We start from the raw sequence: 72,089 nt of genomic DNA, 5'->3' as shown, positions 1-72,089 counted from the left end.
TGCATTCCCACCGTTAGTGTACTAGGGTTCCTTTTTCTCTTTTTTGTTAACTCTCATTTTCCTAATTTACCTTTCTCTAATATTTAAAATGCTTGCTATTTTATTCCATCTGTTAGATTTACCTGGCCCCCAAACCTCCTAAGATATTAGGAGGAAGCCTCTACATGCTTTGAGTATTCCCTGAAAAATTATCTAATGGCTAATATTTTCTGGATCCCCAGATAAATCCCCCAAATATCAAAAAATAAAGGGACAAGATCTAATTATAAAAATCAGAGCTCAACTATTTTCTCAGGAAACCATACAAACCATTACATGATTTTTTTCCTATATGTTGGACCAATTGAATATAGATAATGGATTCTTACTGTAACCATTAGCAAAGATTTGTATCTCCTTATGTAAACCTTTCACAATACGCTTCTCAACTAATCAAATAGACTTCCTGTTTTTATCATATGAAAATGTGTTTTGAATACAGATAGGTGGTTTTTTAAGTACTTAAGTAACCCCTTTAGTTGCTCACATTTTATTCATAGCTAAATGTAGTTATTTATCAGCAAGAATCTAAGACACCAGATTTTATCTCTGTGTATCCAGGTTTACTCTGGCCTAAACTTAATAAACTAAAATATGTGACACACAATTTATGTGATTGTCCTAAATAAATGAAACAACAAACTTTAGAAACTCAATAAATCAATGACTAACATAGTCTGAAATAAATAAATAGTGTTCAAGTACTTATTGGTCAACAAGACAAAATCCATACAGTAACTAGTACATCTTTTATGCCTGGGTAAATATTTGTAAGCAAGATGAAATGAACAATCAATTATGAAAAGAAAACCATGTAGCAAAATAAAATCACTCAAGCAGCTGTTTCTGACAGGGCTATAAGTAGGGAGGGTGATGTATCATTTTCTGGGACTGAAAGGCCTGTCTTCAACCCAGTCCCTGAGGGCTCTTTGGGGATAGTCACCGTTTTTTGTGACCTTTGTACAGCTCAGGGTGTAGTCTGGGTGTGGCTATATTAGTTTCCCTGAGGCTGCTGGGAAGTGCTGCCTCTTCAGGAGAAAAATGGCTACTTAGGTTTGGAGGGTCTGGAATGTCTCTGTGGTGGATTCCTGATCACCTCTCCACAAGCCACTCTCTTCCACAGGCTCTCCCCAGACTCCACAAGTCCACTCTTCCACTTGCACCACAGCCAAAGGTGAGTGTTTTTGAAAGGTCCAATGAACTGGGGTTAGCATATAAAAACATAGTCAAGCTGAAACCGGTTTGGCTCAGTCGATAGAGCGTCGGCCTGTGGACTCAAGGGTCCCAGGTTCGATTCCGGTGAAGGGCATGTACCTTGGTTGCGGGCACATCCCCAGTAGGGGTTGTGCAAGAGGCAGCTGATCGATGTTTCTAACTCTCTATCCCTCTCTCTTCCTCTCTGTAAAAAATCAATAAAATACATTTAAAAACATAGTCAAAACAGAGGAAAAACAACCTCGTGGCTGCTAGCTAACCCCAGCACCATACAGCTGGGGCAGTTCTTCAGGCGGAACTTCTGGGGCTGAGCCTCTTGCAGTTGTGGACTTAGATATAGAATCACCTACCGCCAGCAGCCCTTTGGACTTCCTTTCCACACTAGGATGTCACTGCCTGTCTCCTAGGGAGGAGGACTTGTTGCCCTGCAGCTTGTGATGCTCTCAGCTCATTAGTCCAGCGACTCTGCCCAGATGCCCTATCCTACCATTCTCCAGGCATCAACTGCCCTTTCCAGCTGTGAGTTGTCTCACCAGCTTTGTCTACTTTGCCAATTCCGGGTGGATGTTATTCAATATAGATGCTCCTTCTATCTGCTCTGGAATAAGGCTCCAGATACAGCTGCTTATTTGGCTGGGATTTTTTTTCCTTTTTCCAGGTTAATTTTTTATTATTTATTAATTACTGCATCATTTTCCATACAAATGACTATAAACCTACTTTTGCCCAAGTCTGATAAGAACTTGCAACTTTCTCTGAGTGGCTTATTTCACTTACATAACACTATCCAGGCCCTTCCACACTGTCTCAAGGGTAAAAGATCTTTCTCTCTTAAACTGCATAGTATTCCATTGTGGAAATGTACCACAGCTTTTTTTATCTACTCATCTACTGATGGGCACTTGGGCTGATTCCAGATCTTAGCTCTTGTAAATAGTTTTGCTATGAATATAATGGTACATATTGTTTTTCTGATAGAATTTTCAGGATTCTTAGGATATATTCCTAGAATTTGGATCTGTTGATCAAACCGTAGCTCTATTTTTAAAATTTTTTAAGTGAATCACATACTTGTTTTCCGTATGGGTGGCACCAGTCTGAATTCCCAGCAGCAGTATACTAGGGTTCCCTTTTCTTTTTTGTTAAGTCTTTCAATTTTGTAATTTGCCTTTCTCTAATAATTGCAATGCTTGCCATTTTATTCCATCTGTTATATTTATCTGGCCCCCATATCTTCTAAAATATTATGAATCTGGAAGCCTCTACATGCTTTGAGTACAGCCTGAAAAATTATCTAATGGTTAATATTTTCTGGATCTCCAGATAAACCCCCCAAAATATCAAAAAATAACGGAACAAGAAACTAATTATATAAATCAGAGCTCAACTATTTACTCAGGAAACCATATAAAACATTGCATAATTTTTTAATTTCTCCCAGATTACTATTTCCTACATATTGGACTAATTGAATGTAGATTATTATTTATTACTGAAACCATTAGCAAACATCTTTATCTCCTTAATGCAAACCTCTCAATATTCTCCTTCACTAATCAAATAGACTTCCTGTGTTTATCATATGAAAATGTGTTTTAAATACAGAAAGGTGGAATCTTTTAGTACTTATGTAACCGCCCTCAAACCCCCACCCCAACACCGCCGGCACCTGTGGCTGACATTTTATACATGGCATGTGTAGTTATTTATCTGAAACAATCTAAGACATAGGATTTTACTTATTTGTGTATTAGGGTTTTACTCTGGCCCAAAGTTAATAAACTAAAATATGTGATTCACAATTTCTGTGATTGTCCCAAATAAATGAAACAACAAACGTTAGAAACTCAACAAATCAATGACTAACTTAGTCTTAAATAAATAAATAACTTTCAAGTATTTATTGGTCACCAAGACAAAATCCATACAATAACTAGTACATCTTTTATACCTGGGTGAAGACTTGTCAGCAATATAAAATGAACAGTCAATTGTGAAAAGAAAACCACAGGGCACAATAAAGTTACCTAAATTAATCCTTAATATATTCTTCTAATTAAGAATAGTGCATATAGAAAATTGGATAGGGCCCAATTTTTCTCAAAATGCATATATTTATCCTTCCTAATCACCTGTTTATCCCTTCTACTCATCTAATGAATATTACTACAGAATCATTAAATTAAGCCAAAGAAATTAAAAACCTCACAATCAAATGTAGTTCTTTAGGACCTATTTTTAACCAAAGCTGTGGAAAAATGAGAAAATCCAATGAGGGAAAAGTACAAGTCTGTATTTACTAAAATGACCTGTATTTAGGGTCATAGAAAGACACTGGCAGACAATGCCAGAGAAAATCTCCTCTCTGTCACACAGCTAAACTCTCAGAGGTACTAAATAACTACTAGTAATCTTTTTTCTATCATTTATCCCAGACAACCTGCTAAATGTAGACTGCCCAAGGAGCATGTTCATCTGCTAATTTACTAATTAAATTTATTCCTACATTCTTTGTTTTTTTAACCTCTCTCTTCCTCTAAATTTTACATTTGTCTTTTCTTGCTGACAATTTAATACTATTCTCCCTTTGATATGACGTAGCTTTGTATGCAGATTTTTAATATCTATGATATTATTTTATATTCAAAAGCGATTGCTAGGTGATTAGTGATGTGTGGTTTCTTTTGAGAAGGTTTTATAGTGGAGGCAATTTTCCCCCTGGATCTTCAAGTGTTCAACAATATGATTCAGTGTTAAGGAAATAATCTGAAAACAGGAGGGTGATATGAGTGAAAGTCTTGGAAGTGTTTCAACTGTGAGTAGAGAGCACATATGATGCAGGTGAGAACGGTTGCTGGATTTATTCACATTGTAAAGATAAGTTAGAAATAAAGTCAGATGGAGGTGGTGAAGCCCCAAAGTTAAGGAACTTTAGACAGTTGAATGGTGGGTAACTGAGAAAGTCTTTTTTCTAACTTGCTAAATCTGAAACTTCATTAAATGTGACAAAGAGGGAAATGGATTTATATTTCCCTTTACCATATGAAATCACAAAAATCTTTGTTCATAATGATGGGTGGTACAAACTATAGGTAGGTTGGTCCATAGTTAGAGAGGATCCTGACAACCACTAATTTTCTCCTAAGTCATTCAAGAAGGTGAGCTACAAAGCTGAGAAGCACCCTGTATTTGTGCATTCATAAACACACACACACACACACACACACACACACACACACACACACACACACAAGGATCTTTTCCTGTTAACTGTTCACATCTTGATGAGGATCCCATTCTTTTCTATTTTATTTCATTGAGATCCACTGAAATATGTTCTTAATAGGTTGTTACAGTTGAGGATACACTGATTAGGCCATGAATGAAAGTGAAGGAGATGTGGTAACTAGATACACATATGCATGAATTTGAAAACACTTAGGGAAGAAGAAGAAAGTATTTATAAGGGATGTATAGCAAGTCTGACAGTGTGCCTGAGGCTAAAGCCAGCTGCAGTTAGCATATTAACTCAAAAAGAATCATTGGAAGGCCAATGGACTTTCATATTCAGGAGGGCTTAAAAATCAGCATAACATTGACCTGCTGTGGGCTCAAAGGCTCAAGGCAATTCCCTAACCTGGTAATCCTTTCCCTGTTTACCAAACTTTACCTTTGATATGCCTGTATGCATTGCTAAAGTGCAAATGTGTATTCAAGTAAATAAATAGCGGACCAGGCAAGAAGTTGGTGTGCCTCTTCAAGAAAGAGGTCTCCAATGGGCCCCTCATGCCTTCTAAATTCATATTTCTTGTATAGCATTTTCTTTTTTTTTGCCAGCCCCTCCTTTAGATACTGAACCCTGCTGTGAAGGTTGTGGCAAAAGTAATTTGTAGCTATACCACTTTGCAGGCATTACTACACTGAGAATGTTGTTGTATTCTTTCAGAGGATTCATCTTTAGAGTCATTAAATCAATAATGTACTGAGGACAAATATATTCTAGCTCAAAAAGTTTTGGCATCTAGTTTTCTTATTGCCTGATCCCAAATTGATGTCTAAGGAATAAATTATGTCACAGATTTATATAGGCTAAGATAATTCTCAACAATGCAATAGTACTCATTAATAATCCCTTTCCATCACAACATTACTCAACACTCTATAGTAAGAATACAGCCAATGTGTATCAATAGAGACATAGAAAACAAATTAGGGTATTGGGATTTTATTCACAATTTACAGATGTTTATGCTCAAAAGGTTTCATCTATTCATCATCAGATATTTTTGTGTTCTTGGCAATGAGTAATTCTTGGTTTAACGATTTAATCTATCATGATTGAAAGTCAGCAATAACAACCTGTGAAAACAAAAGCAACATAGAATTTCAGCCCCGTGCTCTGTGCAGTAATAAAGACATTAGAAATTCAGAAAGTTATGAAACTTGTGGCCAAAAAAAAAGACAAAGGCCCTAGCTTGCATGGTTTATTGGATAGGGCATCAGCCTGGGGATTAAAGGAACCCTCCTGGTTTTGATTCAGGCGGAGTGTACATGCCCAGGTTGCCAGCTCGATCCCCAGTCCGGGACATGCAGGAGGCAGCCGACCCATGATTCTCTCTCATCATGAATGTTTCTATGTCTCTCTTCCTCTCCTTTTCTCTCTGAAATCAATAAAAATATATATTTTTAAAGAGGACAAAGTATTGAAGTATAACTGTGTTTGAAATAAATATCCGTTCATAACTTATCCTTCAGGCTTCAGTGTCAGGGTATCTCATTTTAATCCTGATTATTTCTTCTTTTTAAGCATCCTCCTAAATATAGTCTGATATTTTTCTGGGTAGTGTAAGCAGTTTGTTGTAGCAGTGAATGGATCAATTCAGTTTGGATTAAGGAGTTGGACAAATTTGAATTAACTGACTGTAGAGGAATGGTACATAAGAATGGAGGGGAAAATTATGTGTTACTGAAAGAAATGTGGAATAAATGACAAGAATAGTTATTTGAGTCCTCTGTGAATTTGATGGATAAGTTTAGATTAAGAACAAAAGCCATGCTAAACGATCTATACATATAAAGAGGTAACATGCTAATTGTCCATTATGGTATCCCAGTAATGACCAATTTGCATATTGACAGACCAGCAGGAGGCTGCTCATGCAGCAGGGGGCAGGCAGCCTGAGCCACGTTTCCTAGGGTCTGAGGATAGTGCCTGACAGGAGCCTGGACTGCAAAGAAAGAATAGGAGGCAGCCAAGGGGAGCTCTTCCAATCCCTCTGCACAGACACCCTACCACAGCCCCCACATCCCAGGGGAATGGGGAGGCTGACCAAACAGGGAGAAGACCCAGCCTCAGGGTAGCTGCGCCCCACACCTCCCAATCTCTTCCCCTGCCACCCCTGCCAGGGGCACCCACAACAATGGCACCCCAATGACCACACATCATCACCCCAGCGTCATCCAGGTCCCACAGCCCACCGCTGCTGGGCCCCCTCTGCTGGGCTGGGCACGCCTCTCCTCTCTACAACTCCAGACCCTGGTGGAGGCAGGTCTGAGTGGCCCCCCAGGGTCAGACCCCTCCCCCCAACAGCAGCAGTGCTGTCTCTGCAGCGGAAGCATGCTGAACCTCGCTGGGGGTGCAGCTAAAGCCGCCCTACTCGCCTGCCTGGCTCTGCCCTGGCCTGGCCCCCACCCCACTTCAGGTAGAGCTGTAAACAGCCACATACAATTTAAAAAATGGCGCCAAGCAGGAAGGTTTGACAGTTACTCCCCCTTCAGCCTCACTGCCCACCCTAGCACCCCACTAATGCCCTGTCCCCTGCCAGTGCCTCCAGGGACAGCCACTACTACAGGGCTGCTGGCCAGAGCCCACCCCTCCAAGGCATGCAGAACCCTCTGCAAAGTTTCCATAGCTACAGTCCCAGGACACAATCATGCCCTCCTCCCCCAATCAGCACCTGCTTCCTGTGAGGGTACCCGTGAGATTAAAAATAACAATCCTTTTCCATTTAGACATCACTTACGTGATGAAACATTTCTAGGTTTATTAGCTCAGAACCTCCTCATGACAACCCAGTGAGGTAGGCGGAGAAGATATTACAATTCCCATGGTATATGCGTATGTATGCAGAAATGAAGCTCAGTGAGGAGAAGTGTCAAGCCCAGTGGTTCCCAAGGTACAGCACATGCCCCACAGGGGGGAAATTTGAATTTAAGTGGGGGCAATTCGAGAATGAATTAACTGATTTTTTTGCATTTCTTATGGTTCTAGGGTCCTCATCTACAGCGTAGTATCCTATATAATAAAAGAGTAATATGCAAACTGACCGTCACTCCAAGACACAAGATGGCCGCCCCCATGTGGTCAAAGATGGCTGCCCCCATGTGGACACAAGATGGCCACCACAAGATGGCCTGCAGGGGAGAGCAGTTGTGGGCACTTAGGGGTGACTAGGCCAGCAGAGGAGGGCAGTTGGGGGTGACCAGGTTGGTAGAGGAGGGCAGTTGGGGGGGGACCCAGGCTTGCAGGGGAGGCCAGTTGGGGGGGACCAGGTCAGCAGGGTAGGGCAGTTGGGGGGAACCAGGACTGCAGGGGAGGGTAGTTGTGGGCAATCAGGCCAACAGGGAGGGCAGTAGGGGGTGACCAGGCCAGCAGGGGAGGGCTGTTGGGGAAGACTGGGCCAACAAGGAAGGGCAGTAGGGGGGACCAGGACTGCAGGGGATGACAGTTGGGGGGGACCAGGCCTGCAGGAGAGGGCAGTTGGGCGACCAGGACTGCAGGGGATGACAGTTGGGGGGGGGACCAGGCCTGCAGGAGAGGGCAATTGGGCGACCAGGACTGCAGGGGATGACAGTTGGGGGGGGGGGGGGACCAGGCCTGCAGGAAAGGGCAGTTTGGCGACCAGGCCTGCAGGGGAGGGCAGTTAGGGGTGGCAGGCCTTCAGGGTAGGGAAGTTAGGGGTGACCAGGCCAGCAGGGGAGGGCAGTTGGGGGTGACCAGACCTGCAGGGGAGAGCAGTTGTGGGCACTTAGGGGTGACTAGGCCAGCAGAGGAGGGCAGTTGGGGGTGACCAGGTTGGCAGTTGGGGGGGGGGACCCAGGCTTGCAGGGGAGGCCAGTTGGGGGGGACCAGGTCAGCAGGGTAGGGCAGTTGGGGGGAACCAGGACTGCAGGGGAGGGTAGTTGTGGGCAATCAGGCCAACAGGGAGGGCAGTAGGGGGTGACCAGGCCAGCAGGGGAGGGCTGTTGGGGAAGACTGGGCCAACAAGGAAGGGCAGTAGGGGGGACCAGGACTGCAGGGGATGACAGTTGGGGGGGAACCAGGCCTGCAGGAGAGGGCAGTTGGGCGACCAGGACTGCAGGGGATGACAGTTGGGGGGGGACCAGGCCTGCAGGAGAGGGCAGTTGGGCGACCAGGACTGCAGGGGATGACAGTTGGGGGGGCGGGGGGGACCAGGCCTGCAGGAAAGGGCAGTTTGGCGACCAGGCCTGCAGGGGAGGGCAGTTAGGGGTGGCAGGCCTTCAGGGTAGGGAAGTTAGGGGTGACCAGGCCAGCAGGGGAGGGCAGTTGGGGGTGACCAGACCTGCAGGGGAGAGCAGTTGTGGGCACTTAGGGGTGACTAGGCCAGCAGAGGAGGGCAGTTGGGGGTGACCAGGTTGGCAGTTGGGGGGGGACCCAGGCTTGCAGGGGAGGCCAGTTGGGGGGGACCAGGTCAGCAGGGTAGGGCAGTTGGGGGGAACCAGGACTGCAGGGGAGGGTAGTTGTGGGCAATCAGGCCAACAGGGAGGGCAGTAGGGGGTGACCAGGCCAGCAGGGGAGGGCTGTTGGGGAAGACTGGGCCAACAGGGGAGGGCAGTAGGGGGGACCAGGACTGCAGGGGATGACAGTTGGGGGGGGGGGGGACCAGGCCTGCAGGAGAGGGCAGTTGGGCGACCAGGACTGCAGGGGATGACAGTTGGGGGGGGGGGGAACCAGGCCTGCAGGAGAGGGCAGTTGGGCGACCAGGCCTGCAGGGGAGGGCAGTTAGGGGTGGCAAGCCTTCAGGGTAGGGAAGTTAGGGGTGACCAGGCCAGCAGGGGAGGGCAGTTGGGGGTGACCAGACCTGTAGGGAGAACAGTTAGGGTTGACCAGGCCAGCAGGGGAGGGCAGTTTGGGAGGCAGGTCTATAGGGTAGGGCAGTTAAGGGTTACCGGGCCAGCAGGGGAGGGCAGTTAGAGGTGACCTGGCCAGCAGGGGAGGGCAGTTGGGTGACCAGGCCTGCAGGGGAGGGCAATTGGGGGTGACCAGGCCTGCAAGGAGAACAGTGAGGGGTGACCAGACTAGCAGGGGAGGGGAGTTAAGGGCAATCGGGCTAGCCGGGGAGCAGTTAGGCGTTGATCAGGCTGGCAGGGGAGTGGGTAGGGGGTGATCAGGCTGGCAGGCAGAAGCGGTAAGGAGCAATCAGGCAGAGGCTGGCGAGCGGTTGGGAGCCAGCAGTCCGGGATTATGAGAGGGATGGCCAACTGATCCTGGTGGGATCAGGCCTAAACAGGCGGTCAGACATTGCTCAAGGGGTCCCAGATTGGAGAGGGTGCAGGCTGGGCTGAGGGACACCCGCTCCCATGCACAAATTTCATGCACCACACCTCTAGTCCTACATAATAAAAGGCTAATATCCACTGACCAAATGGTGGAATGACTGGTCACTATGATGCTCGCTGACCACCAGGGGGCAGACACTCAATGCAGAAGCTGTCCCTGGTGGTCAGTGTGCTCCTATAGGAGGAGCACCACTCAGGCAGAAGCCTGGCTCACGGCTGGCAAGTACAGCGGCAGTGGTGGGAGCCTCTCCCATCTCTGTGGCAATGCTAAAGATGTTCGACTCTCGGCTTAGGCCCAATAAGCTGTCAGTCAGACATCCCACCAGGGCTGCCAGCCTGTGAGAGGGCGCAAGCCAGGCTGAGGGAACCCCCACACAAGTGCACAATTTCATACACCAGGCCTCTAGTTTAAGCTATAAGAGCTGTGATAGTTGAGAATGTTAATACAATGCAGGCCATAGCCACAGTTTGATGGCTATCATTAAAGATGAGTTGTAAAAATAAAATAAACTGAATGTTGTATAGGTTGTCCACATACTTGGTAAGTATAGTCAGAATGTAAATAAGATGGTAGAGAAGAAATTTATAAATCAAACTTCAAATTATTTGAGGTTTGTGCAGGATTGATTTGGGAGTTGGTGTAACAGTTAAAAAGACAAGTATGTGGTGGTTTGATGAGATGGCTACCAGGTTAGTGGTTCAAAAGTGTCCTTGGTAATCAAAGGAAATTGAGATCAAACATCCGTTCAGCAGGTCACAGGGGAATTTAAGACTGGAAATCTTCTTCTGCTGGGTTCCACATTATTGACATACTAGAAGCCCGGTGCACAAAATTCGTGCACGGCGGGGGTTGTCCCTCAGCCCAGCCTGTACCCTCTCCAATCTGGGACCCCTCGAGGAATGTCCGACTGCCTGTTTAGGCCCGATCCCACTGGGATCGGGACATCCCTCTCACAATCCAGGACTGCTGGCTCCCAACTGCTTGCCTGCCTGCCTTCCTGATTGCCCCTAACCGCTTCTGCCTGCCAGCCTGATCACCCCCTAACCACTCTGCTGCCAGCCTGTTTGCCCCCAACTTTCCTCCTCTGCCGGCCTGGTCACTCCTAACTGCCCTCTCCTGAAGGGTTGATCACCTCCAACTGCCCTCCCTTGCAGGCCTGGTCCCTCTCAACTGCCCTCCCTTGCAGGCCAGGTGCCTCCCAACTGCCCTCATCTGCTGGCCATCTTGTGGTGGCCATCTTGTGTCCACATGGGGGCAGGATCTTTGACCACATGGGAGCAGCTATATTGTGTGTTGCAGTGATGATCAATCTGTATATTACTCTTTTATTAGATAGGATAGAGGCCTGGTGCACGGGTGGGGGCCAGCTGGTTTGCCCTGAAGGGTGTCATAGATAAGGGTGGGGGTTCCCTTGGGGTGTGGGGCGGCCTGAGTGAGGGGCCTGTGGTGGTTTGCAGGCCGGCCACACCCCCTGGCAACCCAAGGGGAGGCCCTGGTATCTGGAATTTATTTTCCTTCTACAATTGAAACTTTGTAGCCTGGAGCGGAGCCAAGCCTGGGGCTCTGGCAGCCATTTCTGTGGCAGTTAATTCACCTTCTACAATTGAAACTTTGTAGCCTTAAGCGGGTGAGCCGGGCCAGGGTGTGCGGAAAGCTTTGCTTCCCCTGTTGCCGCCGGCAACTCTGGCCTGCTCTCTCAAGCTCGATTCTGCCGCCATTTGTTTGAATTTGTTTACCTTCTATAATTGAAACTTTGTAGCTTGAGTGGAGGCTTAGGCCTGCAACGGCTATGGAAAGCTTGGCTTGCTCTGTTACCTGGGAAACCTTGCTGTCTGTGGCTGTAGCCATCTTGGATTGGGGTTAATTTGCATACTCGCCCTGATTGGCTGGTGGGCATGGCTTGGCTGGTGGGCATGGCTTATGTAGCAGAGTGATGGTTAATTTGCATATTACCATTTTATTAGAGAGGATAGGTTTTAGGAGAAATAAGTAGGAATAAGGAGGTCTCCATGAAAAAGTGTAAGTAGAGAGGCAGTTGTTGCTTTTCATGAAATGAAGTGAGAATAAAATGATTCCAGAGAGAGAATAAGTCCAGGGACACTGAATGAAAGTAGAAGCAGAAGTAAGCAGACACAGATAAAGCATCCAAGACATGATAGCTCTACTTTTTACTTTTTGAGCAGCCTCCATACCATTTTCCACAGAGACTGCAACAATTTACATTCTCACCAACAGTCATGAGGGTCCCCGCTTAATCTCAATATTGCTTAACTAGGCATATTCTGCCCTGAAAATACTGTGATCTATAAACCTCTGTGATGTGTTCATTTTTAGTACATATTACACTTTAATGAAAAAATTTAAAAATAGCTCAATGTACCTAAAGTCTTGGACATGGTGAAAAAAGAGTTTTAAGACAGAATCTCCTGAAACATCTTCCCCAAGTTTGACTTTTCCAATCTTTTGCCTTAGTTGAGGTAAGTTACAAATAAAACACAAACTTAATTTGTGGTTTTAATACAAAACATGTTTCATTCGGGTACCAGGGAGTTTTGTTTGTTTTATTCTATTGTATATACATTATTTTCAATATTAAAATGAAAGGTATTAAACAAATGAAGAACTAAGAAAAAATGGTAAAACAATAAGAAAAGTCCATTTAGAGAGTAGAAGTGAATCTAAATTTAGACATATAATTACAACTGTGGTAGAGAGTGCAGAGGGGAGAACTTGTTGATAGTAAAAGCAAATGCCTCTTTCAGTTATCAGGATTTTAAGCTAATTAATAGTACTGATATTTTGAAGTAAAATAATGATTAACTTGGGAAAGTAGTTCTTTATAAAATGTAACATTTTCATGATTTTAAGATCATCTTTGTTTTATTTAAATAGAGAAAAGTAACCATTATATAGTACTCCAGCAATTAATAAATCCTATTTCCTGTAAATTCAATATTTTTACTGTTACTATTTTATTTTTTATATATTATTTATTGTTGATAGTATTATAGATATCACCCATCCTTCCTCCCCCTCTCCAGACACCCATTTCCTCCCTTTAAGCTCACCTACCCCTTTACATCGTCACTACCCTATTGCCCATGTCCATGGGTAATGCATATCCTATCTAATAAAAGAGTAATATACAAATTGACCATCACTCCAACACATAAGATGGCTTCCCCCATGTGGTCAAAGATGGCTGCCCCCATGTGGACACAAGATGGCCACCACAAGATGGTCAGCAGGGGAGGGCAGTTGGGAGGGTCCAGACCTTCAAGGGAGGGCTGTTGGGGGCGATTATGCTTGTAGGGGAGGGCAGTTATGGGTGACCAGGCCAGCAGAGGAGTGAAGTTGGGGGCGACTGGGCCTGCAGGGGAGAGCAGTTGGGAGGGACCCAGGCCTGCAGGGGAGAGGAGTTGGCATGGGGGACCAGGCCTGCAGGGGAGGGCAGTTAGGAATGACCAGGCCTAAAGGGGAGGGCAATCCCAGATTGGAGAGGGTGCAGGCTGGGCTGAAGGGCACACCCCCTCGTGCACGAATTTCATGCACCAGGCCTCTAGTAAATATATAATTTCTTTGGTTTATCTCTTCTTGTCCCTCCAACCCCACATCAAGTTATGTCAGTCTGTTTCATGCCTTCCTGCTTTGGATCTTATTTTGTTGGTCAATTCATTCTGTTCATTAGAATCCACCAATGTCCACTTTGGAGAAATATCTTTTCAGGTCTTCTTTTTTAATTGGATGTTGTCTTCCTTTTGTTGAGATGTATGAATGCTTTATATATTTTGGATAATTAACCCCTTATCAGTTGTATTATTGACAAATATGTTCTCCCATTGATTGGATTCTCTTTTTAATTTGATGGTTGTTTCTTTTGCTGTGCAGAAGCTTTTATTTTGATGGATTCTCCTTAGTTTCCTTTGCCACATGCGGCTCTTTGGCCCTTGGGATTTTAGCAAAGGCCAGCTTAGGAGTACCCTAATTAAGTTAATAACAATGTACCTACCTATATAGTTTAAGTTTTAAAAATTTGGCACTCAGAAGAAATTTCAATCATTGTACTGTTGATATTTGGCTCTGTTGACTAATGAGCTTGCCAACCACTGCCCTAGGAGATGTCTCAGTAAACATATTGTTACATGAGATGTCTGAGATTTTACTGCCATGTTGTCCTCTAAGATTTTTATGGTTTCATGCCTAACATTCAAGTTTATTATCCACCTTGAGTTTATTCTTATGTATGGTGAAAGTTGGTGGTCAGGTTTCATCTTTTTGCATGTGTCTTTCCAGTTTTCCCAGCACCATTTGTTGAAGAGATTGTCTTTACTCCATTATATGTTCTTGCCTCCTGTGTCAAATATTAATTGACTGTAGTGATATGGGTCAATTTATGGGGTCTCTTTTCTGAGCCATTGGTCAGTCTATATGCCTGTTCTTGTGCCAGTACCAGGCTGTTTGGTTTATAATGGCTTTGTTGTATAGTTTTTTATCCGGTATTGTGATCCTCCTATTTTGTTCTTCTTTCTCAAGATTGCTGCAGCTATTCAGGTTCTTTTATGGTTCCATATAAATTTTTGGAGTAGTTTTTCTAGCTCTATGGAATATGCCATTGGTATTTTAATAGGAATTGCATTGGATTTGTAGATTCTTTTGTGTAGTACAGACATTTTAATGATGTTAATTCTTCCAATCCATGAACATGGAATATACTTGCATTTGTTTATGCCTTTCTCTATCTTTTTTCAATGTCCTATGGTTTCCCAAGTACAGGTCTTTAAACTCCTTGTTTAAGTTTACTCTTAGGTATCTTTTTGTTGTTGTTGTTGCAACGGTAAATGTGATTGTTTTTTTAGTTTATTTTTCTGAGATTTCATTATTGGTATATAAAAATGCCACCAATTTGTGGATGTTAATTTTGTATTTGCTACCTTATGAATTCATTTATTAAGTCTAGTCATTTCCTGGTGGAGTCTTGAGGTTTCTATGTACAATATCATGTCATCTGTGAATAATGACCGTTTTACTGCCCCCTTTCCTATTTGAATGCCTTTTATTCTTTTTGTCTGATTGCTATGACTAGGACTTCCAGTACTATCCTATATAATAAAGAGGTACTATGCAAATTGACCATCACACCCTCACAAGGTGGCTGCCTATGACCAGGCTGGCAGGGGGTTAGTGAGGGACAAATGACTAAACAGCAGGCTGAGTGGGTCAACCAAGTTGGCGGGGGGGGGGGGGCATGAGGGATGACCAGGCTGGCAGGGGGTGGCAGTTGGGGGCAACCAAGCCAGCAGGAAAGGAAGTTGGGGGCAACCAGGCTGGTGGGGGGAGGGGAGTTAATGGTGACCAGGCAGGCAGACAGACAGGTGAGCAATTAAGAGCCAGTGGTCCAGGTTGTGACAGGGATGTCCCACGAGGGGTCCCAGTTTGGAGAGGGTGCAGGCTAGGGTAAGGGGACTCCAACACCCCCGTGCATGAATTTCATGCACCGGGCCTCTAGTGATGAATAAGAGTGGTGAAAGCGGATATCCTTGTGTTGTTCCTGTTCTTAAGATAAATGCTTTTAGATTTTGTCCACTGAGTATTATGCTGGCTGTAGGTTTGTCATGTATGGCCTTTATTATGTTAACCTTTTGCACTCGGATGTTGAGTGTGACTCGACACGGTTAGCATCGGTAGCAGGAATCGAGAAAAAAGCAAGCGAGTGCAAAGGGTTAAGGTATGATCCCTTTATTCCCAATTTACTAGAGATTTTTGACAAAAATGGGTGCTTGATTTTGTCAAATGCTTTTTCTGTTCTATTGCTATAAACATGTGGTTTTTATCTTTCAATTGGTTTATGTGATGTATCACATTTATTGATTTGCGAATATTGTACCTATCTTGCATCCCTGGAATAAATACCACCTGGTCATGTTGTATAATCTTTTTAATATATTGCTGGATGTGATTGGCTAATATTTTGTTAAGGATTTTTTTTCTTTAATTTTTTAATTAATTTCAGAGAGGATGGGAGAGAGACAGATAAAAACATCAATGATGAGAGAGAATCATTAATCAGCTGCCTCCTGCACACCCATACTGGGGTTCAAGCTGGCAACACAGGCGTTTGTCCTGACTAGGAATTGAACAATGACCTCCTAGTTCATAGATTGATGCTCAACCACTGAGACACACCAGCTGGGCTTATTGACGATTTTACCATCTGTGTTCATCAGGGATATTGACCTTTAACTTTCTTTCTCTCTCTTTTTTTAAAAAATATATTTTATTGATTTTATACAGAAAGGAAGAGAGAGGGATAGAGAGTTAGAAACATCGATGAGAGAGAAACATTGATCAGCTGCCTCCTGCACACCCCCCACTGGGGATGTGCCCGCAACCAAGGTACATGCCCTTGACCGGAATCGAACCTGGGACCCTTGAGTCCGCAGGCCAACGCTCTATCCACTGAGCCAAACCAGTTTCGGCTAACTTTCTTTCTCTATAGTGTCTTTAACTGGTTTTGGAATTAGGATAATGCTGGCTTCACAAAAAGAGCTTGTAAGTGTTCCTTCTTGACTTTTTTGGAAAAGTTCGTGCATGGGGGTTGGGGGGAGACCCTCAGCCCAGCCTGCACCCTCTCCAATTTGGAACCCCTCAAGGAATATCCAACTGCCCATTTAGGCATGATCCTGGTGGGATCAGGTCTAAATGGGCAGTTGGATGTTGGACATAGAAATCGGAACTCAAAAGAACTGTTGGCCCAGAAAAAAACTCACTATAGACTGATTTATTTGCCTCTCAAAATAAATAAATAAATGGGCAGTTGGACATCCCTCTCACAATTCTAGACTGCTGGCTCCCTACTGCTCACCTGCCTGCCTTCCTGATTGCCACTAACCGCTTCTGCCTGCCAGCCTGATCACCCCCTAACCACTCCCCTGCCAGCCTGATTGATGCCTAACTGCTCCCCTGCCAGCGTGTTTCCCCCCCAACTTCCCTTCTCTGCTGGCCTGGTCACCCCTAAATGCCCTGCCCTGCAGGCTTGATTGCCCTCAACTGCTCTCCCTTGCAGGCCTGGTCCCTCCCAACTGCCCTCCCCTGCAGGTCAGGTCCCTCCCAAGTGCCCTCCCCTGCTGGCCATCTTGTGGTGGCCATATTGTGTCCACATGGGGGCAGGATCTTTGACCACATTGGGGCAGCCATCTTGAGTGTTAGAGTGATGGTCAATTTGCATATTACTCTTTTATTGGATAGGATAGAGGCTTGGTGCATGGGTGGGGGCCAGCTGGTTTGCCCTGAAGGGTGTCCCTGAAGGGGTTCCCTTGGGGCATGAGGCGGCCTGGGCAAGGGGCCTGTGGTGGTTTGCAGGCCAGCCATGCCCCGCGGTGACCCAAGCAGAGGCCCTTGTATCTGGGATTTATTTATCTTCTACAATTGAAACTTTGTAGCCTTGAGCGGAGACCAAGGCAGGCCAGGGTACAGAAGCTTTGCTTCCTCCATTGCTGGGGGCAACCCTAGCCTCCTGCTCTCTCCAGCTCCGTGGCTGTCGCCATTTTTGTTGGGTTTTGTTTATCTTCTATAATTGAAACTTTGTAGTCTTGAGTGGAGGCCTAAGCCCATCAGGGTGTGTGGAAAGCTTGGCTTCCTCCATCGCTAGGGAAACCCAAGCCTCCCTCCTGCTCGCTCTGTGGCCACAGCCATCTTGTTTGGGGTTAATTTGTATACTCACTCCTGATTGGCTGGTGGGCATGGCTTCTGGACTTGGCTTGTGGGTATAGTGGGGTGATGGTTAATTTACATATTACTCTTTTATTAGATAGGATATATATATATATATATATATATATATGTATATATATATATATGTGTATATGTATATGTATGTATATGTATATATACTAGAGGCCTGGTGCACAAAATTCGTGCACTCAGGGAGGAGGGTCCTTCAGACCAGCCTGTGCCCGCTAGCAGTCTGACAATGCTTGGGGGAAATCCTTAGTGGTGTCGTTGAGTTGAGAGAGGCTCCTGCCACAGCCACTGTGCTGGCCAGCAATGAGCACAGCTCGGCTTCTTGATGAGAGGATCTCCCCCTGTGGGAGTGCACTGACCACCAGGGAGCAGCTCCTACATTGTGTGTGGGCCCCCTGATGGTCAGTGCGCATCAGAGGAACTGGACGTTCCACTGTTCATTCAATTTGCCTGTTAACCATTTATTATATAGAATATAAATAATGTCACTTTTTTTATTCATTCAATCACCTTTTGTATTTTGAGTAGAGCATTTAATCCATTTACATTTAAAGTTATTATGGATAGGCATTTATTTATTGCCATTTTTATTTTCTTAATGCCTAGGGTCCTCTCTTTCTCTTTTTCTTCTTCTTAAAGCTGTCCGTTTAACATTTCTTGCATTGCTGGTTTGGTGGCAATGTACTCCTTTAACGTGTTTTTTTTGTTTTGTTTTGTTTTGTTTTGTTTTGTTTTGTTTTGTTTTTTGTTTTTGTCTGGAAACCTTTTTATTTACCTTCAATTTTAAATGATAGCCTCACTGGATACAGTAGTCTTGGATTTAGACTTGCTTTTCATTATTTGAATATTTCATGCCACTCCCTTCTGGCCTGAGGTGTTTCTCTTGAGAAATCAGTTTCTCTGTCTATCTTGCTGCATTTCAGATCCTTTCTTTGTCCTATTAATTTTCATTTTAATTACGATGTGTCTAGATGTGGGTCTCTGTATGCTCAATTTTATTGGGACTCTTTGCCTCCTACACTTATGTGATATTTTCCTTTACCCAGTTGAGGAAGTTTTCTTTCATTATTTCTTTCTCTAACCTTGCTCATCCTCTGCTGCTTCTGATATTCCTGTAATGTAGATGTTGTTACATTTCATGTTGTCCCTAACTCCCTTAAACTATCTATCTGCTTTTTAATTCTTTTTTCTATTTGCTGCTCTAATTGTGTATTTATTTCTACCTTGTCATCCCAATCATGGATTCAGTCCTCTGCTTCATCCAGTTTGCTTTTAATCTCATCCAGTGTGTTCTTCATATCTTCCAGATATATCATTCTTCATTTCTGTCTGGTTCTTATTAATGGCCTTGATTTCTCTTTTCATGTTCTTGTAATTTGCATTAAGTTCATTAATCATCTTTATAAAGTTTGTTTTGAACTCCATGTCTGATATGTTGCTTACCTCCATTTCATGTAGTTCTTTTTCTGGAGATTCTTTTTTCATGTTTGGGGGTTATTTCTTTTTCTGCCCATTTAAGCTCTTTTTATATTTGCTTCTGTGTATTATAGATCTGCTATGCCTCCCAGTCTTTGTGGATGGCATTATGTAGAAAGTCTCTTGAGGATTCCAGTGGTGTAGTCTCTTAGTTCATCTGAGCTAAATGTTCTAGGATTGACCCTTGTGTGTGTTGTTTGGGCTCTCCCTGTTGTAATAGGTACTTGGTTGTTGATGTCCCATGTGTGGGAGGGATCTCCCCTTCGACTTGCTGCCAGGGAGATTTGACCCCAATGTTACTGTGCCAGCTGTTCTATGGCCAGGGTCTTTTTAGTTCAGAAGCTGGATCTGCCTTCAGTGTCACAATTTGATGGACCCTGTTCTAAGCTGTACATATTTCACTCATGGAGTTGGTCCTCCAGGGGTCAGCTGCAAGGCACTTGGGGTTCCCATTGGCTTTTACTCACTGACAGTCTGGGATGGAGTCTGTGGTGGGGAACCAAAATGTTGTTTCTTATTAACTAGATAAGGCAAAGATGCAAAGCCTCTAGTGAACCACCTCTGCCTGAAGACTCATTGGATTCCTTCACAATGTGGGGTGATAACTTTTCCAACAGGGTGGGATAATTGCTTCTGCCAAGAGGATAATTGTTATTCTCAGTCTCTTAATGGGCCTCAGAAACTCCACAGGGTGGGTCAGGTAATTTTACCATAGAGTTGGTCATCTGTCTATCTCCCAGGCAAAATATCAAGATAATATAGGTTTAACTGAGAAAGATGGCCTCCACTGCATGAGGGCATGACTTAGCAAACCAAGGTGTCTGCTTTCTGAGCTCTAACCCAATAGCCCCTGATCCTAACTTCTGTTCAGACAGCTCTACTCTTCTCTGCCCTCCCTCTGTGAGAGGACAAGGTGAGGGGCTGCACGGAGAATTTTGTGCTTGACCCATATAAGAGGGTGCCTGCATGTCCATTCTTCTCCCCCTGTCAGATTGCAACCATGCTGTTTTACACAGCCAGATGTTATGTGGGCTACTTTATCAGTTCTGGTGCTCTCTTCTGGAGGGGTGACAGCTTGGGGATTAGACCCCAGGATTCTCATTGGGAAACTCCACAGCTGAGATATCTCTCCGTTATTTCAGCTGTTATCTCTGGGATCCTGGCCAGCCTTATAGCGACTTCGCCCCTCCTACCAGACTCTATGTGGTCTCCACTTTCCATCCTTGGTTATCAGCATACTCTACAGCAAGTTTGACAAACTCACAGCCAGCAGAATAAATGAGGAATGGGGCCTGCCCACTGCGAGTTTGACATGCTTGTTCTACAGCTAGTTCTCAGTTCATTTTTCAGAGTGCTTTTTCTGTATTTTAGTTGTAATTCCTGTTTGGTCCTGGGAGCATGTCTGTGAGATGCCATTTCCTCTCCCACCATTTTTAATCTCAGAAAATGTTCCTATTTGGGAAAAGCTCATTGCAGACATACTCATTAGCATTAGGTAACACTGAAGTTGGGGGCACGGGGTGGCCTTATTCAATGTTACTGGTGTCCTATTTAAAATGGCAAATTTGAGCAAGGGCAAATAATCCTGTCATAGCCGAATCATGTTTCACAGGGTAAGGAACTATGTGAAGACAATAAATTCTTCTCTACTATCTTCAGAGAGAGTAAGGCATTGTAGATGCTGATTTTGATATTCTATCCTGTAATTGTTAAGCAATACGTCTCTATGAAAATACTCATTTATGTGGTGTTTATTATAACAGTCAGTGGTGTATTCTATTTGTTCACCTGAGCCAGAAGCTCTAGGAAAGCATGTGTGTGCGTTTTTTGGGCTCTCCTGTTTTAATTGGGAGAGTCCAAATAAAAATCAAAACACAAATATACTGATTAACACAGCTCTAAGTAGATTCTTTAGAAACTAAATGTCATGAAAGCCAGAGAGAAAGTGAAAAATTCCATGAGGGAAAAAGTGCAGATTTGGAATGAACTTACCAAACTGGAGGACACTGGCAGGTATCCAGCTGGAAGACATTACCAATCTCCCTGTCTGTTCCACAGGTAAACACTCAAAGATAATGAATAACTAAACGTGCTTCCTTGGCTTACCTCAGACAACTTGCTGAACATGGGACTGCCCATATTGGAGATTTCCAAAGTTTGATGGAGATGGTGGAGTCACAATGAGGAGGAACTCTAAGCAGTTGCCATGATCTGTAGAACTGGGAGAGGATTGCTGCTAGGTAACTACATCTAGAATGTAATCAATCCAGAGACAAAAGGGGTTGTCTCAAATAAAAAGACAATGTATCAATTAACACAGCTGTAGCTAACAAGGACCATGGATCCATTAATTTTTCTGCTGGTAAGTCACTCAAGAACTTGTGTAAAGAAAGAAATAGTAGGATTTGTGTATGAATGAATATATATATAGACAAAAGTATTCACATCTTGAGAGGTATCTATGACATTTATTATTTCCTAGTCTAGAATTTTTTACTTGGTTGAAAGGTAGAAAATTGTGCTTTTTGCATTGTTACTCACATTTTGGAAAACATGGCTTAGGCCACATAAAAGAAGGTCATGATTAAGGTACAGACATTGATCAATATGACAAAACTGTAGGGACATAAATAATTTAACAATTATCTTATGCATATATTAGTATGTACAATAATGTTCAATCACAATAGACAATGGTGGTACCAGAACAGAGAAGAACCATAGGTTAGATGGATGTTACTTAAATGTGTTTATATTTTATTATATTCTTAAGAAGTAGAACATTTTAAGCACCATGTAAAATAGAATAAAATCAAACTAGAAGGGTAGCAATTGGAAATGGGAGTGTACTGAAGATAAAACAAAGTACCTACAGAAATGCAAAGAAAATCATAATTCCAGAAGGATGGAGAAAAGCTTAGTGGGTGGGGTAAAATTTAATCATGGGGCACAAATATCTGCATCCCCATAGTCTTTGAATTGCAAGATAATTCTCAATTTCAATCTTCATATATATTTATGTGATAAGCAATATATATATGTGTGTATATATATATATATATATATATATATATATATATATCTTATTTGAAAAATAAATATGTAAAAATATTTGCCTCAATAATATAAACACATGAGCACATATTTGTGAAAATGAGAAATTGTGTACAAGCATGATGCCTTTTGACAATACTGATTTGTTAATTGCTTCTCCAAACAAAATATTAATAAAACCACATAATGTGCAGGCACTGGGCTACACAGCTGGGAAACATAAATGAATAATGCAGGCCCAAATAAATTAATGGTCTTGAACACAAATTTGGACAGAGTGGTTGGGGCCAATTACACATTAGAAATTTGTCAAATTGCATTCAGTCATTTACATATCCATGCTGGCTTTTATTTATAGCATGACTATTGATAGTCATCATCAGATTATTAAGTACTGAGAGTGCTTAGAGTAAGAACATGAAAAGCCTCTGAAGAAGTTGAAAAAAAAAACAAACACAGGAAAGTGAATTCTCCTCTGACTTCACTTAAAAATCCACTTCCCCTCCTAGATAATATAAAAAGGAAAAATGCCCAATTGAGGTCCCTTCATCTTATGGATGACATACTGTTTTCTGCTTGATTTTTGTTTTATTTTCATTTAACATAGCTTGACACCTTTTCTCTAGAATCATTTTTTCTGTATTTTATAATGTCTTCCTTACTATGTTCTTACTTTTTCATGAAAATCTCTTTTTTCCTTCTTCATTCCAATAAACCTACATGACAACAATGTGAAGCCAAAATGATAATTTAACTCTTGCTGTTAGGCAGAATTTGATGTAAAAAGGAACACAGAATGGAATAATGACAAGTAATAATTTGTTTTTCCCCAACATATGGCCTATTTGATAAAAATAAAAATGATTTACAAAGCCTTAACATATTAATTAAATTATAAGCAAATCTTGGTTTAAAGCATTTCAAAATTAACAGGGTATTCATTTTCACATATGATAAATGGACCAGAAATTCTGTCTGTTTAATTCAAAGTCCCTTAAATTAAGGACTACAAAATCGAGGGTTTACTGTATTGCATTCACCTATGCTGCCATCTTGATGGGAATCCATGGCTTCAATTTCTTGTTTGTAGAATTGGACTGCCTTTCAATCTTAAATAATAAATTATTTGGTCACATTCCTCAAGAAAATTATTTTTAAATACTTCCATATATGATTTTTCTTATTGCCTTTAATATACTGGGATGGGGAAAAGTAGGTTTACAGATGTGAGTACAAAACACAGTTTATTCATATACAGTTATATCAAGATTTTACTGTACTCTCATTCTCCACAACCACAACACACATACAACTAAACAAAGGAACAACAATCATTCTGAACCACATGAAATATAGCCTAAAAAAAGTCTTACACTAAAGATATAAAGAAGCCACTGACACTGGTAGGAGGGGCAGAGACACTGCTCCGGCTGGCCACACATGCATGTATTGCAGATAAAACTTTAATGAGTGAAGGGAATAATATACAAATCCAGGTAGCCTAGAGAGCTCCAAACAAGATGAACCCAAAGAAGCCCACACTAAGACACATCATAATTAAAATTCAAATGTTTAAAGACATAACAATTTTAAAAGCAGCAAGAGAAAAGCAGTTACTTACCTACAAGGAAGCTCCCATAGGACCCTCAGAAGATTTCTGAATAGAAACTTTGCCTGACAAAAGAATTAGCAGCAAATATTTAGAGTGTTGAAAAGCAAGAACCTGAAACCAAGATTACTCTGCCCAGCAAAGCTATTATTTAGAGTTGAAAGACAGGTAAACAGCTTCCAGGGAAGAAACAGATAAGGGTCACCAACACCAAACTAGTATTACATGAAGAATTAAAAGGAGAAGAAGAAAAAGAAGAAGAATGGATTTAAAATATAAACAATAAAATGTCAATAAATACATACCTATCAACATTTGAATTAAAAAAAAAGCAAACACACTAAATAAAGAAAAAGCAGAACTAAAACAAACTCATAGAGAACATTTTGATGGTTGCCAGATGGGAGGTGGGTAGGATGTTTTGATAAAAAAGTGAAGGAATACAGAAGTACAAATTGGTAATAACAGAATAGTCATGGAGATGTAGATTATAGCACGGGGAATATAGTCAATAATCCTATATAATAAAAGCCTAATATGCAAATTGTCCCTTGGGTGGTCGTTTGAGAGTTCGACTGGGAATTTGGGAGTTCCATCTCTTGCTATGACATGGGCTGACTACCAGGGGGCGCCATGGACATGGCAGGTGTCAGCAATGGGTCACTGGCAGCGGGCAATAGTGGAGACGTTTCCAGCCCCGATGGGCCCCTACAAGAGCAGGACCATGGCAGGATGGTGAAGCAGGTCAGCAAATAACACCAGGTCAAGATGGATGCCAGCAGGGACCCAATTGCACCACAGAAAATGACCATTGGCAGTGGTGGGGGCAGGGATGCTGTCCAGCTGCCAGGCACTGAGGGAGCCAGGTGGAGCACCCAGCACTGATTGATCACCCCGCAGGTGGGATGTTGGAGCAGGTGAGAGGGGCATCTCCAGGCCATGTTTGGGTGCCAGATGAGGTTATGGGGCTGTAAAAACGGGTTCATAACCTGTGTCTGTGAAGCTGGAGGTGTGAACTGGGGCCACCCCAAGGGACCCCACCCATGCACAAATTTGTCCACTGGGCCTCTAGTATTCTAATACCAATGAATGCATTTTAACAGATGGTGGTTAGATTTATCAGTATAATCAGTAAGTTTTATAAGGTCTAATTAATTGGGTGTACTCCTAAACCTAATATATAATACTAGGGGGCCCAGTGCACAAAATTCGTGCACTGGGTAGGGGTCCCTCAGTCCAGCCTGCCACCTCTCACATACTGGGAGCCCTCAGGGGATGTCCTACAGATGGCTTAAGCCCGCACCCCATTGGGAGCGGACCTAAGCTGAGGTCTGGTCTCCCTTTGCTTGAGGCAGCTGGGCTGATCAGAGGAAGGCACCAGCCCCATCACCCTGCTGCTGCCAAGGTATTTTCATCAACACAAACTCCAGTCCCTTCACCATGAAAAAATGACAAATTTCTTTAAGCATTTTCAAGATGTGTCTTTCATAGGATATGACATTTCTTTATTTTTCTTTTTAACCTCACCTGAGGATATCTTTCCATTGATATTTTCCCCTTCACTCCAATCCCAAGCTCAGCCCCTTCCCAAGCCAAAAGCCTCCTCCCCAGGTTTAGGCTTGGGAAGGGGTCCCCCCCCACCACACCTCCAATTGTAGGCTTGGCCCCTTCCTAAACCTAAAGCCTCCTCCTGATGGCTGGCTGGGAGTGACCTGGTTGCCGAGGAGGTTCCCCGGACCCAGGTATGTATGCAAATTAACTGCCATCTTGGTTGGGTTAATTTGCATACTCACTCTGATTGGCTGTGGACATAGCGAAGGTACGGTCAATTTACATCTTTCTCTATTATTAGGTAAGACTAGAGGCCCGGTGCACACTAGTGCACAGGTAGGGTCCATCTGACCTGGCCTGATCAGGGCCAATCAGGCAGGGCCAGCCAAGGGAGGGGCCGTTGGTGGTTGGCCTGCCTACCCAGTCCCCTTTTCAAACTCTTAGTCAAACTCATAGTCAAACTCCCAGTCCAGGTGAAAATTTGCATATTATTCTTTTACTACATAGAATTATATAGGACTAGAGGCCCAGTGCATGAAATTCATGAACAGGAGTGATCCCCTCATCACAGCCTGCACCCTCTCCAATCCGTGACCCCTTGGGATATGTCCGACTGCTGGTTTAGGCCCGATCGGTTTACGCCTAATCCCCAGGATCAGGCCAAAACCGGCAGTTGAACATCCCTCTCACAATCCTGGCTCCTAATTGCTCACCTGTCTTCCTTCCAGGTCACCTTTGCCAGCCTGGTTGCCCCATACTGCCTCCTGTTCAGTCATTTGGTCATCCCTCACTCACCACCCTGCCCACCTGGTCGCTCACACAGCTGGCTTATTCAGTCGTTTCATCATTCCTCACTCACCCCCCTGCCAACCTGCATGTAAGCAGCCAATTTGTGAGGGCATGAGGGTTAATTAGCATGTTGCCTCTTCATTAAATATCATTGTATGACAACTATAATGAAAAATAAAAAAGATTTTAAAAAATAATAAAACTAAAAAGAAATTGAAAATAAAAACTACATATTAATATTTACATCAAATCAAAAGATATAAATAGAGACTCCATCTCAAACATGATATATGTTCACCTTTCCATTAAGACCCTTTGTTCACTATATTTATTGTGAAAATGTTGACATACGTTCATGTAATTAAAAAACAGTATCATTAAAACATATGTATCATTCATCTATGTTCAAAAGGTGTTAGTTTATGCCCAATCATTATTTTTTTGTACACCCAAAATCTCACACTACCTTACTATTTCTTTCTATTTAATATGCTTATATAGAGTTTTAGAGATAGAAGAAGAAAGAGGGAGAGTGATATAGATACCTCTATGACGGAGAAACATGGATAGGTTATCTACTGCAGGCCCGGTACTGAGGATAGACCCCAAATCCCAGGCATGTTGCCTGACCAGAAATTGAACCAGTGACCACAGTCAACCACTCAGCAACATGGGCTGGGCTCCCTTAAAATTTATTAAGGGAAAATGCATGCAGTATTCTGAGTCATGTCTTAAGACAAACACTAATCCAATTTAATACTTGTCTTATTATTCCCGCTCTACCTTGGCCTGCTCATAACCTCCAACATTGTCTCTACTCTTCTTTTTATTTTCTCTTTCAGTGTGTTCCTCTAATATGAGGCTGCCAGAGAACAGATTCAAAGTCTATGATGAACACCGATCTCGGAGGGAACAGTGATGCTTCCTGACCATCCTATTTTGCTCTCACCAGTGTCTGTGTAGGTGGCTCCATAATGGCTGTGAGTGAGGCCCTGGTGTGTGTGAGGAATGCTCTCCTGCCACTCTGGCTGTGGGTGATTCTGTTCTCATATGGATGGTGCCCAGTTGTGCACTCCCAACGACTTGATCACCCAGAAGTTGTGATTCCAATGAAGTTAATAGGCACTGGATTTGGCATGAAGAATAAAGATTGGCTCTCTTACAGAATGCATTTTGGAGGTCAGAAACAGGTCATACACATAAAGGTCAACAGACTTTTTTTATCCAGACATTTCCGAGTGTTTACCTACTCAGACCAGGGCACTCTCCTTGAGGACCAGCCTTTTATCCAGAATGACTGCTACTATCAGGGTTATGTGGAGGGAGACCCACAGTCCCTGGTTGCCCTCAGTACCTGTTTGGGCGGTTTTCAAGGAATATTACAGACAAATGACATTGTTTATGAAATAGAGCCAAAGATACTTTCTACCACATTTGAACATCTCTTATATCAGATAAAGACTGAAGAGACACAATTGCCAGCCATGAAATGTGGATTAACAGATGAAGAAATAGCAAGACAATTGAAATTTCAGGAGAGTGCTAACTTCACTTTGATGCAGAGTGGGTATGAAGGCTGGTGGACCCACAGGCGGCTTCTTGAACTGGCAGTGGTGGTGGACCACAATCGCTATCTTCATCACCAAAGTAACACCACAGCTGTGCAGTATGAAGTATTACATGTGGTCAATGCAGTACATAAGTTTTTGAGTTCACTAGATGTTGATGTGGTTTTAATGGGAATTGAGGTCTGGACTGAAAAAAACCCCATTTCAATAGATACCATAGAAGATCTCCTGGATGCATTTTGCATATGGAAGAAAGCTAGCTTTAATGAGCGCTTTCCCCATGATGTTGCCCATGTTTTTGTAAAGCATACGTATGGTGTTACTGTTGGCTTAGCCTTTGTTGGAGGAGTATGTAACTATGATTTTAACTGTGGAGTTAATAGTTTCATGAATGATAATGTGTATACTTTTGCATATACTGTATCACATGAGATTGGTCATAATTTGGGTATGGAACATGATGATGAAAAAACTTGTACATGTGGACATAATCAATGCATAATGTTTCCAGCAAGATCAAATGCAACTACATTCAGCAACTGCAGTTATGCTAGCTTCATGAACACCATTGCAAGTCAAAATTGTTTGTACCTTTCATCAGATACAGAGAACATCTTCACACTTGCACAGTGTGGGAACGGTGTGGTTGAAGAAGGAGAAGAGTGTGACTGTGGCGCTTTACATTTGTGTATGAAAGATCCGTGCTGTGAGTCCAACTGCACTCTCAGCGCTGGGGCTGCTTGTGCTCTGGGGGGTTGTTGCAAAGACTGCCAGATCCTGCCAACAGGCGAAGTTTGTAGACCAGAGGAAAATGACTGTGATCTCCCAGAGTGGTGCAATGGGACATCCTACCATTGTCCAGAGGATGTGTATGTGCAGAATGGGATGTCATGCAAGGGCGGAGGCTACTGCTATGAAAAGAGATGTAATAACCGTGAAGAGCAGTGTAGGAACATTTTTGGCAAAGAGGCCAAGAGTGCAAATCAGAGTTGCTACACAGAAATGAACACCCGAGGTGACCGTTTTGGGAACTGTGGTTTAATGAACGCTACATACGTGCAATGTGACATCTTAGATACCTTGTGCGGAAGGATTCAGTGTGATAACGTGACACAAATTCCTCTTCTAAGTCATCATTCTACAGTGCATTGGACTCACTTCAATGGCATCACCTGCTGGGGTACCGACTACCACTTTGGGATGACCATACCTGACATTGGTGATGTGAAAGATGGGACAGAGTGCGGGGGAGAACATGTCTGCATCCAAAGGAAGTGTGTCCAAAAGTCACATCTCATAAGTGGTTGTGCACCTAATACCTGCAACCAGAAAGGAGTCTGCAACAACAGACAGCACTGCCATTGCAACCCAGAGTGGGACCCTCCCTTCTGCCTGAAAGAAGGCAGTGGAGGTAGTATTGATAGTGGGCCACCCCCTCGGGAAAGAAGGAAGAAAATGGGGCAAAGAACCAATTACCTGCTTCTACTTTGGTTGATTCCTTTTATTATGTTGTTATGCTTCTTAATTTTTTGTTTTCTGACTCGCAAAAAGAACAGATGAGAGAGAAGAGCCGAATGTGTCACCTACAGATGAGTAAGAAGAACAAAATGTCAAGACTTTACTAAAGAAAAAGAGCAAGATATTCCAATTTCATCTAAGGAAGAACAGCGAAATGTTCTATTGCAGTTTAGAAAGAAAAGCGACAATTTATAATTTGAAAAATGAAGTCCGGTCTTTTCCAATTTCCATGTACAGAATTTTAGTCTCCTGGGTTCAGAAATGGTACAGAATGTGTCACAGAATATTGGCATAATGCCTGAAAAAATTTTATTATTTGGGATCATAAAACATTGTCCTTTAAACAATTAGCAAAATATCCTAAGTCCCACTACCTATTTTCATCCTTTTAAATAGGTAGTGTTTAATTGTTTATGAAATTATTCTCTATGTGTTTCCTGAGAAAAGGTACAGCTATGGATAATGTCTGTCTGTTTCAATTATAATCATCCTTCCCATTTGTACTCTGCTTTGAAAAGAACTTGCAACTTTTTCTGACCGGCTTATTTCACTTACATTATACTATCCAGGCCCTTCCATGCTGTCTCAAAGGGTAAAAGATCCTTCTACATTAAACTGCATAGTATTCCATTGTGTAAATGTACCTCAGTTTTTTATCCACTCATCTACTGATGGGCACTTGTGCTGATTCCAGACGTTAGCTCTTGTAAGTTGTTTTGCTATGAATATGAGGGTACATATATTTCTTCTGATAGACGTTCCAGAATTCTTAGGATATATTCCTACAATTTGGATCCTTTGGTCAAATGGTAGCTCTATTTTAAAAAAATTTTAAGGGAATCCCATGTTTGTTTTCCATAGGGATGGAACCTGTCTGCATTCACATCGGCAGTGTACTAGGGTTCCCTTTTCGCTTTTGTTAGGTCATTCAATTTTGTAATTTGCCTTTCCCTAATAATTGCAATGCTTGCCATTTTATTCCATCTGTTATATTTATCTGGCCCTCATACCTTTTAAAATATTATGAATCTGGAAGCCTCTACATGCTTTGAGTACAGCCTGAACAATTTGAATATTTTCTGGATCTCCAGATAAACCTCCAAAAATAACAGAAAATAACAAAACAAGAAACTAATCTTATAAATCCGAGCTCAAATATTTACTCAGGAAACCATATAAAACATTGCATAATTTTTAAATTTCTCCCAGATTACTATTTCCTATATATTGGACTAATTGAATATAGATTATTATTTATTACTGAAACCATTAGCAAACATCTTTATCTCCTTAATGTAAACTTCTCAATATGCTCCTTCACTAATCAAATAGACTTCCCGTGTTTATCATATGAAAATGTGTTTTGAATACAGACAGGTGGAATCTTTTAGTACTTATGTAACCGCCCTCCCCCCACCTCAATACCGCCCACACCTGTGGCTTACATTTTATACACGGGCAGGTGTATTTATTTATCTGGAACAATTTATGACACAGGATTTTACGTATTTGTGTATTAGGGTTTTACTCTGGCCCAAAGTTAATAAACTAAAATATGTGATTCACAATGCCTGTCCCAAATAAATGAAACAATAAACATTAGAAACTCAACAAATCAATGACTAACTTAGTCTTAAATAAATAAATAACTTTCAAGTATTTATTGGTCACCAAGAAAAAATCCATACAATAACTAGTACATCATTTATACCTGGGTAAAGACTTATCAGCAATATAAAATGAACAGTCAATTATGAAAAGTAAACTACATGGCACAATAAAGTTATCTAAGTCCTTAATATACTCTTCTAATTAATAGTAATGCATTTAGGAAATTGGATAGGGCCCAATTTTTCTCAAAATGCATATATTTATCCTTCTTACTCACTTATTTACCACTTGTACTCATGTAATGAATGTTACTACAGAACCATTAAATTAAGCCAAAGAAATTAAAAACCTCATGGTCAAATGTAGTTCTTTAGGACCTGTTTGTAACCAAAGCTGTGGAAAAATGAGAAAAATCCAATGAGGGAAAAGTACAAGTCCGTATTTACTAAAATGGCCTGTATTTGGGATCATAGAAAGACACTGGCAGACAATGCCAGAGAAAATCTCCTCTCTGTCACACAGCTAAACTCTCAAAGGTACTAAATAACTACTAGTAAACTTGTTTCTATCATTTATCCCAGCCAACCTGCTAAATGTAGACTGTGCAAGTGATCATTTTCATCTGCCTGTTAGGTAATTTACTAATTAAATTTATTACCACATCCTTTGTTTTATTAACCTCTCTCTTCCTCTAAATTTTACATTTGTCTTTTCTTGCTGACAATTTAATGCTATTCTCGCTTTGCTATGAAGTAGCTTTGTATGCAGATTTTTAATGTCTGTGATAATATTTTACATTCAAAAGAGATTGCTAGGTGATTAGTGATGTGTGGTTTCTTTTGAGAAGGTTTTATAGTGGAGGCAATTTTCCCCCTGGGTCTTCAAGTGTTCAATAATATGATTTAGTGTTAAGGAAATAATCTGGAAACAGGAGGGTGATATGAGTGAAAGTCTTGGAAGTATTTCAACTGCATGTCGAGAGCACATAGGATGAGGGTAAGAAAGGTTTTTGGACTTTTTCAAATTTCTTTTTTTGCAACAACAATTTATTTTTTTATTGTTTAAAGTATTACATATAGTAGTACATATATCTCCTTTTTTTCCCTATTGACCTTCCCCCAGCCTCCCCTACCGCTGTCACTAGCCCTCATTCCACCCCAGCCCAGTGTCTTGTGTTCATCGGTTGTGCTTTTATGCATGCATACAAGTCCTTTGGTGGATCTCTTTCCCCTTCTCCCCAACACTCCCCAGTGTTTCCACTGTAATTTGCCATTCTGTTCGATGCTTTGCTGCCTCTCTATCTTTCTTTTTTACATCAAGTTATAATGTTCTTTATTTTCCTTAAATGAGTGAGTTCATGTGGTATTTTTCTTTCGTTGCCTGGTTTATTTTACTTAACATAATGCTCTCGAGATCCATCCATGCTGCTGAAAATGGTAGGAATTCCTTCTTTTTTATAGCAATGTAGTACTCCATTGTGTAGATGTACCATAGTTTTCTAATCCACTCATCTGCTGATGGGCACTTAGGCTGTTTCCAAATCTTACCTATGGTAAATTGTGCCACTATGAACATAGGGGTGCATATATCCTTTCTGATTGGTGTTTCTAGTTTCTTGGGATATATATACCTCGAAGTGGTATTACTGGGTCAAATGGCAGTTCCATTTTTAGTTTTTTGAGGAAACTCCATACTGTTTTCCACAGTGGCTGCACCAGTCTGCATTTCCACCAGCAGTGCACCAGGGTTCCTTTTTCTCCGCATCCTCCCAGCTCTTGTCATTTGTTTATTTGTTGATGATAGCCATTCTGATGATAACCATCCTTCCCATTTGTACTCTGCTTTGTCACACAGGGAATGCAAACATAGAAATGAATTTTTTAATAAACCTTTATTGTTTAGATTATTACAGGTGTTTCTCTTTCCCCCCCCCCCCAAAGCACCCCTCCATCTGATTCCCCACCCCACCCCATGCCCTTACCCCCGGCCACTGTCTTCATCCATAGGTGTAAGATTTTTGTCCAATCTCTTCCCGAACCCCTCACATACCCTTCTCCTTGAGAATTGTCAGTCCACTCCCTTTCTGTGTCCCTGATTCTATTATATTCATCAGTCCATTCTGTTCATCAGATTTTTTATTCACTTGATTTTTAGATTCACTTTTCGGTAGGTATGTATTTGATGTCATTTTGTTGTTCATAATTTTTATCTTTACCTTTTTCTTCTTCTTCCTCTTCTTAAAGAATACCCTTCAGCATTTCATGTAATCCTGGTTTGGTGGAGATGAACTCCTTTAGCTTTTTCTTGTCTGTGAAGCTCTTTATCTGACCTTCAATTCTGAATGATAGCTTTGCTGGGTAGAGTAATCTTGGTTGTAGGTTCTTGTTGTTCATCACTTTGAATATTTCTTGCCACTCCCTTCTGCCTGCATAGTTTCTGCTGAGAAATCAGCTGACAGTCGTATGGGTACTCCCTTGTAGGTAACTAACTGATTTTCTCTTGCTGCTTTCAAGATTCTCTCTGTCTTTTGCCTTTGGCATTTTAATTATGATGTGTCTTGGTGTGGTCCTCTTTGGATTCCTCTTGTTTGGGGTTCTGTGCACTTCCTGAACTTGTAAGTCTATTTCTTTCATCAGGTATAGAAAGTTTTCTGTCATTATTTCTTCTAATAGGTTTTCAATATTTTGTTCTCTCTCTTCTTCTGGCACCCCAAAAATTCAGAGGTTGGTACGCTTAAAGTTGTCCCAGAGGCTCCTTACACTATCTTCATATTTTTGGATTCTTTTTTCTTTTTGTTTTTCTGGTTGGGTGTTTTTTGTTTCATCATATTTGAGATCTTAGCTTTGATTCTTGGGGTATGTTGATCTACAGTTGAGTTTCTGTATATTCTTTATTTCAGAGAGTGTATGATTAATTTCTGACTGGTCCTTTTCCATTTTTAATGGCATTCTCATTAAGGTCCTTGAGGGTCGCATTAAGCTCCTCAGAGGTCTCATCAAGTTACTCAGCGGTATTTACAAGATTCTTAAGTAACCTTATAAATGTGCTTTTGAACTCTATGTCGTCCTGTAGTTTGCTTTTCTCCATTTCTTTCATTCATGACATGTTTCTTTGTCTCCACATTTTGGCTGCTTCCCTGTGTTTTTGGAGTGGCTTTTTGTCGTAGGTGACCTATGGGGGCCAGTAGCTCAGCCTCCCCTATCATCTGAGGTGGACACTCTTGGTATACCCCTTTGTGGGCTGAGTGCAAAGTCTTGGTGTAGTTAAGCCTTGATTGCTGTTGGTACACTGGGAGGAATTGACCTCCAGGCCAATTGTCTGTGAGGACCCGCTGTGTCTATAATGGAAGAACTGCTGTACTGGAAACACGCTTATGGTACAGGACTTGTTTCAGTGGGGCTTTGGTGCTCACTGAGTCTGCCTCTTGAACATGTCACTTACGGATGTGAGGAGTTGAAATCTGCTGTCTCACACGGACCACTAGGTACACTGGCTCCTGGATCTCCAATGGGGTGCAGGGCACCTACTTCCTGAGGCCCCCCAGCAGGAGCTACAGCGAGAACTACAGTTTTCTCTTCTTTGCTTGAGTTTGGAGGTTTTGGAGCTATCTCCCAAGAGCTGCAGATAATTTGGTTACGCTGCGATAGGGCAGGTCATTCATATGCAAAAGCTGCTGGGTGGAGCTTGGGTGGGTTTATAGATTGTGCAGAGCAGAGTCTCAGGGCATCACTAGGCTAGGGCGTGGCAAACTGCGATGGCTGCCATCTCTGCCTCTCCGACCATGTCCCCGCATACCACACCTCAGCGCAGTAAACAATTATTCCTGCGCACTTCTCTGCAAGCAAGCCACCCTCACTTTCCGACCCGATGGCAGACAGTCCAGCTTCTTCCCATAGGAGTTTGGGTCCCCCGCATCTCCCCAGAAACTGGATTTCATAGGAATCAGGAGCTTGTCTCCCTTCTGGTTGAACAAAGCAACACCCGCTGCCAGCCCGGATTATGCACCTCTGTACCTCACTAAATTCAATAATATTAACAGAAGACATTATTTTATCATAAATCAGTATGATTACCAGAAAGGTGACTTAGTAATGTACTCATATAATGGAAATTTCATCAGCAAAATTAGAAGGAAACAGAAGGTTTAGTACATAACTATCATCAAGCATGTGACCACTAAGCAAAATGTAAAATGAAAATTCAATAATTTTCTCACTATTTGACTTATGAATATGCTTACCTCAAATCACAGCTGCCTAACCAATATATTAATCTAAATTTTTTCATTGGTTCATTATAGTAATAATATTATTTAAAAACTTGTAAATTCTAATTTCCCCTTTTTTTATTGTCTAAAGTTTTACATATGTCTCCTTTTTCCCCAATTGACTCTCCCCCTCCACCCCCAGAGCCATTCCCACCCTGGGCAAGCCCCTACCACCCCAATGTCTGTGTCCATTGGTTATGCTAATATGCCTGCATAAAAGTCCTTTGGTTGTTCTCTAACCTCCCACCCTACCATTTGTTTCTGGATCTATTCTTGTTCAGTCATGCCTTATTAACAGCTCTAGTCTTTACAAAGATAGTAGCTTTCAGTCTGCACATTATTACTGTATATACTACAGGGGTGGGCAAAAGTAGGTTTACAGTTGTTAGTAATGGAATTTATTTTTATTATTAATTATTGTATTATTTGCCCTTCCAATGACTATAAACCTACTTTTGCCCCATCTCTATATATAATGTTATAATTATAATTTCATATATGTACATATATGAAAAAGCACTGTCAGGCTCAGAGATACTGTCTCAGATGCCAAGCATGCTACCTTAAGGATTTAGAGTGTCAGATCTTTGAATCCTTCACCAACTCCCATAGGTTTCAGTACTAGGTTGGCTAACCTTCTCAGCTTAAAGTCTTAGATCCAATGGTCTTATTCCAAAGGCTCAGGTTCCAACAATCCCATCTCTTCCCTTTGATCTGAAGTCCTAGGAGCAATAGTTACATCTTCTTGCTAATAACTCATGGTTCTCTCAGTGGTGTGATTTCATTTATGGCAGACCTCAATTAGTACAGCATTAGCTTAGTATAATGGAGAACACAGGAAGGAGTCTGACATCAGAAGCTTTTAATTATTTTTTTTACATTGCTGCCCTGTAACATCTTCTGGACATCATTTACTCTTGGACAGAATTACTTCAAAATGTGGAAATATAGAAAATAACACTTGCCACTCAACTCCTTTGTACTTTTTTTGATAAAATTTTGTTGTTGCTGTTGTTTAAAAAAAAAAATACAATTCTCTGTAGGACACATAAATCTTTAGAAGCATGTTTTCTCTGGTAGAAAAAGAAAATAAAAACTAGAAAATCCAAATTATATTTCAAAATATATTTCAAAAAAATTCAAATTATATTTCAAAAATCCACTATATTTTTAAGGATATCAAAGATCTGAGTATGCAATGTGGAAATGAACTAAAAATATGAGGAAGCATCCAGACCAACAGAGGAAGCAGCTGGAGCAGCCAGCCACAGCCTGTGCTCTCTCCTGCCTGCCCACCCCTATTGTTCTGACCCTTGGCATCCCACCTTTCCCCTTCTGCCCTTCCCCTTTTCCCCTCAGTCGCCTGGCACCTGCAGTTTTGGGCTTTCAATCTCCCACCCCACCCCCCACCAGTGACCAAAGACTTGACCATTCAAAGTCCAGTTCCCCAGAATACTGCACAACATAGACACCGGTGTGATTGAAAGTGGATTAAACATTACTCTCACCATCCGGCTACTTACGCTTGGAAAGGAAGTTGGCAGTATCATGGGAAAAAAAGGAGAATCAGTTAAAATGTGCAAGAAGAGTGATGCACTTATCAATATCTCAGAAGGGAATTGTCCTGAGAGAATTATCACTTTGGCTGGATTCAGTACTGCTATCTTCAAAACCTTTGCTATAATCATTGACAAACTGGAAGAGGACATCAGCAGCTGTATGACTAAGAGCACAGCTGCCAGTAGACCCCCAGTCACCCTGAGGCTGGTGGTCCCTGCTAGTCAGTGTGGCTCTCTCATTGGGAAAGGTGGTTGCGAGATCAAGAAAATACCAGAGAGAGAGAAACCAAGGTAAACACCTGAACTGCTGCCTCACACAATCACTTCAAAACTACAACTAAAAGACAAAATTGACATCATCTAGAACCACAGGAAGGCTGGCTGAGTGGAAATTCTACAACTAGAAGGAAAGAGAAAAGCACACTGAAACTCAGAGGAGCTGCGGAAGTGCCGAGGTATGGAGGCACACGCGCGGAGAGGGCTGGCAACTGAGTACGTGGCTGTCTTTTTCAAGCAGGAGGGAGACAAAAGCTCCTGACTGCTCTGAACTCCAGTTCCAGGCGAGACTCTGGGGACCCAGACTTATAAGGGGAGAAACTGGACTGTCTGTCAATGGGCGAAACTTGAGGGGGGCTTTCTCTCAGATGTGCTTGCAGCGATTACCGCAGGACACTGAGACCCAGGGGGCCTCTTAGGGCAGGGCTGACAGGAAGCCATTACTGTTTGCTCTGCCCTGAGACTCTGCCCCATCCAAGCTGAGTGCAGAGGCTTTTGCATATGAATGGCCTGGTCCTTTGAATTCTAAACTTACCTAACAAACTGCAGCTGAGTCAGTGAGACCCAGAACATCCAAAAGAAGGCCCAAGGCCCCACAGCAGCTTGGATTGCTTCACAGATGGGCCTCATCTGGGCACCTCCAAAACCCAAACAGAAAGAGGAATCTGAAGATCTCTCCATAGGTCCTGCTGGGTGGCCTCAGGCAGAGGCGAAATTAGCACCTCCATGGAGATCCAAGAGCCAATGTACCCAGGGGTCAGAGTAGGACCATTCAGATTACAACTCCTCAGATCCATAATGGACACACTCAGGGGCAGACTCAGTGAGCACCAAAGCCCCACTGAAGCAAGTCTTGCCTCATAAGGGTGTCTCTAGCACAGAAGTTCTCCCAGCATAGACACAGCTGATCCTCACAGCCAATTGACCTGGAGGTCAATTCCTCCCAGTGATACCAACAACAATCAAGGCTTAACTAAAACAAGATTGTGCACACAGCCCACAAAGGGGTGCACCAAGTGTCCATCTCAGATAACTGGAGAGGCTGAGCCACTGGGCCCTATAGGACACCTAGCACACAAAGCCACTCTATCAACTCAGGGAAGCAGCGAAACTGTGGAGACAAAGAAACAGGTCACAAATGAAAGAAATGGAGGAAAGCAAACTACTGGATATAGAGTTCAAAACCACGGTTATAAGGTTTTTCAAGAATTTTCTAGAAAAAGGCCGATAAATTTAGTGAGACCCTCAAGGATATGAAAAAGGACCAACTAGAAATTAAGCATACACTGACTGAAATAAAGTATAATATTCAGAGATCCAACAGCAGACTAGAGGATCACAAGAATCAAGTCAAAGATTTGAAATACAAAGAAACAAAAAACACCCAACAGGAAAAGCAAAAAGAAAAAAGAATCCAAATATATGAAGATAGTGTAAGGAGCCTCTGGGACAACTTCAAGCGTACCAACATCCGAATTATGGGGGTGCCAGAAGAAGAGACAGAGCAAGATACTGATAACCTATTTGAAGAAATAATGACAGAAAACATCCCCCACCTGGTGAAAGAAATAGACTTACAAGTCCAGGAAGCACACAGAACCCCAAACAAAAGGAATCCAAGACACATCATAATTAAAATGCCAAGAGCAAAAGACAAAGAGAGAATATTAAAAGCAGCAAGAGAAAAACAGTTAACTACAAGGGAGCACCCATACGATTGTCAGCTGATTTCTCAACAGAAACTATGCAGGACAGATGGGAGTGGCAAGAAATATTCAAAGTGATGATAGCAAGAACCTACAACCAAGATTACTCTACCCAATAAGCTATCATTCAGAATTGAAGGGCAGATAAAGAGCTTCACAGATAAGAAAAAGCTAAAGGAGTTCATCACCGCCAAACCAGTATTATATGAAATGCTGAAGGGTATTCTTTAAGAAGAGGAAGAAGAAGAAAAAGGTAAAGATAAAAATTATGAACAACAAATACATATCTATCAACAAGTGAATCTAAAAATCAAGTGAATAAAAAATCTGATAAACAGAATGGACTGATGAATATAATAGAATCAGGGGCATAGAAAGGGACTGGAGTGACAATTCTCGGGGTGAAAGGGGTGTGGGGGTGTGGGAAGAGCCTGAACAAAAATCGTACACCTATTGATGAGGACAGTGAGGGGGGTGTAAGGGCAGAGGGTGGGTTGGGAACCAGGTGGAGGGGAGCTATCAGGGGAAAAAAGAGGAACAATTGTAATAATCTGAACAATAAAGGTTTATTTTTTAAAAAATAAATATATAAAATAAATCTTACCTAATAATAGACAAATATGTAAATTTACCATACCTTCGCTATGTCCACAGCCAATCAGAGTGAGTATGCAAATTAACCCACCAAATATGGCAGTTAATTTGCATACGAAGGCAGGGCAGGCAGCACCATGGCCTGCTTCCGGGGATAGGGGTCCATCGGGAGTGGAGGAGGCCCTGCGGGCAGCGCCAGACACAGCCCACAAGGTACCAGGCCATGGCTGGGGAGGCGGTGGGGTGGGCAGAGCCAGATGGCACTGGAGGGGTCCTGGTTCATCACCGGCCCGGGCAGGCGAGGCTGGACTGCCTAGCTGCTCCCAGGGGTCCCTGGGAGCATCACTGCCCCGGAGAGGCGAGGCCGGACCACCTAGCCGCTCCCATGGGGCTTTGGGAGCATCACCGCCCTGGGGAGGCGAGGCCGGACCCGCCTAGCCGCTCCTGGGGGTCTCTGGGAGCATCGCCGCCCGCCGTTCCCGGGGGTCCCTGGTAGCATCACCACCCCGGGGAGGTGAGGCCAGACCCGTCTAGCTGCTCCTGGGGGTCCCTGGGAACACTGCAGGCATGGGGTTGCTGAGACCCAGACCTGGCCTCTGGCCACAGATTCATAGCTTCGCGGAGACCAAGAGAATCTGCCTCATCTGCAGAGAGACAGGTTCTGCAGTGGCCCCAAGACACGGGTGAATATAGTCAATAGTGTTGTAATGATGGTATGATGCCAGGTCGGTACTAAAGCCCAGCCAGGGATCAAGGGGCATGGAAGGACTCCCAGACAGAGGGTCAAGGACCCTACCCCTGAGGCGGGGGTTGAGGGGTGGTGCCACCTCAGTGGAGGGGTGCTGCACTGACTGATGTGATTCAGAGAAGCTCCCAGTGCTAATGGGCCTCGCTCAGGCGGCCTTCACACTTCAGAGGCATTGACTCCTGCTCCTGCCTTGACCCAAAAACAAGCTGGCGGTGCCCTGCCCCATGGCAGAGCATTCCTAGGCAGTGAGTGCGAAGCCTTCCACCTGCTCCGGAGAAGCAGGGGCAGTAAAGAATGGGGGCAGGGGACGGAGAGAGGAATGAATGTGGAGCATCCGCAATGAAGAGGTGCTCGAGAAAGAAGCTCGGAAGCCTGACTGGAAGGTTTGTTCTGTTTGCTGGGCGACTGCCCCTTAGGAAGCACAAAGAGCATGGCTCTGAGGGCTTCCTGTGTGCTGAGTCAAGTTCCACAGCCAACTGGAATTGGCCTCAGTTTCCTGGTCTGTAAAATGGATGAAGCGTGTCCCAGTGCCTTCACTGAGCTTTGATGGCCAATTGAGATACTATATAAAGAAAATAAGGGAAGAATTGAGAAAGAAAAGGAAGGATGAGCAACACAAAAGAAAGACTGAAGGGAACCTGTAAACCCATTGTCACTTAAATAGGGAATATAGTCAATAGTGTTGTAATGATGGTATGATGCCAGGTGAGTACTAGAAATATAAGGGAACACTTTGTAAAGTATATGATTGTCTAACCACTATTCTGTAACTAATATAAAACCTGAAACCAATACAAAATAATATTGAATGTAAAGAAATGAAAATTGGAGTGAAATTTTTATAAATTTCAAAGTTTAAATAAAAGCTGTAAAGGAAGGAAGGGGAGAATAAAAATAGTGGTTTTCATTTTAAAGAGTTGTCTTTATATGGTGCTTTTATACTTTTATACTTTTTTAAGTCATTTTCTCATTTTAATTTCCGGGCAACTTAAAGACAAGATAATTGTTCCCTCCACTATTCAAAGAAAGGAAATCTTGGTGTCTGGTCCTAATGATTCAATTGTCAAGCCCTTATTGTAAAGCAGGGTTAGTAAAATTTTCTGTGCAGGGTCATATCTATACTAATAAAAGCCTTGGGGGTGATCAGGACAGCAGGGGAGGGTATTTGGGAGCAATTAGACCCTCAGAGGAGCAGTTAGGTGTCAATCAGGCCAGCAAGAGAGCAGTTAGGGGGCAATCAGGCAGGCAGGTGAGCAGTTAGAAGCCAGCGGTCCCGGATTGTGAGAGGGATGTCCAACTGCAGGTTTAGGCCCGATTCCACGAGGGATGTCCAACTGCAGGTTTAGGCCCGATCCCTGTGGAATCGGGCCTAAACCTGCAGTTGGACATCCCCTGAGGGGTCGCATATTGGAGAGGATGCAGGCTGGGCTGAGGGACACCCTCCCCAGTGCACAAATTTCGTGCACCAGGCCTCTAGTAAATAAATAAAATACCAGAGAGAACAGGGGCTCAAGTCCAGGTAGCAGGGGATATGCTTTCCAACTCAACTGAACAGGCCATCACTACTGCTAGCAATCCGCAATCCATCACTGAGTATGTGAAACAGATCTGCGTGATCCTATTGGAGTTCCCCCACCCCCCCGAAGGACATGGCCATCCTGTACTGCCCCCAGCCATCCAGTTCTCCGGTCATTTTTGCAGGTGGTCAGGCCAAGATATAAATCCAAAAATAGCCCTATCCCCTTGTGGACAGGGCTAAAGCTCACGTTGGCCTTGCTCCAGACACCAGCAAGATTATACAAGGAACCAGAGAGGGATCAACCAGTTTGTTCCCCTGGAAGTTAGGCCATAGAACTCATTCTGACTATAGATCTTGAAACAGCCCTGTAACTTGCCTCCAAACCATCCTAGTCATGGTCTAGTAGTAGTCCTGCCTTTCCAGAGACCTTTTAGGAATTGTGCCTGTCCATGTTCTCAGAGGATGGGCTGCAGACCTCAGCTTAACTGTGAATCTGGAAGAAACCCTATAACCTGGGTCTTGCTCCCCAGGGAACTACTGAGAGGCATACCTGTCTATGCACCTGGAAAAAGAAAGAATCCGTGAACTTTTCATATACAAGCTATTTAATATTAGGCAGTTAGTGAAACAAAAAAGAAAGAAAATGAAAGCATATAGGACCTTTGTAATAAAATGTACATATTATGTGAGACTTAAAAGGAGAAGAGAGAAGAGAATAGAAAGTTTATTTAGAGAAATAATGGCTGAAACTTCCCAAATCTAGGGAGGGATATGAATATTCAGTTTCAAGGAGCTTTGAACAACCGAAAACAATATCAACCCAAAGATTACCTTGAGACCCATTATAATAGAATTGTCAAAAATCAGAAACAAGGGGAGAATTGTGAAAGAAGCAAAAAATAAGGGATTCATCACATACAAGGGAACTCCCCTAGTCATTTGCAGATTTCTCAGCAGAAATCTTGCAGGCCAGGAGGGAGTGGGATGATATGTGAAAAGTGCTTAAAGAAAAAACTGCCAAAGAAGAATACTCTACCTGGCAAATTGCCCAGAAATGCAGGAGAGAAAACAATAATCCTTAAAAAAAAAAAGCTGAGAGTTTATTATAAGAACTGTCTTACAAATAATGCTAAAGTTGAAACAAAAGGATGCTAAGTAAAACAGAAAACATTTGAAAGTACAATATTCACCAGCAATGGTAAATATGTAGTGAAATTCAGAATATTTTAATACTGCAATAGTAAACTATGAATCAGTTTTAACTATTATAAAAGTTAAAAGACCAAAGTATAAAAATAACTATAGCTACAATAATTAACGTTTTAATTTTTTCTACCTGGAGAATATTTTTGCTATTCTCAAAAGAGAAAACAACAGCTCATTTTATGGGCAAAATACTTCAGGTGTATGCAAAATAATCATATCAAATAGAAACATCAAGGTCTACCTCATTCTTCAGAGATCTGAATTTTTAAAAAGAGCTGGTGACATTTTAAATTCAAACCTATCCAAGTTTCAAAACAGCTAAGTCCGCCTTGATCTAAAGTTCTATTATTATCTGTAATGGAAAAAAACAAAAACAAAAAAACCAACACTTGAAAAATTGCCATAAATGCTTGCTAAATGAAATTATTACAAAAGACTCAAGTTCTTGGTTTTATTTCTCCCATGACATATCCCACTTTGATACATTCTTATCTTGTCAGAAAATTAGAGTATTGTTCATAGTTATATACTCAGGGGATAAGGTTTCATTTCTAAATGGGACAATCTGCCCTAGCAAGTTTGGCTCAGTGGATAGAGAGTCAGCCTGCAGATCAAAGGGTCCCGGTTTGTACCTGGATTGCAGGCTCCTCCCAGACATGGCCCTGTGTCAGAGCACTAGCAGAGCCCTGAACGAGCTCTGGTGCTCTGAGTGGTTCTGGGTGGCTGTGAGTCCATGTATTCTTCTAAATTCTCCTATCCGGCTAAGCCAAGGCTGGTTCCTGCTTGAACCCTGCCCACTGTACTAACTGTTGGGAACTTAGTCCAAGTTCCTCCTTTATCCTCTGCTCTCTAGTAACAGGTGTGGGGTCTGAGTCCCTCTGACTGGGGCTGGACATCCTAGGACACCGGGTCTTGGACGGAGAAGCAATGAGAGGTTGTGGGTATAGAAGAATGAGTCTTTATTGCAGAACAATCCTCACAGCAAAGTCCACACAGGCAGGCAGCCAGACACTGGCTGGTGAACTTATATCTTTCCCATAAACAGCATCATCTCTGTACCCACAGCTATTAACTGAGCAGCCTCATGCTGCCTCCTAGACTCACCGCCTCACATGGTAGTGGTATCTGAGCTCTCCGGCTCAGCAGCTTCTCCTGTCTCTCCTGCCCAGCTGCTCTCTCTAGCAGACTTCTTCACACAACTCCATCCTAGGTGCTCTCTCTCCATACTCCAGCAGACTTCTTCTACCTCTATCCTCAGCTGACTAGACTGGTCAGTAACCTACTTTTATACCATTTACACAAAGAAGGCTTCTTGGCAATAGTCACATCAATCATATTGGCTACAAAGGACACAGTGTACCATGTGTCCTTGCACCCGCTTATGGTATCTTGGCCTAATTAGGATATCCAGGCTCAGAGTCCTTGAACATTCCATTTAGGCTCATGCCCAGAGCAGCCTTTGGCCATTCTGGTGTATTGCTAACAAGGCCTCTGTGCTCCCACCAGCCTTGACTATCCGGGGACCTGACATACCGACAACCTGGTTGGGGCTCGTGCAGGAGGCAACCAATCGATGTGTTTCTCTCACATCAATGTTCCTCTCTGTTTTTCCCTCTCTCTCTTGTATTCTCCCTAAAATATCCGCAGATAAGGATAAAAAGGGGACAAAGATGGATATAACTCTATATTATATGTAACTATAACAGCGAATGAATACATTGAAAGAGAAACCAGAAAAATGTCAAGCTCAAAAGAACTCAGCCTAAAATTACTATTTCAGATGTTCTTAATAATGAATAATGTTTTCAACTCCAGGACATCCTATATAATAAAAGCATAATATGCTAAGTGTCCAACCATTCATTCGACCATTCGTTCAACCATTCCACCAGTCGCTATGATGCACACTGACCACCAGAGGGAAGATGCTTGCACCCGTAGGTTAGCCTGCTGCTGGGGTCCAGTAGATTGGGACTGGGCACGACAGACCAGACATGCTCTGGAGCCCTACCATGGTCCCTCCTCGGCCAGCCAACCTCTTTGGGTCCCTCCCCCACCAGCCGGCCCCCATTGGCCCCAAACAACCCCGAATGCCAGCCAGGCCAAGGGACCCCACCAGTGCATGAATTATGCACTGGACATCTAGTAGACTAATAAAGTCACTGTTCCTCATAAGATTGTGCTTCTGATTATAAAACTGGACATCCAATCCTACTAGAGATTTGATGAGAGATACACTATAATATTTCCATAACTAGATGACTTTGGGAAGTAAACAGCTTCCTCCAAAAACTCTACAAAAAAAAAATGATGAATGATATAGATTGCTTGCTCTCAGGATCTTTGAGTAAAGATACATGATCTTGAAAATGGGCATCCACTTGAGTAGGACTTAATATATATTTTCTTCTCTAGCTTATTTTCTTTTATTTCATTCCCATCATTTTTGAATCCCTTTCAATTTTTTCTTATTTTCCAATTTATGTATTTTTATTGTTGAGGGTATTATAGATGTCCCCCACTTTTCCCAATGCCCCCCTCCATCTTGTTCCTGCTCCACCCCAAACCTTCACCTCACTACTGTCTGTGTCCATGGGCTATGCATATATGCATATAAATTCCCCAGTTAATCATTACCCACTTCCTACCCCTGCCTTCACTCTGAAATGTGTCAGTCTGTTCCATGCTTCTTTGTCTCTGAATCTATTTTGTTCATCAGTTTATTTTGTTCATTAGATTCCACATATTAGTAAGATTATGTGATACTTGTCTTTCTCTGACTGGCTTATTTCCCTTAGCTTAATACTCTTCGGGTCCATCCACACTGTTTCAAATAGTAAGAGTTATTTCTTTTTTTCAACTGCATAGTATTCCATTGTGTAGATATATCACAGGTGTTGGGTTTTTTTTAATCCACTCACCTGCTGATGGGCACTTAGGCTGTTTCCAAATCTTAGTTATGAACATCAGGTTCATATATCACTTCTGACTGGTGTTTCTGATTTTTTAGGATATATTCCTAGAAGTGGGATCACTGGGTCAAATGTGAGTTCCATATTTTATTTTTTCGAGGAAACTTCATACTGTTTTTCACAGTGGCTGTACCAGGATCCATTCTGACCAGCAGTGTACTAGGTAGGGTTCCCTGTTCTCCACATCCATGCCAAAATTGTCCTATGTTGATTTGTTGATGATAGCCATTCTGACAAGGGTGAGATGATACCTCATTGTTGTTTTAAGTTGAATCTCTTGGATTATTAGTGACTTTAAGCATTTTTTCATATGTCTCTTGGCCATCTGTATGTCCACTTTGGAGAAGTGTCTATTTAGGTTCTTTGCCCATTTTTAATTGGATTATGTGTCTTCCTTTTGTTATGTTGTATGACTTCCATATTAACCCCTTATCAGATGTATCATTGGCAAATATGTTCTGCCATTCAGTGGGATCTCTTCATTTTGTTGATGGTTTCTTTTGCTGTGCAAAAGCATTTTATTTTGATGTAGTCCCATTTGTTTATTTTCTCCTTAGTTTCCTTTGCCCTGGGAGATGTATCCATAAACATATTGCTCCCAGAGATGACTGAGATATTACTGCCTATGGTTTCTTCTAAGATTTTTATGGATTTATGACTTACATTTAAGTTTTTTATACATTTTGAGTTTAATCTTATTTATGGTGTAAGTGGGTGGTCTAGTTTCATTTTTTTATATGTACCTGTCCAATTTTCCCAACACCATTTATTGAAGAGACTGTCTTGATTCTATTGCCTCCATTGTCAAATATTAATTGAGCATAATGGCTTGGGTCAATTTCTGGGTTCTCTGTTCTGTTCTCTTTATCTATATGCCTGTTTTTGTGCCAATACCAGGTTTTTTAAGTATAATGGCTTTATAGTATAACTTGATATCTGGTATTGTGATTCTTCCAACCTTATTCTTCTTTCTCAAGAGTGCTGAGGCTATTCAGGGTCTTTTTTGGTTCCATATAAATTTTTGAAGAGTTTGTTCTAGGTCTGTGTGGTGGTATTATACTACAGAATGCATTGGATATATAGATTGCTTTGAGTAGTATGGACATTTTAATTATGTTGACTCTACCAATCTATGAACATGGTATATTCTTTCACTTGCTTATATCTCCCTCTATCTCTATTTTCAACATCCTGTCATTTTCAGAATACAGGTCTTTTACTTCCTTGCTTAAATTTATTCCTAAGTATCTTAAATTTTTGTTGCAATGGTAAATGCATTGTTTTTCAGTTTCTCTTTCTGAGAGTTCATTATTGGTGCATAAAAATTCCATATATTTCTGAGTGTTAATTTTGTATATTGCAATTTGCTGAATTCATTTATTAAATCTAGAAGTTTTTGATAGAGTCTTTAGGCATTTCTATGTAAAATATCATGTCATCTGCAAAAAATGACAGTTTTACTTCCTCCTTTCCAATTTGGATGCCTTTTATTTCTTCTTCTTGTCTGATAGCTATAGCAAATCATCCAGTACTATGTTGAACAAGAGTGGTGAAAGGGGCATCTCTATCTTGTTCCTGTTCTTAGGTGAGATGGTTTTAGTTTCTGCGCATTGACTATGATGTTGCCTGTAGGTTTGTAATATATATGGCTTTTATTATGTTGAGGTATGATCCCTCTATTCCTACTTTGTTGAGAGTTTTTCATCAAAAATGGGTGTTGGGTTTTGTTGAATGCTTTTTTCTGGATCTACTGATGTAATCATGTAATTTTTGTCTTGCAATCAGTTTATGTGTTGTATCACAATTATTGATTTGCAAATTTTGTGCCAGCCTTACATTCTCAGAATACATCTCACTTGGTCATGATGTATGATCTTTTAAATGTATTGCTGGATCTGATTTGCTAACATTTTGTTAAAGATTTTAGCATCTATGTTCATCAGGCATGTTGGCTTATAATTCTCTTTCTTTGGAGTGTCTTTATCTGGTTTTGGAATTAGGGGTATACTAGCCTGTAACAAGAGCTCGGAAGTGTTCCTTCCTCTTAAATTTTTTAAATAGTTTGAGAAGGATAGATGTTATTTCTTCTTTGAATGTTTGGTAAACTCCGAGTACCACAAAACGTGTTCTAATTTGAGAATAAAGCCATAGCAGACAAAAAGACATAATTAGTTAAATCAGGTAACTGGAATTTGGGGAGGGAAGGTTAATTCAATTTTTAAAGTGGCAAATTAAGGCAGGGGAAAAGAATCGTGTCCAAACTGAATCATGCTGCATGGGGCTAGGAACAACTGGGAGTCAAAAGATAAGCCTAGAATAAATCCTTCCCTAGTATCTTCAGAGATTATGACATTTGGACGCTGATTTTGGAACTCTATTCTCTAGAATTTTCAGGCAATCAATCTCTGTGAAATCACTCATCTTGTGGTGTTTTGTTATAGTAGCCTTAGAAAAATACAACAGAGAATTTAACACAGTCATAGTTTTAAGTAGGTGCTTTATAAATAGTTGTGATTAAAGCTAGAGAGAAAGTGAAAAATTCCATGAGGCAATAAATGAAAATTTGTAATGGAGTTACTAAAATGGAGGGAAAATAGAAAGACACTGACAGGTATCCAGTGGTCAGACATTACCAACAAACCTCTCCCACGGGTAGGATACTGAATATGGGTCTGCCCATATTGGCAATTTTAAACTGCCAGCTAGTCCATTTACCTATTAAATTATTCCCACTCTACTTTTTACTCACCTCTCTCTTCTTCTAAATATCCTTTTCCTACTGACAGTGGTTTTCTTCACAAATGAGACATATTTATGTGCAGATATGAAATGTCTCTGTTATTTCATTGACCTTATAGAAAAAGTTACTGATGATTATTGATGTCTGGGTTCCTTGTAAAATATTCTAAATAGGGTTAAACCTTTTTCAGGAACTTGACATACTTGAACAACAGTATGGTTCATTGTTGAGAAAATAATCTGAGACCAAGGCAACAGTGTAATCAACATTATTGAAGCTAAAATGTTTATACTGTAGGACGCATATACGATGGGGACAAGTCACATTTATTCCTATGAAAAGTAGTTAGAAGTAAAGTTTAATGGAGATTGTAGAGTCACAATGAGGAGGAACTTTAAGCAGTTGCCATGGTCTGTAGAACAGGGAAAAGTCTTGCTGCTAGGAAACTACAACTAGAATGTAATCAATCCAGAGACAAAAAGGGGGTGATCTCAAATGAAAATACAAACTATCAATGAATATGGCTATAGCTAGAAAGGACCATGGAACCATTAATTTTTCTGCTGGTAAGTAACTCAAGAATTTCATGTAAAGGAAAGAAGCAGTTGGATTTGTGTATGCATGAATATAAACACACACACACACACACACACACACAGAGAGAGACAAGAATCTTTACAAGTATTCACATCTTTAAGGGTATCTATGACACTTATGATTTCCTATTCCAGTATCTTTTACTTGGTTGAAAGGTACAAAATTGTGCTTTAATTGATAATTACTCATATTTTGGAAAAATGTGACTTAACACATTGTACACCAGTAGTTTCATTGCTAGCTTTACCCAGTGGCCAGATAAGTTTCTATTGAACGAGTACAGAAAACATTTTACAAAGTATCATACTTTAAAAAGATATTAGCTTGTAAAAACATGTAATAAATAACTTCAAACTGCAATGGGTATTTAATTTTAAGGCATGCCTTTAACATTTATATAAAACACTGTGTAATATGAAAAAATGAGAATCTGCCCGCAATGTGTTAAGCTATCAATAAGAGTGAGAAGGGAAGTGGTAGTTAAGGTACAGAGATTGGTCAATTTGATAAAACTGTGGGGATATAAAAAAGAATTTATCACTGACTTTTATATATTGTAGTATGTACCATAATGTTCCGTCAACAATAGACAATGGTGGTACTTGAATAGTAGCATGGGTTATATGGATATTACTTAAATGTGTTCATATCTTCCTAGAGGCCCAGTGCACAAAATTGTGCATGGGGTGGGAAGGTCCCTCAGGCAAGGCTGCACCCTCTCCAATCCAGGATACCTTGGGGGATGTCCAATTGCTGGTTTAGGCCCAATCCTACAAACCGGCAATCGGACATCCCTCTCACAATCCAGGACCACTAACTCCTAACTGCTCGCCTGCCTGCCTGGTCACCCCTAACCACCTTTGCCTGCCTGCCTGATTGCCCCTAAATGCTTCCCTGCTGGCCTGATCACCCCTAAACGCCTCTGCCTTGGCCCCCACACCTGGGACCCAGGCTTCCCTCCTCCAGCCAGCCACAGGCACCCAGAACCCAAGCTTCCCTCCCTCTGGCTGGCCACAGGCACCTGGGACCCAGGCCGGCTTCGCCCACGCTGGCCGCAGGGGCCCAGGACACTGGGTGGCTTCACCGTGGGCCCGACTTTGTCAAGAAGGACATCCAGAAAGTCATCAGGAAGACATCCAGTCTAATTGGCATATTACCCTTTATTAGTATAGATTATACTCTTAAGAACATTTTTAGCATGATATAAAATGTAACAAAATCAATCTAGAAGGGTAGCAAATGGAGATAGGAGTGCACTGAAGACAAAATAAAATATCCTCAGAAATGCCAAGGAAATCAAAAGGATGGAGGAAAGCTTTGTGGGGGGTAATATTTTCTTATAGGACACTAATATCTGAATCCCCACAGTTTTAGAATTGTAAGATAATTCTCAACTTCAACCTTCATATAAGTTTATTTATATCATAAGCAAAAATACATATACATATCTTATATGAAAATACAAACTATTTGCCTCAAAAATGCAAATACTTGTGAAAATGAGAAATCTGGTAAAGCCTTTCTGACAATACTGATTTATTACTTTCTTCCATGAATAAAACAAAACAAAACAAAACAAAACACATAATGTGAAGACACTGCACTACACATTTGGGAAACATAATCGAATAATGCAGGCCGAAATAAATTAATGGTCTTGAGCACAAATTTGGACAGAGTGGTTGGGGCAAAGGTATATATTAGTAATTTGTCAAATTGCATTCAATAATTACATATCCATGCCAGTTTTTATTTATAGCATGAATGTATACAATCATCATCAGATCAATAAGTACTGAGAGCACTAAAAGTAAGAACATCAAGAACACCTGTACAAATTGAAAAAACACATGAAAGCTAACTCTACTGAGAGGTCTAAAACACACTGATCAAATCTACTTTGCATACTAGGTAATATAAAAATGAAAAATGCCTAATTAAGGAACTTTCATCTCCTGGATTATGTACTCATTTATTATATCGTCATTTAATGTACCTTGACATCTTTACTCTGAAATCACTTTTCCTGTTATTTATAATGTCTTCCTTTCTATGTTCACACTTTTTCATGGACAACTCTTTTTTACCACTTAATTCTACTGAACCTACATGTTAGAAATTTGAAGGCCAAACTTTGACCCTTGCAATTTGGCACAATTAGATGTAAAACGGAACACAGGAAGGAGTTAGGACAAGAAGGAGTTATGGACATAGACCGAAGTAGGCAAAAGTACACTAATACCAATAATAAATAAAGCAATGATAATAACTAATATACAGTAAAACCTCTGTATGAATGACTGATTTGGCTGAGGAGGTATCTGCTAAGGCCAAAATTCTACTACATAATAAAGTAGATATTCTGAATGTGTATGTTAAAAATTTGACAATTTCATTAGTTTACTTCTTTTTACTTATATAGACACATTTGTGTATTAAAATTATGTATGAAAAGTTTAATTTCACAGAAAAGTTTTCTTTATGTATTATTTTAATTGAAAATTTATACTGAATAGGTCTAATAAATGCATGCATTCATCAGTCACCATAAGTTAACAAATGCACACAGCTGGGATATGGCTTAGTGCATGTTGGAACATAGGCTGGCGTGTATTAAAACTCCTGAAGAAAGTCAGCCACATGCCAATAGAACCAATTACCCCATGTTCCTTCACATTCTCACTAAGATCCTTGAAGCTCTCATTAAGTTCCTTGAGCATCCTTATAACCATTGTTTTGAACTCTGTATCTCATAGTTTGCTTCCTTCTATTTTATTTAGTTCTTTTCCTGGAGATCTCTTCTTTCATTTGTGACATGTTTGTTTGTTTGTTTCCACATTTTGGCTGTTTCTATGTATTCTGTAGAGCTGCTAGATCTCCTGAAATTGTATTCGGTAGAGCTGCTAGATCTCCTGGCCTTGTGTAGTAACTGTCCTATAGGACCCAGTGGCTCAGCCTATGTAACCTAATCTGGGAATTCTAGGTACACCCCTGTGTGATCTCTTTGCACTGTCCTATTGTAGTTGAGCCTTGATTGCTAATGGTGTCACTGGGAGGAATTTACCCCCAGGCCAACTAGTTGTGAGGACTAGTTACAACTACAGTGAAAGACTTGCTTTGCAGTAAACACCCTATGGAGCAGGACTTGCTTCAGTGGGGCTTCGATGTTCAACAGCCCACCCCTTTGTCACTCATGGATATGGAAGGGTTCTAATCTGGTATGGTGTCAATCAGGTGCACTGGCTCTGGAGCCTCCCATAAGTTTAAAAGTCAGCCACTGGCCTGTGACCAGCACAAGCTACAGAATGATTTTCAGATGGCTACTACTTGTCTTGGCCCAGGAGAGGCCACGCTGTGAACCTTGGCAAGCTGCTGCTTATGCTAGGCCTCAAGCCACTTATCAAGAGGTATGGGGAAGATTTATTCCAACTGAAAGCTTTTAGAAAAATTTGAAATCTGAGCCAAAAATGTCATTCATATGGAAAAGCCACTGAAAACAACTTGGATGAGGCAGGATCTCAGTGAATCACCAGGGTGGGGCAGGCACTGTGGACCAAGTTGATGGGGACTTTTGTCCGGGAAAAAGCTGCCCCCAAGTTCTTTCCATGATGCCATACAATTTATTTTCTCCCTATATGACCCTGGATCATTTCAAGTTTCTGCACCAACACTGCACCTCAGAGAGAGTGATCCAAGTAAGTTCATGTGTGGACCCTTTCAGAGGAACTGTGAGCAGATTTCTCAGTAGAAAAACTTTAGGCCAGAAGGCGGCGGGATAAAGTATATAGAGGAATGAATCCACTACTCTACCCAGTAAGGGTATCACTCAAAGTTGAAGGTGAAATTAGGAGCTTTGCAGACAGAAAAAAACAACAACAACACTAAAAGTGTTAATTACCACCAAAACAGCAATGCAAGATATGCTAAAGGGACTGTTGTAACAAGAAGAAATGAAGAGAGATGGAGGAATACAGGCATAAAGAATAAATATGTACCTATCAATAATAACCTTAACTGTAAATGTCTTAAATGCTCCAATCTGACAACATAGGCTAGCTCAGTGGTCTGCAAATTGCAGCTAGCGAGCCACATGCGGCTCTTTGGCCCCTTGAGTTTTTGGCAAAGACCAGCTTAGGAGTGCCCTAATTAAGTTAATAACAATGTACCTACCTATATAGATTAAGTTTAAAAAATTTGGCTCTCAAAAGAAATTTCAATCGTTGTACTGTTGATATTTGGCTCTGTTAACTAATGAGTTTGCCGACCACTGAGCTAGCTGAATGGATAAGAAGAAAAGGTGGGCAGCAAAATATCAGACATCTCACGTAGCAAAATTTTCATTGATACAATGCCTAAGGCAGGGGTGGAGAACATATGGCCCATGGACAGTATAAGGCTTGTGAAATCATTTGGTCTGGCCCTACCAAAGCAACCACTGGCAGGATTCAAAATTCAATAAATCTAGGAGCTTTTTCGTCGCAATATAAATTTATTATAAGTGAATTATATTAAGCGAATGAGGTTATATATATCCAAGTGGCCCTTGGCAGAAAAAAAGGCTCCCAAACCTGGCTTAGGGCAAGAGAAACAAAGGAAAAAATAAACAAGTGAGACTACATCAAAATAAAAGCTCTGCACAGCAAAAGAAACTAGCATCAAAGTGAAAAGAGAGAACATATTTGCCAATGATACATTTGATAAGGGGTTAATTTCCAAAATATATAAAGTACTCATTCAGCTCAACAAAACAAAGACAGACAATCCAGTTAAAATATGAGCAGAGATTTTATATAGGCACTTCTCCAAAGGCATACCAAAAAAATGCTTAACATCACTATAATCATCAGAGAGATGCAAATTAAAACAACAATGAAATACCACCTCACACCTGCCTGAATGGCTACCAACAATAAATCAACAAACAACAAATGCTGATGAGGATGTGGAGAAAAAAGGATCCCTAGTACACTGCTGGTAAGAATGCAGATTAGTACGGCCACTATGGAAAACAGTGTGGAGTTGCCTCAAAAAGTTAAAAATGGAACTGCCACTTGACCCAGTGATCCCTCTGATAGGAATATATCCTAAGAACTCTGAAACACCAATCATAAAGAATATATGCACTCCTATGTTCATAGCAGTGTTACTTACAATAGGTAAGATCTGAAAACAGCCCAAATGCCCATCAGTAGATGAATGGGCTTTAAAAAAACAACAAAAACTGTGGTGCATTGCTGGAAGCCAATTCCAGCATGTCATAATTGCAAGAGTTTCATCAAAAGGTTGATGGAACTTGGGGACTCAACAAGGGCTGAGTCACATATGTCATTGCCTGTTGGAAAAGTCTAATGGCCCAAACCTGAAAAGGATGCATTATATTGATTGATTGCTGCCAGACAGCTCAGGGCATCTTAATCTACATGTTATAACCTCTTACTGGCCAAACACCTGAACAGCCTCAGGCAATTCCACGATCTGACAATACTTCTGTACGAAACCCTACCCTTTGAACTGTATATCTCCACCTAGCCTTAGACAATTTGTGTTAATAAAAAGCAAGGGTTCCTGAGACAAAGAGAACTTCTTTTCTTTAGCTAGGCTCCTCTGACGCCCAATGCCTTTCAAAATTATCTTTTGTCTCTGGACTCTTCCTTAAGTTACACACAGCCTTTCTCCAGATTGCTGAACTCTTCTTAATGCCGAAACAAGAACCCCAGCAGTGCATGTCCAGGACTGGGGAACCTTTTTTCTACCAGAGGCCATTTGGATATTTATAACATCATATGGGCAGATCATACAAAATTAAAACTTAGCCTGCAATATTTGGACAAGAATTTAATTAACTCACCCCTAATTCCTTGGCAGCACCAGACCAAATGATTTAGTGGGCCTTGGACAGTCTGCAGGTCAGACATTTCACACCCCTAATTTACACCATCGAATACTATGCAGCTGTATAAAAAAGAAGAATCTCTTATCCTTTAAGACAACATGGAGGAACCTAGTGAGTCTTATGCTAAGTGAAATAAGCCACTCAGAGAAAGAAAAATATCACATGATCTCACTTATATATGAAATCTAATGAACAACATTAAATGACAAATAAAATATATCCAGAGACATGGAGGCATGGAACAGACTGAGAATCCTCAGAGGGAAGGGAGGGGGGTGAGGGAAGAGATCAACCAAAGAACTTACAGGCAATACATGCAAAACCCATGGACACAGACAATAGTGGACTGAAGGCCTGGAGAGGGGACAGAAGTGGGGAAGAGGAGAGGTCAATGGGAATGAAGGGAACATCTGTAATACTTTCAAAAGTGAAGATAAATTTTAAAATAAATAAATAAAGGAATGTTTCATGCACTTCAAAGACCTTATAATTTTATTTGTCAATTATACCTTAATAAAGCTGAAAAACTAAAATTTAAAATGGCAATAAATACATATGTATCAACAATTGAATTTTTAAAAAAAAAGAAAATTAAGGAATAAGAAGAGCAGAAAATAACTCAGAGATACAGAGAATATTTTGATGGTTACCAGATGTGAGGAGGATTGAGGGGTTTGGTAAAAAATGGTGAAGGGATTAAGAAGTACAATTGGTAGTAACAGAATATTTATGGGAATGTGAAGTACAGCAGAGGGATTACAGTTAATAATATTCTAACAACTATGCATGTATTTTATTAGATAGGTCTGAGATTCATTGGTATAATTACTTGTAAGTTATATGAGTTCTATTCATTAGGAGTATTCCTAACAACATTATATAATATTGTATGTCAACTGTAATTGAAAAATTTAAAAAATATATTTTTTAAAATAATAAAAATAAAAAATTGAAAAGAAAATCTACCCTAATATATATAAAGAGCTTGGTGGTGTCACGACGGAATGGGTGACCAGTCACCATGAAATGCATGGAGCACCTCTCAGTACCCTCTCTCTGCCAGTCCCCCCTCATGGTGAGCGGCAGTGGTGGGCTGCTTCACAGGGTGGCCATGAGCTTAGCAGAGCATTCATCCAGGTGGTAGCAAATTTCGAGAAGGAGTCCTGGGGCAGGGGAGTTTCACAGAACAGTTGCAGGGTCAGAAGCTTCATGGAGCAGTGGTGGGGTGGGGGAAGTTTCGCAGAGCATACAGCGGCAAGCTTCGCGGGGCAGCAGCAAGCTTCACAGAGCAGTCAAGGGGCGGGGGAAGCCTCTTAGAGCAGTCAAGGGGCTGTGAGCATCGCGGAGCATCCTGGGGTGGGGAGCTTCATGTAGCATTGCAGGGCAGCAGAGACAATGTGACAGAGGCCAGGCTAGGCCTAGGGACCCTAACTGCGCACAATTTCATGTGCTCTGGGCCTCTAGTATATTAATATTTATATCAAGTTATTCATTATAAATAGGGACTCCTTCCCAAACATGACATATGTTCACCTTTCCAATAAGTCCATTTTTAAAATATATTTACTAGAGGCCTCGTGCACAAAATTTGTGCATGCGGCGGGGGGTGAGGGGGGTTCCCCTCAGCCCAGCCTGGACTCTCTCCAATCCTCGGGAGATGTCCGACTGCTGGCACAGCTAGCTCCTAACTGCTTACCTGCCTGCCTGCCTGATCGCCCCTAACTGCCCCCCTGCCAGGCTGATCAACTCTAACCGGTCTGCCTGCCAGCTTGGTCACTCCTAACTTCCCCATTCGCTGGCCTGGACACACTGTAGTGCCCCCCCTGCTGTCCTGGTCACCCCATAGTGCCCCCTCTGCCAGCCTGGTTGCCCCCAACTGCCCTCCCCTGCCAGCCTGTTCACCCCCAATTGCCCCCCACTGGCCCAGTCGCCCACAACTGCCCCCCCCCACCGCCGCCGGCCTGGTACCTCAAACTGTGCCCCTTCACTGGCCTGGTTTCCCCTCACTGCCTGGTTGCCCCTCACTGCCAACCCTGCTGGCCTGGTTGCGCCATGTAGCTTGCTGGTTAGTCATTGTTCGGTTGTTACTGAGAGGGTGTTATGACCAATTTGCATATTACCCTTTTATTAGTATAGACTAAAAATGTTCACTCATGTTGATGTAGTTAAACAACAGTAGCATTAAAACCTATGTATCATTCATCTAGGTTCAAAAGGTGTCAGTCTATGACCAATCATCATGTTTTTATATAGTCACACACTGCCTTGCAATTTCTCCTTCTTTAAATATGTTTTTATTGATTTTTAGAGATAGATGAAGGGAAAAGGAGAGAGATATAGAAATAACAATGAGAGAAATATTGATCTGCTACCTCGTGCACACCCCTAACTGAAGATTGAATCTACAACCCAGACATTGAACCAGCTGTCCTCTTGGTGTATGGGACGACACTCAACCAACTCAGCCACATGATCCAGGTTGCCTTAAGATTTCTTAAGGGCAAATGAAAGCAGTATTTCTGAGTCATGTCTTTAGTCCAACACTAATCCATATAAACTCTTATGTTTCCCTTTCTCCTCCACAATGGTCTTCCCATAACTGCCAACCCTGTCTCTACTCTTCTTTTTATTTTTTCTTCCAGTGTGCACCTATGATGGTCTGAGCCTGCCAGAACACCCAGCTCAGTGGGAGCAGTGATGCTTCCTGCCCGTCCTATTTTGCTCTCACCAGTGTCTGTGTAGGGTGGCTCCATAATGGCTGTGAGTGAGGCCCTGGTGTGTGTGAGGAACACTCTCCTGCCACTCTGGCTGTGGGTGATTCTGTTCTCATATGGATGGTTCCAGGTTGTGCACTCCCAACGCCTTGGTCTCCCAGAAGTGGTGATTCCCGTGAAGGTAACAAGCACTGGCATTGGCATGAAGACTAAAAATTGGCTCTCTTACAGAATGCTTTTTGGAGGTCAGAATCAGGTCATACACATGAAGGTCAACAAGCATTTTCTATCCAGACACTTCCAAGTGTTTACCTACTCAGACCGAGGCGCTCTCCTTGAGGAACGACCTTTTATCCAGAATGACTGCTATTATCATGGTTATGTGGAGGGGGACACAGAATCGCTGGTTGCTATCAGTACCTGTTTGGGGGGGTTGCAAGGAATATTACAGACAAATGACATTGTTTATGAAATAGAGCCCAAGAGACTTTCTACCACATTTGAACATTTCATATATAAAGTGGACAGTGAGGAGACACAGTTGCCACCCATGAGATGTGGAGTAACAGATGATGAAATAGCACAGCAACTGAAGGATCAGGAGAGTGCTAACTTCACTTTGATGCAGAGTGGGTATGAAGGCTGGTGGACCCACAACCGGATTCTTGAACTGGCAGTGGTAGTGGACTATAATCGCTATCTTCATCACCAAAGTAACATCACAGCTGTGCAGTATGAAGTATTACTTGTGGTCAATGGAGTAAATAAGTTTTTGAGTTCACTAGATGTTGATGTGGTTTTAATGGGAATTGAGGTCTGGACTAAAAAGAACCCAATTCCAATAGATACCATAGAGGGTCTCCTGGGGGATTTTTGCAAATGGAAGAAAACTAGCTTGAATGACCGCATTCCCCATGATGTTGCACATCTTTTCGTAAAGCGTCACTATGGTATTACTGTTGGCTTAGCCTATATAAGAAGTGTATGTAAAAGCTATGCTAATTGTGGAGTTGATAGTTTCATGAATGATAATCTGTATGATTTTGCATACATTGTGTCACATGAGATTGGTCATAATTTGGGTATGGATCATGATGGACCAAATTGTACATGTGGGCATGAAACCTGCATAATGGCTCCAACAAAAGCAAGTGGAACTAGATTCAGCAATTGCAGCTATGCTAACTTCATGGACCTGATGGGCACCATCAAGACAAAGCGAAATTGTATGTACATGTCTTCAGATACAGGGAACATCTTCACACTTGCACAGTGTGGGAACAGTGTGGTTGAAGAAGGAGAAGAGTGTGACTGTGGCACTTTACATTTGTGTATAAGTGATCCCTGCTGTGAGTCAGACTGCACTTTCAGCCCCGGAGCTGCTTGTGCTTTCGGGGGTTGTTGCAAAGACTGCCAGATCCTGCCAACAGGCGAAGTTTGTAGACAAGAGGAAAATGAATGTGATCTCCCAGAGTGGTGCAATGGGACATCCTACCATTGTCCAGAGGATGTGTACTTGCAGAATGGGATCCCATGCAAGGGCGGTGGCTACTGCTATGAAAAGAGATGTAATAACCGTGAAAAGCAGTGTAGGAACATTTTTGGCAAAGAGGCCAAGAGTGCAAATCAGAGTTGCTACACAGAAATGAACACCCGAGGTGACCGTTTTGGGAACTGTGGTCTAATGAAGGCTAGATATGTAAAATGTAACATCTCAGATACCTTGTGTGGGAGGATTCAGTGTGAAAATGTGACAGAACTTCCCCATCTGAGAGATCATTCTACTGTGCATTGGACTCAGTTCAATGGCATCACCTGCTGGGGTACCGACTACCACTTCGGAATGACCATACCTGACATTGGTGATGTGAAAGATGGTACAGAGTGTGGGGCAGAACATGTCTGCATCCAAAGGAAGTGTGTCCATAGGTCATTTCTGTTAAATTATTGCTCACCTGAGACGTGTAATATGAGAGGTGTCTGCAACAACAGACAGCACTGCCATTGCAACTATGAGTGGGATCCTCCCTTCTGCCTGAAAAAAGGCAGTGGAGGTAGTATAGATAGTGGGCCACCCCCTCAGAAAAATATTAAGCAAAAGACCAATTACCTGCAACTACTTTGGTTGATTCCTTTTGTTCTTTTATTATGCTTCTTAGTTTTGGCTTTTCTCACACTAAGAAGAACAGATAAGAGTGAAGAGCAGAACGTGTCATCTGCAGATGTGTAAAAAGAACAAAATGTCAAGACTTTACCTAAGGAAAAAAGAGCAAGACATCCCAATTCCATCTAAGGAAGAACAATGAAATGTTCTACTGCATTTTAGAAAGAAAAGCAACAATTTACAGTTTCCAAAAAGAAACCAAATTGTATCCAATTTCCCATGTACTAAGTTTTATTCTCCTGGCTGTAGAAATGTTACAGACTATGTCACAGATCATTGACCTAATTGCTGTGAATTTTTATTATTTCAGATCATAAAACACTGGCCATTACACAATTATTAAAATATACTAATTCCTAGAATATTGCTATTTTACATTAATTTAAATAGTGTTAGTGTTCAATTGTTCATGGAATTAGTCTCTTTGTGTTTCTTGAGCAAAGGTACAGCCAATGGATAATGTGTATTTGTGTTTTTAATTGTGTCTCAATTCTTACCATCCTTGCCACTTGTACTCTACTTTGTCACACAGGAAATGCAAACATACAAATTAAATATCTTCTTTGCCAGTCCTCTCATTATTAGTTTCTGCAATACTTGGTGACTGGAGGGAGCCTGGAAACCTGGAGAAATGTTTGATTACTATTCATGCCAGTCTTGCCTCATTAGCTGCTCTAACCCTTACAAAGATAGTAACTTTCAGTCTGTCCATTATTACTACATACAATACAGGGGTGGGCAAAAGTAGGTTTACAGTTTTCAGTCCACAAAAGTTCATTTTTTATCATTTATTAATTATTAGAAACCCAGTGTACAAATTTGTGCACAGGTGGGGTCCCTCGGCCTGGCCGGCGATCAGGGCCAATGAAGGCCATCTTACCCAGTCCCTATGGGGGCGATTGGGGTTGGCCTGCCAGGGGCAGGAGGAACCAGGGGAGGTTGGTAGCTGGTGCGGGGAAGAGGATAATCGGGGCCAGTGGCCAGGGGCAAGGGACCGAGGGATGTTCTGCTGGCCCCAATCAGGGCTATCAGGGCCAACTGGGGGGAGGAACCATGGGAGGTTGGATGGTCACAGAAGGTTGGCAGTGGGAGCACACTGACCACCTGGCCATCGGGGGGAAGGGCATGGGAGGCTGGCCAGCCATGGGAGGTTGTCTGTAGGAGTGCACTGACCACCAGTGGACAGCTCCTGCATTAAGTGTCTGCCCCCTAGTGGTCAGTGCACCTCATAGTGACTGGTCGACCAGTAGTTCAGTTGTTTGGTCATTCGGTCATAATAATTGCTTAGGCTTTTATCCTATACTAATGGCCTGGTGCATGAAATTCATGCACGGGGCCGGGGGGAGGGGTGGTTCCCTCAGCCCAGCCTGCACCCTCTTCAATCAGGCCTAAACCAGCAATTGGACATCCCTCTCTCAATCTGGGACTGCTGGATCCTAACCACTCACCTCCCTGCCTGCCTGATTGCCCCTAACTGCCTCTGCCTGCCTGCCTGATGACCCCTATCTCCCCTCCCCTGCTGGACTGATCTCACCCCCAACTGCTCTCCCCTGCCAGCCTGATCTCACCCCCAGCTGCCTCTGCCTACCTGATCTCCTCTAACTGCCCTCCCTGTCAGCCTGATCTCACCCTCAACTGCCCTACCCTGCTGGCCTGGTTACCCCCAAGTGCCTTCCCTGCCAGTCTGGTTGCCCCCAACTGCCCTCCTCTGCCAACCTGATCTCGCCCCCATCTGCCCTAACCTGCCAGCCTGTTCTCACTCCCAATGACCCTCCCCTGCTGGCCTGATATCACCCCAAAATGATCTCCCCTGCTGGCCTGATTACTCCTAACTGTCTCTGCCTGCCTGATCACCCCTAACTGCCCTCTCCTTCTGGCCTGATCTCACCCCCAACTGCCCTACCCTGCCAACCTGATCTCACCCCAATGGCCCTCCCCTTTTGGCCTGATCTCGCCCCCAACTGCCCTCCCATGCTGGCCTGATCTTGCCACCAACTGCCCTCCCCTGCTGGCCTGCCTGGGCCCCCACAACCATGACGTTGTCCAGAAGGAAGTCAGAGGTCCAGAAGATGGCCAGTCGACCTGGTCTAATTAGCATATTACCCTCTTAGTAGTATAGATAGATCACATAGGATAAGATTGCTTAAATGGCTCAGTGGGGGGGGGGGACCTTTTTCAGCAGGAGAAGATGCTCTTGGCAGACAAAAATACATAATCCCTATATCTGGAATGATAGCCAGCCATATGCACTATACTGCTAAACCAGTCATTAAAAAATTGAACCACTTTCTTATACCTTACACCAAACAGATGTTGCCCTTAAAACCCCTCCTCAGCCCCGACCTTAGGTTGTGCCTTCGCAGTTCACCCAGATTTGGTTCTGATTGGTCAGTTTCTATGCCAGTCAGCGTCAAAAGCTTCACCTTCTAGGCAGCCTTTGGCTCCTCACAGTTCATCCTGATTTTATTCTGATTGGTCTGTTTCTATGGCAGTCAGTGTCTCCAGGCCTATCTCTGGGCCTGATCAGAGAGGTGGGGCTGATCAGCAGCCCCCGCATAGGCCTGGAGGGAAAGATAGGCCCAGCTATTGGCGATGCCCAGAGAGAGAGAGAGAGAGGCAAGGGCTGATCAACAGCTTCCATGGAGGCTGCGGATTAGACCCTAACTCTCTCTCTAGACCACTCTCCGGGCCTGATCTGCAACCCGCTCAGCAGTCAGCAACCCAGCACTGACTACAAGACTGACTTCCTGTGTTTGGTCAAGCCTTTGGCCATTACAGACCCTGGGTTTTTATATATTAGGATAATAAAGAGCTAATATGCAAATAGTCATCAAGCCCTCACACCCTCGCCCCCTCGCACCCTAGCACTGGAAATGCTCATACACTCAACACTGGGGAGAGAGGAAGGGGACCAGCCAGGCACAAATGAGCTTGTGAGAGAGGAATGGGGAACAGCCAGACATAAATAAGCTTGTGAGAGAGGAATGGGGAACAGCCATGCTGAGGCCTGGGAGAGGGACAAGCTGCCCACCCCATGGTCCTGAGCACTTGTGGCTGTGGCCCAGGCAAAGTCACCCGCCCATGGTCCCCTGCAGCTGTGGCTGGCCTGTGTGAAGCTAGCCTGGGTCCTGGGTGCCTGCAGCTGGACAGAGGGATGAAACCCTGGGTCCTGGGTGCCTGCATCCAGCCAGAGAAGGGAATCCTTGGTTCCGGGTGCGGGGCGAGGCAGAGGCAGTTAGGGGTGATCAGCCCAGCAGGGGAGCAGTTAGGGGCGATCAGGCAGGCAGGCAAAAGGGTTAGGGATGATTGGGCAGGCAGAAAGGCAAGTGGTTGGGAGCCAGTGGTCCTGGATTGCAAGAAGCAGTCAGACATCCCCTAAGGAGTCCTGGATTGGAGAGGGTGCAGGCTGGGCTGAGGACCCCCTGTGCACAAATTTCATGCATCGGGCCTCTAGTTTATATAGACTAGAGGCCCGATGCATGAAGTTCATGCAAGAGGCTTGGTCCTTGCAGCCCTTGAAGCCTCGGCCAGCCCTCCCAGCCCTGGGCAGCCCTCGCAGCCCCAGCTGTCCCACCTGGCTCTCAGGGCCCCGGCAGTCAGACATCCCCTGAGAGGTCCCAGATTGGAGAGAATGCAGGCCAGGTTGAGGGACACTCCCCATGCACAAATTTCGTGCACCAGGTCTCTAGTCCTATATAATAAAGAGCTAATATGTTAATTAGACTGAACAGTAGAACAACTGTCCAGACGACTTTCAGATGTGCGTCCTGATGACCTTTTGGATGAAGCTTGGGTTGCGAGGACTGGCAAGTGGACATCCCTCTCACAATCCAATACTGATGGCTCCTCACCGCTCGCCTGCCTGCCTGCCTGATTGCCCATAACCACTTCTGCCTGCCAACCTGATCACCCCCTAACCGCTCCTCTGCTGGCCCGATGTCTCTCAACTCCTTAACACCTGCCTGCTCACTGCTCCTTACCTCTTGGCTCACTGCTCCTTAGCGCTGCCATAGAGGCGGGAGAGGCTCCTGCCACCGCCATTGCACTAGCCAGCTGTGAGCCCAGCTCCTGGGAGCGCACTGACCACCAGGGGACAGCTCCTGTGTTGAGCGTCTGCCCACTGGTAGTCAATGCATCGCATAGTGACCAGTGGTTTCACCAGTCATTCTGCAGTTTGGTCAATTTGCATGTTAGGCTTTTATTATATAGGATTTGTGCAAGCTCTTATATGTTAAAGATACTAACTATCGAATATTTGCTGAAAATACATTTTTTCCCAGTTTGACTTTTAAAATCTAGGCTCATTAGTGATTTCCTCTGTAGCTACATGGATTCTTTTAGATGCCTGTTTCTTCCTCATTGGAATTCCATGTTATTTTTATTGCTATAATTTCTTTTTTTTTTTTAAGAGTCTCTTATTCTTATTGAGTTATATTTTCTTCTAGAGTTTGAAGCCATGGGACCATAATGGCTTCACTTATAACTTTATTTTATTAAAGTATGTTTTCATTTATTTGAGAGAGAGAGAGAGGAAGAAAGAAAGAGAGAAACATTGAGCCCACAATCGGGGCATATGCCCTCACAGGGAACCTAACCAGCAACCTATTAGTACATAGGACAGACATCCAGGCCCAGGCCCAGGCCTCAGGCTTTTTACTCTTTGTTGTTAATGCTTATAGGAGTCAAAAAGCTCCTTCACAGGTGGTTTATTATGCTAAAGAGCTCATAGTTTCTGAAAGAGGCTGAAGATTCTCATTCCGGGTTTTCATAGGAGAGTGGCACTTCGCAGAACCCCTACTCCAAGGAGACTCGCCTTTCAACAGTAATAACAGAACAGCTGACACTGAATGGCCGTATCTGTTGCTGCTGGTTGGATTTGCCACCACCCAGAACTCCTCCCTGAGGGCTCTGGGAAGCCAGGGGTGGTGGCTGTTTCACGGGAGTACTTTGACTGATTCTCTGCTTCATGTTGAAATGAGGGTCAAGCCGTGGGTCTAGCCAAGTGGTGGTCTTATTCTTATGGTTTATACTAGAGACCCAGTGCACAAATTCATGCATGGGTGAAGCCCCTCTGGGTAGCCTGCAGGGATCAGGCCAAAACCCACAGCCCACTGCCACCTGCAGCTCCTACCTGCCTCTCCCACTCATCCTGGCCCCACTGTGCCTGCTGCAGGCTCGTGCCCAATCAGTCCCCATCAGGAGAGGCTCATGCTGCCACAGCAGCGCTTGCCAGCCATGAGCATTATGCCTGGCACCCTTTTAAGGGGAGTGGCCTGTGGGATCAAGCTGAAACTGACTTTGCAACATCCTCCGAGGGGTCCCGGATTGCGAGAGGGCACAGGTCAGGCCAAGGGATCCCACCAGTGCATGATCGGGCCAGGAAGAGACCATGGGAGGTTGGCCAAGGGGGGAGGAGGGAATCGCAGGAGGGCTCCAGGGCATGTCTTGCCCATCTCTCTCAGTCCCGATGGACCAGACCCCAGCAGCAAGCAAACCTACCAATCAGAGTATCTGCTCCCTGGTGGTCAGTGCATGTCATAGCGAGCTGTCAAGCAGCCTTAGCATATCATTAGCGTATTAGACTTTGATTGGTTGAACTGTTGATTGAACAACTGGACACTTAGCACATTAGGCTTTTATTATATACTAGGGGCCCGGTGCATGAAATTTGTGTACTGAGGTTGGGGGGTCCCTCAGCCCAGCCTGCCCCCGCTCACATACTGGGAGCCCCCAGGGGATGTCCTACTGAGGCAACCGGGCTGATCAGGGGAAGGCACCAGCCCCATCACCCCGCTCCTGCAGCCACTGCCAGTCACCACAGCCACCAAGTGTTTTCATCAATACGGACTCCAGTCCCTTCACCAAGAAAAAATGACAACTTTCTTTAGGCATTTTCAAGATGCGTCTTTCATAGGATATGACATTTCTTTATTTTTTTCTTTATCCTCACCTGAGGATATGTTTCCATTGATTTTTAGAGAATGTGGAAGAGAAAGGGAAAGGCAGAGAAAAACATCAAGGTGAGAGGAACACATTGAATGGTTGCCTCCTGCATGAGCCCTGACCTTGGCCCAAGCCAGGGAGGAACCTGAAACCTAGGTACATGCCCTTGATCAGAATCAAACCAGACCCTGCGGTCTGCAAGCCTAAGCATTATCCACTGAGCCAAACTGGCTAGGGCAGGATATGACATTTCTTAGCACTCCAGCAGCGGACCTTCATTTTTTTTTCTCCAGGTGTGATAGAAAAACCCTAGATCACCTTTTTGGATTCTTATACCCAAGTTAGTAAGATTATTACCAGGGGCATACAGGGAGCTTAGCCAATGAGCAGTCAGAAAAGGTATTTCCTCTGTAGTTCACACTGATGGCCTCCGATCTCTGGCTCCACCCCTTCCAGGGCCTAAAGCCTCAGGGCCTGGGCAGGGGGCCCCCAGCTCCCTCCAATAACCTGGCTCTTCCCCTGCCCAGGCCCTAAGCCTCTGGCCGGGGCTTGGGCCTGGGCAGGAGACCCCCAGCTCCTTCCAATCGCCCAGCTCCGTCCCTGCCCAGGAGCCCCCTGGATCAGGCCCTCCCCAGGTTGCTCAGGACCCACAAGGGGCCTACCTCAGAGTGACCTGGGTGCTAAGAAAGTTCCCTGAACACAGGCTGCTGGGCACGTATGTATGCAAATTAACCTCCAACTTTGTTGGGTTAATTTGCATACTCACCCTGATTGGCTGTGGTTGTAGTGGAGGCACGGTCAATTTACATGTTTGTCTATTATTAGGTATGACTAGGAGCCTGGTGCACAAAATTCGGGCACTGATGGGGGGGGGGCTCCCTCAGCCCAGTCTGCCCCCTCTCACATACTGGGAGCCTTCAGCGGATGTCCTACTACTGGGCTGATCATGGAAAGGCACCATCCCCATCACCCCTATGCTGCAGCCACTGCCAGTCACCACAGCCACCAAGGTGTTTTCATCAATACGGAATCCAATCCCTTCACCAAGAAAAAATGACAACTTTCTTTAGGCATTTTCAAGATGTGTCTTTCATAGGATATGACATTTCTTTATTTTTTTCTTAATCCTCACCTGAGGATATGTTTCTATTGATTTTTAGAGAATGTGGAAGAGAAAGGGAAAGACAGAGATAAACATCAAAGAGAGAGGAACACATTGAATGGTTGCCTCCTGCATGAGCGCTGACCTGGGCCCTAGCCAGGGAGAAGCCTGCAACCTAGGTACATGCCCTTGATCAGAATTGAATCCAGACCCTGCAGTTGGCATGCTGAGGCATTATCCACTGAAGTCAAACTGGCTAGGGCAGGATATGACATTTCTTAGCCCTCCAGCAGTGGACCTTCATTTTTTTCTCCAGGAATGTGGTGGAAGCACTCTAGATCACCTTTTTGGATTCTTATTACCCAGGTTACTAATATTGCCAGTGGCATACAGGGAGCTTAGCCAATGAGTGGTCAGAAAAGGTATTTCCTCTGTAGTTCACACTGATCACAGGCTCGACCCCTGCCCAGGCCTAAAGCCTCTGGCCGAGGCTTTAGGCCTGGGTAGGGGACCCCCAGTTCCCTCTGATCGCTGGCTCCAGCCCTGCCCGAGGGCATGGGACCCCCAGCTTCTTCCAATGGCCAGCTCAGCCCTGCCCATGGGCCCCCTGACTCAGGCCCTTCCCAGGCTGCACAGGGCCCACCGGGGCCCACCTCAGAGTGACCTGGGTGCAGAAGATGTTCCCAGGACCCAGGTGCTGGGCACCTATGTCTACAAATTAACTGCCATCTTTGTTGGGTTAATTTGCATACTCACTCTGATTGGCTGTGGGTGTAGCAGAGGTATGGTCAATTTACATGTTTGTCTATTATTAGGTAAGACTAGAGGCCTGGTGCACAAAATTCATACATGGGGGATCTCTCAGCCCAGCCTGCACTCTCTCCAATTCAGGACCCCTTGGGGGACGTCTGACTGCCAGTTTAGGCCCAATCCTGCAGGGATCAGATAGGCAGGTGAGTGGGACCACTGGCTCCTAACCACTCACCTGTCTGCCAGCCTGATTCCCCCTACCTGCTCTCCCCTGCCAGCCTGATTGCCCCTAACTGCCTCAGCCCCGCCACAATGGAAGGACGTCTGGAAGGTCATCCAGAAGATGCCTGATCTAATTAGCATATTACCCTTTTATTAGTATAAAGGATAGTAAATTTCTCCATCCTGAGTCATGGCTTGTTCCCATCCATCAGGAAGAGTACCTGAGGCCAAGTTCATAATATTCTGCTGCACTGGTGGACTGGTGGGGCTCACCCATTTATCTGGATGAGCATAGCCTTCCTGGGAACCTGCCATGTTGTCTGATCAATGTGATTTAAGAAGTCTCTCTGGCCATAAGATTTCTTCCCCATCTCCCAGCCTGCTGGCAGAGGTACATTATCAGATATTTCAAAAGAAGACTGTCAAAGGTGTTGAGCAGTGGGGGTAGCTGCTGTGCCAGAGTCTACTCCCGTGGGGGTCAGTGTCCCAGGAGACACAGCTCTCAGCTGCAGTGAAGCTAGAGAGGAATTAGCTCGAACATGCTGTGGGGTCAAGGCTCCTGCAGTGCCTGCATCAGTTCTGGCCTGAAGGGAGTGGGACCTGCGCCCTGTCAGCTTGAAGAAGGAGTCCAGCAGCTTCATGGGAACAGTCTGGGACACACTGGCTGTCTTGGGGTTCATGACAGCATTGAAAAGAGCCTTCAGGTCAGTCTCCAAGTCCCCTCAGACGTGCACAACCTGGTGTCCAGCAGGGAGGGTTGGGGGGGACTGCAGCGCTGCCCAGGCCAAGATGATGGGCCCTGCCCCTGCAGGGGCTCAGCAGGCAGCTGCCCCGGGCCCTGTGGGGCCAACTGATGAGGTGGCTGCTGCCCAGGATCCATGGTTTCTGCCTCCCAGACACACACCCCAACCAAGTGGGCGAGGGCTCCACCCAGCGCCCCGACTCCAAGGGCCCTGACGCAAGAAGCAGTGGGTGGGTGGCGGGTGGTCTGTACTGGGTGGCAGAATGATGCTCTCTTGCGCTCAGGGCCTTCAAAGTATTTTTAAACATATAAAGCAAGAGATTTAAGAATCAAAATGGAAGAACTGAATAGAATGATGAAATAATTTAGGAAAAAGGTCTAATTTTAGCTGTGTAATGGAATTGTGCACAGAGAAGAGACTGGATATTTAAAAATTAAAAGCCATGACCATTTAGCATGAGGCTTTCATTATTTAATAGTACTAATATTTTGAAATAAAAAGAGGTTGGCTTGGGTAAGAAATTTAGCATAAAATGTTATTTCCTTAGTGATTTCATATCAATTAACCCTTTGCACTCGCTTGCTTATTTCTCGATTCCTTTATTCTAATGCTAACCGTGTCGAGTCACACTCGACATCCGAGTGCAAAAGGTTAAGTATCATTAAAATACAATCAATCATTGCCTAATTCCAGCAAATGGTAAATCATGTTCAATAATATTAATAGAAGTCATTTTTTGTAACACTAGTCAGAATGATTTCTTTTCAGATAACTTAGTAACATAGATATGTGATAGAAACTTTGTCCGAAAGCAATGATAAAAAAATCAAGCATTTAACTGCTAAGAAATATTTGAAATGCACATCCTATATAATTAAAGCCTAATATGCTAAGTGTCCGGTCCACTAGTTGGCTGTTCAACCAATCAAAGTGTAATATGCTAATGATATGCTAAGGCCATTCAACCGCTCACTATGATGTGCACTGACTACCAGGGGGCAGACATTCTGACTGGTAGGTTAGCTTGCTTCTGGAGTCCAGCCCATCAGGACTGAGTAAGATGGGTGGACATGCCCTGGAGCCCTCCCGCAGTCCCTTCCCAGCTGGCCAACCTCCCGTGTCTCTCCCCTGCCCCAATTGTGGGGTCCCTCAGCCTGGCCTATGCCCTCTCACAATCCAGGACCCCTCAGGGGATATCAGAAAGCTGGTTTCAGCCCAATCCTGCAGGCCAAGCTGAGGGACCCCACTGGTGCACGAATTTGTGCATCAGGTCTCTAGTTTAATAATAATCTTACTATTTGACTTATGAAGACAAGAGGTATCACTGAGACACCTTAAAAATATCTAAATCAATGAGGATATATATCAGGTTTGTGGATAAAGACTATATTTTTAAGATGAGCATTCTTCCTCAATTGATGTACAGATTCAATGTAAACCTAATCAAAATTCTATTGGTGTGTGTGTGTGTAGTGACAGGCTGATTTTTTAATACATTTTTATTTATTTCAGAGAGGAAGGAAGAGAAAGAGAGAGATAGAAACATCAATGATGAGAGAATCATCCATCTGCTGCCTCCTGCATACCCCCTACTGGGGATTGAGCCTGCAACCCAAGTATATGCTCTTGACTGGAATCAAACCCAGGACTCTTCAGTTCACAGGCTAAAGCTCCATCCACTGAGCCAAACTTCCTAGGCCACAGGTTGCTTTTTTAATATTTGCATGGAAATTCAAAATAACTAGAATCTTTGTAAAGAAGTACAATGTTGGCATTCTTACGCTGTTTTTTATTTTTCAGACTTCATTCAAGACAGTGCTTCATTCATCAAGACAGGAGGGTCTTGGTATAATATTCAACTAGATCAGTGAACACCATGAAGACTGGAAATAGGACAATATTGATATTGTCCTTCATCCTACCTAATAAAAGGGTAATATGCTAAATGACCGTACCTTCGCTATGCCCACAGGCAATCAGGGCGCTATGCAAATTAACCCAGTAAAGATGGCTGCCCCTACGCGCTGCTCCGCCCCCCATTGCTGAGCGGCTGACGGACCTGGTCCGGCGGGAGGGGCGGGGCCTCCCGCTGCTCCTATCATTGAGTGGCTGACGGAACCAGGCCGGTGGGAGGCGCCCAGATTGCTGCTGGCGGCGCAGGGTGGGCAGTGCCCACCCCGCGCCACCACCTCCCGGGGCCAAGCCCCGACCCTGAAAGAAGGCAGAAGGCGGTGGCCAGAGCCAAGGCCTGGATCCCCGGTTCCAGCGGAAAACTGGTGCAGGCAGCCAGATGAATGAAGATCTATTGCATCAATCTTCGTGCAATGGGCTTCTAGTCCTATATAATAAAAGCCTAATATGCAAATTGACCAAACAGCAGAATGATGGGTGGAACAACCAGTCACTATGATGCACACTGACCACCAGGGGGCAGACACTCAACATAGAAGCTACCCCAAGCCCACAGGCCCCAGGCCAGCCAAGGCAGGTACCAGCATGGGCACCCCGATCACCCCACTGTTCGCCCTGCAGATGGAGGCAAGCGGTGGCAGTGAGGGGCAGGGCCGGCAAGTGGGTGGCACCAGGTCAGCCAAGGAAGGTGCCAGCAGGGGCCTCCGATCACCCCACTTGTCACCCCACAGATTGGCTCTGATCGCTAGCCAGGCCTAGGGACCCTACCCATGCACAAATTTCATGCACTGGACCTTTAGTTTTTCAATAACAAAAAATGGGGAAACAGTCCTTTAAATAAATGATATTGGATTATATGTATGTCCATATAGAATGAAATAGGTATGATTTCTACCTTACAACAGGTTAATCACAATTAAGATATGGTTTGGACCTGAATGAAACCAAGATCCATAAAAATGTTGCAGAAATCATAGAAAAAATATCTTCATGGTAGGTGTAAACAAAGGTTTCATAGACACAAAAACTATTAAAAAGTGGCAAGTTTCAAAAAATAAACTTATGAACAAAATAGATCCAGAGACATAGAAGCTTGGAACAGACTGAAGGATTTCAGAGGGAAGGTGTTGGGGGGGAGGGGAAGTGGGAAAAGATTAACCAAATAACTTTTATGCATATATGCATAACTCAGACAATAGTACAGTAGAATCTGGGGGTTGTGGGAGGGGTGGAAGGGTAAATGGGGAGAAAAAAGGGATTATCTGTATTAATTTCAACAATAAAGATAAATTTTTTAAAGAACAAGGTTCATCAAAAGTAAAAATGTCTTGCCATCCACCCACCCCCCGTGCATGAATTTCGTGCACCAGGCCTCTAGTCCTTCTATAATTGAAACTTTGTAGCCTGGAGTGGAGGCCTAAGGCCACCAGGATGTGTGGAAAACTTGGCTTCCTCCATCGCCGTAGAAACCCAAGCATCCCTCATGCTCGCTCTGTGACCGCAGCTATCTTGGTTGGGGTTAATTTGCATATTTGCTCCTGATTGGCTGCTGGGTGTGGCTTGTGGACATCGCTTGTGGGTGTAGCAGAGTGATGGTTAATTTGCATATTACTATCTTATTAGATAGGATATATATGTATATGTGTATATACTAGAGGCCTGGTGCACAAAATCGTGCACTCAGGGAGGAGGGTCCTTCAGACCAGCCTGTG

At 43.2% G+C, this 72,089-nt stretch overlaps 2 protein-coding genes and 2 pseudogenes across 4 annotated transcripts; 3 read left to right on the top strand and 1 right to left on the bottom strand.

The window, feature by feature from the left end:
* Positions 1-26,972: 26,972 nt before the first annotated feature.
* On the top strand, positions 26,973-29,182 carry LOC307100731 (disintegrin and metalloproteinase domain-containing protein 20-like; the record flags this gene model as incomplete). The annotated part of the gene is given in 2 exon segments (XM_079773285.1): positions 26,973-27,012; positions 27,015-29,182. Coding segments are annotated over 2 exon segments (2,208 nt in total).
* Positions 29,183-34,505: 5,323 nt separating this feature from the next.
* Positions 34,506-41,622, top strand: LOC307099023 (poly(rC)-binding protein 2-like; annotated as a pseudogene). Its single transcript has 3 exons — positions 34,506-34,560; positions 36,487-36,868; positions 41,402-41,622. The product of its transcript is annotated as a poly(rC)-binding protein 2-like (transcript).
* Positions 41,623-57,525: 15,903 nt separating this feature from the next.
* Positions 57,526-59,772, top strand: LOC307099022 (disintegrin and metalloproteinase domain-containing protein 20-like; the record flags this gene model as incomplete). Its single annotated transcript, XM_079770242.1, is given in 2 exon segments — positions 57,526-57,567; positions 57,571-59,772. Coding segments are annotated over 2 exon segments (2,244 nt in total).
* Positions 59,773-64,500: 4,728 nt separating this feature from the next.
* Positions 64,501-68,603, bottom strand: LOC307099021 (transcriptional coactivator YAP1-like; annotated as a pseudogene). Its single transcript has 2 exons — positions 67,890-68,603; positions 64,501-64,735 (listed from the first exon to the last, which is right to left on the bottom strand). The product of its transcript is annotated as a transcriptional coactivator YAP1-like (transcript).
* Between the last annotated feature and the right edge of the window lie 3,486 nt (positions 68,604-72,089).

This window comes from Cnephaeus nilssonii, assembly GCF_951640355.1.
Source record: "Cnephaeus nilssonii genome assembly, chromosome: 5".
NCBI lineage: Eukaryota > Metazoa > Chordata > Mammalia > Chiroptera > Vespertilionidae > Cnephaeus > Cnephaeus nilssonii.
This window is presented reverse-complemented; position numbering and strand designations above follow the sequence as displayed.